Genomic DNA, 70,871 nt, shown 5'->3' on the forward strand with positions numbered 1-70,871 from the left:
TGTGACCTGGAGACAGTCTCCTCCCATCTCTGGGCCAAGTTCTCCTGGTGGTCTTTCAGGCAGGAGTGCTGCAGATGGGAGAAGCCAGGCTGCAATGTGCATGACGAGCCCCCAGCTCCCGGTCAGTGTCACTTAGAATTGGATAGTTCTGGAGCGTGACAGGGCCTCTCTCCATCCATCCTCCCGTTAGGAGAGAGGACCCAGGGCATCCTGAGTTCGGGGTGGAAGGGGGATGGCTAAGAGGGACGCTTTCTTTCTTTCTCCTGGATGTTGAAATACTCTTGCCCCTTTTTCTACCGCCTCCTTTCTGTGCATCATGGTAGCTGGCACCAAAGGAGGAGGTTGCATGCCCTCATCTCAGTACGATGGTATGTAAAATGGAGGAAGAGCATCCTTTAGAAAGGTTTGCTATATTTATTGACCTGTAGCAGCTCAAAGGAAGAAGTGCGTTTGCCATGCAAATTCACATCCATCTCCAGTCTTCTGCTGTAATACGGCCTCCAGCCCCACCCCAGAGAAGGTGGGAAGTGCTGGCTGACCTGAAGGTCTCCAGTGCCTGGTGCTCTGGAAACCCTTCTGGGCTTAAAAAAAAAAAAAAGGTCTGGGAGGCAAGGGGGTGGGTTCTTCTGAGCTCGGTTCTCCCTTTTAGTGATTCCATCACTAAGCCTTGATGTCCCCTTCTTGAGATGAAAGACTTGCACCCTTTCAGCACTGAGCTTTTGTGCATCGGTGATGCTAGCGAAGACCCCTGCTGCCAGCGCCCCCAACTCACTGCCACACTTCAGCTCCCAGTGCCCACTCCGCCCGGTTCTGCCCTTCGATCTCTTTCTGACTGTCCATCATCTCAGTTTCTCTCTCTGGCTTTCATTCTCTGTCTCTCCATCTCTCTTCCTGTTTCACTCCCTCGTTCTCCCCACCCCGCCCCCAGGCGGCAGGTGGGCACACGCTGAGGTCGCCCCCCGCCCCCGGCCAGGGTTCCGTTTCCCCAAACTGCCCTGCCCTCATCCAGGATCCAGGAGTGGGGTTCGTGGGGCTCATGGGGTCATTTTTCATGCCTTCTTCCTCACTGATTCCTGAAGCCCCCAACCTTTGGGGAGGCCAGGGAGGGAATCTGTTTAAGACCCCCGGGCTGCCAAGAGCGAGGATCTGCAGGACCAAATTTTGATTCTGGAAGAGCTGGAGAGAGCGCATGTGGACAGGGTCCATGTGAAGAACATACATGTGGAAAAAAACTTGTGTCACTCATAGAGGCACCAGAAGCATGACATCCCCCCTCCTCCACCCTACTGTCACCCCCTAAACCAACCATGCATGTGTGTGATACACACACACACACATACACACCACGCTCCTGCATCTTTTGAGCTAGAAGAGCAGGACTGCTGGGCTGAATGGGGTGGGGGGATGGGCAGGAAGGCAGGGAGCCCCACCCCCACCCCATGCCCCATGCCCAGCGTCCGCCTCCACGCCTCCCACCTCTTGCCTCCCGGTAACTGGCGGGTCTCTGCCCCCTTGACTTTTCCCAGCTTCGAGGAAATACCTCCCTTTAGGGGAAAGCGAGATCGTGAGGGGAAGCAGGGGAAGCACTGACTCGGGCAGAGGCATGAGCCTGATTTTCCAGTCTGGGGCGGGGCGTAGCGAGGTGGCACTGGGGACGCCCGGACGATATGACCTGACTCAGAGCCAGAACCACAGAGCTCCTCCGCTGTCGGGGAACAAGAAGCCACCAGGTTTATAAGAAACTGCGATTCATCTCTCTCCCCTTCCACCCCTCTGTAAGGGATCACAGTTAGACTCAGGGAAGAACTTACAGTCCAGGCCGAGAAAGGGACCCTGTCCCTGTCTCAGATGATCTTTGTGGAAGTTCTTCCCGGGGTTTGTTAAGGATGGCATATTCGGGGCCATAGATCTTGAGAAGAGGCTGGGGCCGGAGAATGAGGTCCTCAGTTTCCCTATATCAGCTGTCAGCAAAAGCCCCCTCCTCATCCAGCCAAGAACAGGAGAATTTTTTTTTTTTTTTTTATTGGTCTTTTTGTCTTTTCTTGAGCCGCTCCCACAGCATATGGAGGTTCCCAGGCTAGGGGTCTCATCGGAGCTGTAGCCACTGGCCTACGCCAGAGCCAAGCAATGCGGGATCAGAGCTGCGTATGTGACCTACACCACAGCTCACAGCAACGCCAGATCCTTAACCCACTGAGCGAGGCCAGGGATCGAACCTGTGTTTATTACTCCTGAGCCACGACAGGAACTCCAGAACAGGAGCTCTTCACCTCTACTTGCTGTCCCAGAGCTACTGAGGCTGCAGCAGCGGCATACAGGGTGCCAGTTGGGTTGGCATGGAGAGGGGCGGGGCTGCTGGCAGCTCCAGTTGGCTCTGCACCCCCCTCCCCGCCCCCCGCGTCTTGGCTACTGGCTTACAGGTCCCAAGGTGAGAAGCAAGATGGGGCTTGCCTGCAGGTTTTATCAGCAGAAGGGCAGAGCTGAAGGTGTGATGAACCTCGGAGTGGGCAGGGAGAGGGGGCAGCAGGGACCGGCACGAAGCATGCCCAGCAGCATCTTCCTCTCATCTCAGAGCTGCCCGGGCCCCCACCCCACACCCCCAGAAATACCTGCCAGCGTGGATCTGCAGCAGCGGGCCTAGTTGTTCAGGGGCAGAGAGTTCAGAAACGTGAGGGATGTCTCTGCCCCCGCCCCTGCGCCTGGAAACCAGGCTTCCTGGGTTCTTCCATCTGGACCTGTTTTCCTCGGCAGCCACATGCCCAGCGGGCCTGGGCCGAGCAACCGAGCCAGGCCCCGCCCCCTTTTAGTTCCCCAGTCCCGCTTCTCCCTCTCCTGCCCCATAAGTAGGATGGCTTTTGCTGAGTAATGGAGCTCATTTCTGCGAGGTCATCAGACAGAAAAGGACGCTAGGAATGACTTCCCAGCATACAGGGGAACACACCAGGGGTGACCGAGGGAGGCCTTAAGATCTTGCCTTTCCCCGGAGGAAGGGGAAGGACTCTGAGCCGGAATTGGGTTGGGGAGGTTCCCTTGTGAGCAGAGAGGGGCAGGGAATAAAAATAAGAGCCTGGGAAAATAAAGTCACCCTCTGAGCATCACTTTCCTTATCTGTAAAATGGAGAATGACAGTATCCTGTTTTCAGGTGGGGTCATGAGAAGGGCACCGTGCAAGCATAACGGTTCAGCACTGGGTCACCTGCTGTGTGACCTTGACAAGATACTTAATTTCTCTAGACCTCAGTTTCCTTGTCTGCAAAATGGGTATAGTGATCCCTGCCCCACTGCCCTGCAACATCATGGGGCCTAATGAAATCAAGGGACGCATTGCCTGGGGGGTGTTCTCTTTTCTTATTCTCCATGCCCCAAGCAACAGTGGGTGCATCAGGAAGAACTTAAGTTTTTCGTTTGTTTGTTTGTCTTTGTAGGGCCACACCAAAAGCATATGGAGGTTCCTAGGCTACGGATCCAGTTGGAGCTGTAGCTGCTGGCCAAAACCTCGGCAACTCGGGATCCCAGCCGCGGCGATGACCTACACCACAGCTCACGGCAATGCCAAATCCTTAACCCACTGAGTGAGGCCAGGGGTCGAACCTGCATCCTCATGGATACTAGTCTGATTTGTTTCCCTTGAGCCACAACGGGAACTCCAAGATCTCAGGTTTTTCCAATTTCCAAACTCAGTGGTGTCAAAGAATGAGACGAAATACAAGTAGGATTCAGCAGCAATATGTTCAGGGTAGCGGGAGCCTGAGAACGTGGGTAAGCAGACCATTCCTGGAGCTCTGCCCCTTGGGTGGTGATTCCACGTCATTATACGTGTGTGTGTGTGTGTGTGTGTGTGAAATGCAAAGACCTTGGGCCCAGGATCTCTATTCTCAAGCCACTGGCCCAGTTGCTAAGGACTTGCATATCCATAGCCATCCGTTCCCAACCCAGAGAACATGTCAGCTTCTGGTGCCAGTGATTGGAAAGAAATGGAGCCCGGCATGGGGGGGGGGGGGAAGGAAGACCATGGGCCACCACACCAGCTTCATGACCCCTGTGGCTGGAGATGAGGGTCCAGGGGCTGTCTCAGGGCCCTGCACAGAGCGCCAGCTGCCCATGGCTCTGGTGGAAAGAGGTTGGCAGGACGCCTTGTGACACTTCCTGGGTAACTGAGGGGGGTGGGTAGCAGACAAGAGGCTCCCGGGGAAATCTCCAACTTGCGTGTCAGAGCAGATCTGTGTCTGGTGTGGTAAGTGGGGTTAAACTCAAGGTCAGACCCAGCCAATCTATTTCCGCGCCAACATGGCCTTGGGTGCCCTCCATGGTGGTGGCTGAGACCCAGGTGTCCACTCAGCTGGAGGTGGCCCTGCTAGTGCCTGCTTTGTCCCTCTGCCTCAGTGCTGGTTGTCTGCTTGATTTGTGCCTGTGCCTGGGATTTATGAGGAATGGAGCACAGGGCCTCTGTTCCACTCCAAAGTTGCAGGAGCTAATCTTCCCCTAGGTTTGGGGGATGATAGAAAAGGAAATGAGATTGAGCTGCAGTGCGAGGGGCTGTGGGAAGACAGCTTCTTAATCTTAGTGGGAGTTGCTGTTGTGGCTCAGAAGATCAATATCCATGAGGTTGCCGGTTCGATCCCTGGCCCCACTCAGTGGGTTAGGGATCCGGCGTTGCCATGAGCTGTGGTGTAGGTTGCAGACGCGGCTCGGATCCCGAGTTGCTATGGCTCTGTCGTAGGCTGGCGGCTACAGCTCTGATTGACCCCTAGCCTGGGAACCTCCATATGCCGCGGGAGCAGCCCTAGAAAAGGCAAAAAGACAAAAAAAAAAAAAAAAAAAAAACCCAAAACAAACCAAAAAAAGGATCTGGCATTGCAATGAGCTGTAATGTAGGTTGAAGACCTGGCTTGGATCTGGCGTTGCTGTGGTGTGGGGTAGCAGCTGTAGCTCCAATTTGACCCCTAGCCTGGGAACTTCCATATGCTGCACCTGTGGCTCTAAAATACAAAATAGGGAGTTTCCGTAGTGGCGCAGCAGAAACAAACCTGGCAAGGAACCATGAAGTTTTGGGTTCGATCCCTGGCCTCACTCAGTGGATTAAGGATCTGGTGTTGCCGCGAGCTGTGGTGTAGGTCACAGACTCGGCTTGGATCTGATGTTTTTGTGGCTGTAGTGTACGCCAGCGGCTACAGCTCCAATTTGACCCCTAGCCTGGGAACCTCCATATGCCACAAGTGTGCCCTAAAAAGCAAAACTAAAAGAACAAAATATAACATAACATACAATAACATAAAATAAAATAGAATAAAATAAGTAGTTCCCATCGTGGAGCAGCAGAAACGAATCTGACTAGGAACCACAAGGTTGTGGGTTCGATCCCTGGCCTTGCTCAGTGGATTAAGGCTCCGGCATTGCCGTGAGCTATGGTGTAAGTCACAGAGAGAGCTCGGATCCGGCGTTGCTGTAGCTTTGGCATAGGCCGGCAGCTGCAGCTCCGATTAGATCCCTAGCCTGGGAACCTCCGTATGCCTCAGGTGTAGCCCTAAAAAGACAAAGACAAAAAATAAAATTAAATTAAAATTAAAAACAAAGCCGACCAACCAATCGACCAAACAAATAAAAAAGCCACCTTAAGTGGATGAGGTGGGATGTGCTTACACGGAGGGAACACTACCGGATGTCTCAGTTCTGTATAATCCAGACTCGGTGACAGCCTCCATCTAAGAAGAACTGGGAGATCGCCCTGCCCCAGGTTCCTGGGTCTCCAATCTCACTCCTTGCTCTGCCTTATGCTGATCCCAGGCTGCTGTTATGTGTCACGGAGTTGTGGGGAGGAAATGCAGGGAAGGAGGGAAAAGGAAGCTCTGAGAACAAGCTGGGGGGTCAGAGTGGACCCCAAGCAGGATGCAGAGTTGGCAAGATGACAAAGAGGATAGGGGGTAGGTGACTGCTCAGATGGGCGAGAAATGTAGGCTAAGTCAGCAAGCTGCCTTGCAGCAGGGGGACGTGGGGTGGAAGGTAAGAGGGGCTTCCAAAGGGGGCCGTAGTCTCCGTGTTTCTGGAATAGAATTTGTATACAGGCTGCGGGTGGGTGGGGCTGAACAGAGCAAGAGCTGCATCTTCCTGCCGTTGAGGAGGAAGATGGTACAACAGGAAGGCCAGAAGGTGGGCTGTAGGTAGAATTCCAAGGTGTGTCCATGAGACAGGGATGAGGGCAGGGCCAGCTGCTGGGCCGGCAGCTTCCTCGCCACCCCTGGCTCACCCGCCCCTTCCAAGCCCACCCCATTCTGGCCTGCAGCCCTGGGGATGCTTCATGGCGTTCTCAGCACGGACCCAGTGCCGGCTGCTGCTTCTTCCCTCTGACCTATTTTTTAATCATCTGATGGATCCCCCCCCCACCACCAAACCAAAGCCCTGGCCCCCTGGGCCCGTCAGCTCCACCGCGTGTCAAAACTGCCCCTGTCACTTTGCGTTGGTTTCTCGGTCCAGCCGGCCCCTCCCCCAGGGCCTGAGAGCGATGGCTAATTACCCAGCTGCTGAGCCCCTACCCCCACCCTGCCCCTCCACCCCCAGTGCCAACAGAGGGGCCCCGGACCACTGGGAGGAGAACCTGGGGCCCCCTCACCCTCCTGCTGTGTGGCAGGAAGTCCTTCCTGCTCTCTAACCCTAATTCTTCCCTCTGTCCTGCCCGGGAGCCCGAATTGCAGATGCGGAGGATGCAGGTCCTGGAAGGGACCCTGGGATACCCCTCAAGGGACAGAAAGCGGAGACCCGTCTCCTGCCCTGGGTTTTAGGGACATCTTCTGCCCCCCTGGCTCTCTTACAGAATTCTAGAGGATTCTCTATTGACTGTTTCATTTTACAGAGCAGAAAACTGAGACCCAGAGAGGGGACGCACCGGGGCCCCAGGTGATCAGGGGCTCGTGGCGGTGCCAGGGTCAGAACCCAGAGCTCCCCTTCTGTCTTTCCATTTGCTTCGGGGTTCTCCCCCTTTGGTGCCTGTTTCAGTTTTTGTGAAACTGACTCCACCCTCCGCCCTGATCAAAGCGCGCCCTCGCCCTCTCCCCCTCGCCCACTGGCCTGGAAGAACTTCATCCTGGTTGTTCGGGGCCATCCAGCTTGCTCCAGGCAACACTGAGGAATGGGATTTGTCCCTTCACTGCCTCCCCCACTCCTGCCTGTGTCCCCCTTTTCCCTCCTGCTTTAGTTTATGCCTGGTCCAATCCATAATGCTGCCCCATCTCATCCCCACCCTACAAACCAAAGGGTCTCTGCCCAGGGACAGGCCCAGAGCAGACTCACAGATGGAGGTGGGTCCCGGACAGACAGGCAGACAGACAGACATGCAGCAGGTACACCCAGACCCAGAGAGACCTCAATGACAGCGACGTGGAGATACAGGGATATTTGCAGACTCGGCCCCCGAGGAAGCAGAGGGATGAAAACCGAGGGGTCGGCCCAGAACAAGCACGTCAAGATTTTACAGACCCCAGAGATAGAGATGGACGCAACGAAGACACACAGCGAGGCAGGCAGAAGCCCCAGGGACCCTGAGAGACACAGAATCAGACAAACAGCGGAGAAACACCGAGATTCAGAAGCCCTGAGAGACCAGTAGAGTCACGGCGCAAACAGGGACACGTACAGGAAGCCAGGAGGGGGCTTGGGGACAGAGGGGATCCGAGCAGAGGCTGTTTGGCTGTCCTGTGGCCAGAGGCCCCTGGGACTGGCCTTCTGTGGGAGGCCTGACTGTGCCCAGGGCTTGCCTGATCTCCAGGAGCACAGGGTGGGGGGCAGAGAGGAACCCGGCTGTGGAGGGGTGAACCCATCGGCCTTCATCCCACTGCTCGGCCCTTCTTTCCCCTCCCCCCCAAACCCCATCTCTCTTTACCCAAAGCCCTGGGTAGTACCCCCCCTGCCCCCGCCCCTGGTAACCGGATCCTGCTTCCTGCCTGAGATTAAGGGCCTGTCTGCTAAGATTCCCCAGGAAGGGGAGGGACACTAGTCTCTCCCCAGGGCCTCCCCAAAGCTCAGGCTTGCCCACCCATAACCAGCCATGCCCCCCAAGACTACAGACTGTTCATGTATCCAACATCTTCAGGTCCTTTCGAGAGGGGCAGGAGCCCTAGGCCCGGGGCACAGGGGGAGTGCGGTGCTGTGTGGGTGTGGGTGTAGGGGCTGATACTAGTGTGAAGAGGTGGGGACCAGAGTGACAGCGGTTAGACAGAGAGAGGAGCTGATCTCAAATAGGATGCCCGCAGAGTGAAGACTGAAGTGCAGAGGGACCCGGGCATGCCTGGAGTCAGAGGGTAAGGCTGCCCAGCCTTGAAGGTGTATGGGGTGGGGCAGGGGAGCCAGCCTGGAGGTGAGAAGCAGGAGCCCTTGACCTTAGGATGAGCCCACGCCGACCTCCTGGTGCTGGGTGCTGGGGCCTTGGAACTCCTGCAGCTGTCACGGGGGGAGGGGCTCCTACAGGTGCTTGTCACTCCCCTTCTGCCCTCCTTGGCTGTTAATCCGATGATTCCGGCTGGCCTTGGTCTCTGAAGGACCGCCACTCTGGGCCCAGAGCGGGAGGGGGTTCAGGACGGGTGGAAGAGGGGGCAGGAGCAGACGCCCAAGGAGCTCAGGGAGGCTGCATGTGGGACAAGAGAAGAGGGTGCAGGAGTTCCCTCGTGGCGCAGAGGGTTAAGGAGCCATTATCGTCACTGTGGTGGCTTGGGTTGCTGCAGTGGCATGGGTTCAGTCCCTGGCCTGGGAACTTCCACATACCACAGGTGTGGCCAAAAAAGAAAAAAAGGGGGGGGGTATGGGTGCAGGAACTGGACCACAGGGATTTGTCCAGCGTTGCTCTGTGGGCCATGTGTATGCACTGGTGGGTGATGTATGTCCACAAGCTGGTGTGTTTTTTTGTTTTGTTTTGTTTTGTTTTTGTCTTTTTGCTATTTCTTGGGTCGCTCCCGCGGCACATGGAGGTTCCCAGGCTAAGGGTCCAATCGGAGCTGTAGCTGCCAGCCTACGCCAGAGCCACAGCAACGCGGGATCCGAGCCGAGTCTTCGACCTACACCACAGCTTACGGCAACGCCGGATTGTTAACCCACTGAGCAAGGGCAGGGATTGAACCCGCAACCTCATGGTTCTTAGATTCGTTAACCACTGCGCCACAACGGAACTCCAAACTGGTGTGTTTTGAGTCCGAATCTGAAGGGCACATGTGCCGAGAACTCTGGTCCTGGAGGCACCTTGCTAGGAGTTCTTCGGGGTAGGAGCTGAGCCCACTTTATCTCTGTGACCCCAGTGTCCCCGGGGTCTGGCCTATCCCAGTCTCCAGGGAATGGTGTCTGGGCATCAGGAGGGAAAGCCTGTCCTTTCTGAGATGGGGTCTTACAAGACAAGGCCCTTAGGGAGTTCCCACTGTGGCTCAGTGGTTAACGAATCCGACTAGGAACCATGAGGTTGCAGGTTTGATCCCTGCCCTTGCTCAGTGGGTTAAGGATCCGGCGTGGCCGTGAGCTGTGGTGTAGGTTGCAGAAGTGGCTCAGATCCCGAGTTGCTGTGGCTCTGGCGTAGGCTGGTGGCTACAGCTCCAATTAGACCCCTAGCCTGGGAACCTCCATATGCCGTGGGAGCAGCCCTAGAAAGGCAAAAAGACAAAAAAGAAAAAAGACAAGGCCCTAGTGGAGGCAGAAATCTAGTTGGAGGACCCTTTGTGGGGAACCAGTGGATGCCTGAGGGGGAAAAGGGACACGGCAGGCAGCTTGGAGGGGAGGAAGAAGAGACAATTTAGCGAAGCCTGTGCCTCTGCGCTGGTCCTGCCTTGGGGCCGAACCCCTCAGCCTGTACACTCACTACCTTTCACCTCACTTGAGACCAAGTTGGTCCTGGCAGAATGTCTGTCAGCTCCATCCACAGACAAGGAAACCAGAGACGTGAAGATACTTGACTAGGCCACACAGCCAGGTGGAATTAGCGTTCCTAACCAGTTACCCCGTTTCCCTCTGCCCCGGCCTCCAGCTCCTGCAGGCATCCCAGCCTCTGCAGAGCTCCCTCTCCCTGGCGTGTCTCCCTCTCGTCTTCTCTCTCGAATCCTCCTCTTGCCAGGCCTGGGACTTTCTCATTGAGTCATGTTCCATCCCCACCTCTGAATCTCTCAGAAACTCAGCCCAGGACTCGCCCTGGGCTCTCTCCTTTCTGTCCTGCCTCATCTCCACCCAGCTACCCCCACATCACACATCTACCCTCTCACAGCCTCCCTGGCTGTGCCCAGCAGGGTGGAGGGCAGAATCCTGGGTCCTGAGGCCCCGGTGCGCTGGGTCCCCACTAACAGCAGCCCCTCAACTTCCCCAGTGGCCGCTCAGCCCTCCCCGAACCATGCAGCATGCACCCCTTCAAGAGCCTTCTGGTCCTGGGAGGGCTCAGCACCCACACGATTTAAGGGCAGGACCCAGGTGACTATTAGATTCTGGGGTGAGGAAGTGTCTGGTCTTGGAGCTTCAATAAGAAAATCTTCTTAGGTAGTTACCATCATGGCTCAGGAGAAATGAATCTGACCAGTATCCATGAGGTTCGATCCCTGGCTTCGTTCAGTGGGTTAAGGATCCGGCGTTGCCATGAGCTGTGCTGTAGGTTGCAGGACACGGCTGGATCTGGCATTGCTGTGGCTGTGGTGTAGGCCAGCAGCTGTAGTTCTGATTCGACCTCTAGCCTGGGAACCTCCATGTGCTTCAGGTACGGCCCTAAAAAGTGGGGAAAAAGAAAGAGAAAGAAAGAAAATCTTCGTAACGCCTGTAGCGGCCGTCCTTGGCCATTATACACTCTTCTAAGCGCTGAGGCGCACACAGAAAGCAGGGTCAGGGCACAGGCTCTCAGGCTGGGACTTGGAGGTGGACAAGCAAAGTGGGACGGGGCCTGAGAGTGGGAGGCGTGGACTCTGTGGGGCCCAGCATCACCTGGAGTCCTTTTTTATTTTTTTTATTTTTTATTTTTTGGTCATTTGAGGGCCGCACCTGCCGCATGTGGAGGCTCCCAGGCTAGGGGTCGAATCAGAGCTGTAGCTGCTACCCTACACCACGACCACAGCAATGCAGGATCCGAGCTGCATCTGTGACCTACACCACAGCTCACAGCAACGCCAGATCCTTAACCCACTGAGGAAGGCCAGGGATCAAACCTGAGTCCTCATGAATGCTGCTCTGGTTCGTTAACCGCTGAGCTAAGGCAGGAACTCCACCTGGAGTCCTTCTTAAACACACAGATTCTGAAGACCTGCCACAGGCCTGAGAATCAGAATCTCTAGAGGCAGGTCCCAGGAAGCCATACTCTAAACAGCTTCCTAGAATGGCCCGGGACCCACAGGCATGGCAGGTGCTATGTGACATCAGGGAGCCATGCTCCTTTTGAGCCTTGAGAGGAAATGGCTTGAAAAGAAGACTTGGCTACAGGCAGAGGACACCAGGGTGAAGAAAAGTGCTGTCCACACTGGTGGCCTAAGGGCAATTTTCCTTTCTCTTTTCCAAGACGTGATCGTATTATGATTGTTTTCTCTCAAAAATGGGAAGACAAATACTCTTGTGGGAAGAGCCATGGATCAGGAGTCAAGAGGCTGCCGTTTCAGGAGCTCCTTCTGTGATGCAATAGGATCAGCGGCATCTTGGAAGCACTGGGATCCAGGTTCAATCCCCAGCCTGGCACAAAGTGTTAAGGAGCCGGTGTTGCCACAGCTGTGGCTTTAGGTCATGACTGTGGCTGGGATCCGATCCCCGGCCCGGGAACTCCGTATGCCAAGGGGCGACCAAAAAAAAAAAAAAAAGAGAGCGAGAGAGAGAGAGAAACTGCGTTTCCAACCCTGGCTCTGCCGTGAAGGGGGTATGAGAGTTCAGGAAGTCAGACAGATTCCAGTCTGTCTGGTAACCGTTGCTGTTCATTAGAGACTGTGTCTCTCCCATCCTGGACACACACTCTGTGTACCTTTGCTCCCCGCACCCAGGTCCAGCCTTTTGGATGCTCAGAGGCTGATCCATGAGAGAGGGGCCGGGCCGGGCAGTGATGGGAGGTGAGGGGATCCCAGGGGGCCTGTCTTCTGCTCCATCTTCTCCACCTCTCCAGCCCTGGGGCCTGGGAAGAGGGTGAGGTGGCGACAGGAGGAGGAGGTGTCACTGCCAGGGTTCTTCTTCTCACCCAAGCTGGCAGAGGGGCGGGACTGGCAGTGGTGACACCAGGGCCACTCAGCCCCCGCTTTTCGCAAGCACTTTCTTTTTTGGGTGGAGGAATTGGAGGGAGGGGGTGAGGAATCTGGGGTTGATGAGCCAGGCTGCAAGACAACCCTCTACCAGCCTACAGGTTACAGAAAAACTGCTCCCCCCAGCCACCCTCTGCCTCCTGGGATGTGTCCCCGGGTCCACCTGATTCTGAGATTCCTAATCCCTCCTGCCCCAGAAAGCTGGTGGGAGCTCAGGTCCTTCTGTTCAAAGGTAGGGGGTGGCTCACTTGACCTGAGGATGAGCATGGAGAAGAGGAGTGAAAGAGAGAGGCAGGAACAAGGCTCCACTGGGCCACCACAGCCAAGCACTGAGCAAAAATGTCTCCCGAAGGAGGTGTCAGCATTCAACCGTCTCAGGTCTCCTGGGGAAATCCAGTCATTCAGGGAAGACTTAAATCTTTCACGTTTCCCCCAAAGTAGCCAAGGGTCCCAAAGTCACCCTCTCTTTCAAGCAATGCTGCCCACTTGGAACAGCAGGCAGAAACATCCCCCCTCCTTAAGGATGGGGAATGGTGGGTAAAGGGCCAGGAGGAGATCAGTCCCTGGTTCAGGCATAGTTGGGGTCTGGCCTCCACACTCAGGGGATGCACTGATTCTCTCTCCCTCCCACCCTTCCTAGGTCATGCCCGCCTCCTGGGGTCCCCAGCTTCGCCTTCACCTGCCAACCTGCCTCTTGGTTCAGCTCTAGTTGGGAGCAGAGAGTCCCCGTGGGCCCCTAAGGGTGAAGCCTTGTTGGGCTGGGACAGAGATGCAGAGATGGGGCCAGCCTCCCAGGGGAGAACTGAGGGGGCTGGGGTGGAAGCTGGGAGAGGAGAGGCTGACCTTTGCATGACGAAAATATTACAGTATTTTTCAAAACACTCTAACAAATCTGTACATATTGATATGCAAAAAATTCCATGACAACTTGTTGAGTGAAAAAAAATGTATTACAAAGCAGCATGTGTGGTGTTTACATAAAATGACATATATACGTGTGTGTGTGTGTGTGTGTGTGTGTGTGTGTGCACACATGCAAAAGAGTGGTATTTGGGGAGTGATGTCTGGAAGAATATTCGCCAAAATCTTAATCCTGCGTGCCTCTGCTATTTTTACCTTTTGGTACTGCTGAAAATTTCTATATGAGTGTGTTTTACCTTTACGTAGGAAAACGCCCAATAATATTTTCAATGGGGGGGGGATTCTTTCCATCACAAAAGGAATATAACTACATTAGTCAACAGAAAAGAAAAATAGAGAAAGACAAGTGCCCGCGGTGCTATCACCAAGGCAGCCCTTCAGAACATGTGGTGGGTTTCCTTCCTGTCACCCGGCTCTGAAGCTGTTCAAAGTGGCTTTTCCATCCAGGTATGATACTAGACTGGAAAGTGCCACACAGACGTCCCCTCTCGTGGAAGGCTCACAGCCCCTCTGAAAAGTACATTGGTGTGTTTTTCCTAAGCCTAGGGGACTTGAGGCACTTGAGGCTGACTTTCAGGCAAGGGAAGTGACTTGCCCAGGCCACCTCTACCTGAGTGACAGGCAGAGCCAGTCCTGGGTCTCTGAGCACTGGCAGCCCAGCACTGTTTCCTGTGCCCAGGGCTGCCAGGCCCAGGTGGGGGCTTTTGTGGGCCCTGCAAACCCACAGCTGCTGCGATGCAATCTGCTTCAAGGAGCTTTTCCTGCTGCCCTCCAGGTCCCGGGTCTGCCCTGGGGCTGGAGAACGAACGAACGAGACACTTCTGATACACCCCCCTGGGGCCTCTGGAAAGAGAGGCCTGCACTTCCCGCAAGGCCACCGAGCACGGAGCCTGGGCACATAGTGGGCATCCGTGAATATCAGTCACATGCCTGTAGGTGAAGCGGCAGAGGGCCTGCGAGTGCGGTGAGAAGGCCTCGTGAGTTCCATCTTCCTGGACGATGGGGCCTTTGAGCTGAGGCTTAAAGGATGGATGGAATTTCCACGAGGGTCCAGAGGAGGGAAACAGGTGGAGCAGGGGAACTCTCAGAAGGCAAAGTCTTTGAGCGCCAACTACCAGGCGCGCGGAGACTCGCTGGTCCACACGGCGGGGGTCCCCCCAGTCCCTGTCAAGCGCGCAGAACTTGCCCAGGATCAGACACGAGGGGCGGGGTGAGGCGGGGCGGGGCCAAGGTGGCGGGGTTGGGGGAGGCCCAGAGAGCTTCATAAAGCCACAGCAAAGGCGCCGCGACGCTAGTAACAGCGGCCCGCTGGAGAGGGAGCCCGGGAGCTGCCGCGCGCCCGCCAAACGCGGGCGCAGGACCCAGGCGTCCGAGCCCGGGCTCCGGTGGGGCCCCGGCCCCCGCCCCCCAACCCCGGGGCCCCCGCCCCGCCCCCGCCCCGCGGGCCCCCGCGCCCGCCCCCGCGCGGAGAGGGGCCGCTCCTCGACGGCCTCGGGAAGGTGCCAGCCCGCCCCGGATGGGCATCGTGGAGCCGGGCTGCGGAGACATGCTGACGGGCACCGAGCCGATGCCGGCGAGCGACGAGGGCCGGGCGCCAGGCGCCGACCCACAGAACCGCTACTTCTACCCGGAGCCGGGCGCGCAGGACGCGGCCGACCGTCGCGGGGGTCCCAGCCTGGGGGCGCCCTACGCCGGGGGCGCCCTGGTGCCGGCCCCGCAGGGCCGCTTCCTCGGAGCCTATGCCTACCCGCCCCGGCCCCAGGCCGCCGGCTTCCCTGGGGCGGGCGAGCCCTTCCCGCCGACGCCGGGCGCCGAGGGCTACCAGCCGGGGGACGGCTACGCGGCCCCAGACCCGCGCGCAGCCCTCTACCCCGGGCCGCGGGAGGACTACGCGCTGCCGGCAGGGCTGGAGGTGTCCGGGAAGCTGAGAGTCGCGCTCAACAACCACCTGTTGTGGTCCAAGTTTAATCAGCACCAAACCGAGATGATCATCACCAAGCAGGGACGGTGAGTGAGGCGCGCGCCGAGAGCGCCGAGCAGCGGGAGCCTCGGTCCTGCCCAGACGGGGACACGCTCTTTCTTTTTTTTTTTTTCTGTCTTGACTTTGCTGTGTCTCCGTGGCCCCCATAGTTTTGGCTCAGGCTTTGGGGAGAAGGAAGAAGTCCTCCCGGGGACAGGAACGTTCTGGGGGTTTTTACTCTCAGGACGTTATACCAACCGGCAGAACTCCAAGGGGAGATGGAGGAGAGGGGCGTCTCGAACCCTCGTCCTGATCTGGGGGAGGGTGCTTGTGGTTTCTCTGCCTGAGTGGGGGGCGCCGTGGGCACAGGGGAAGCCTGGCCACGGGTCTGATGGAGCAAGGCACCTCTTAGCCCCTAGGTGTGGGAAACAGAGGGGAGGGCAGAGTCTTGTGGGGGGGGTGTGTGTGAACGATTATACAGCCCCCATGTCCAGGGCACCCCCCTGTGCCCACCTCTCCCAGCCCCCTTGCTGTTGGGTGCAGATCAGCTCCGGTGGTGGTGGTGGTGCGGAGGGGGGAGAGTAAGACTGGGATTTGGTGACATGGAGAAGCAGTCGCCAAGTTTCCTTTCCGGTAGGACTTTGAGATCATATGTCGGGTGTGTACGTGTGTGTGTGTGTGTGTGTGTGTGTGTGTTGGGGAATGGCGGTCAAATGGGAGGAGGCACAGATTCCTTACAGGCACAGCCCCCTGCCCGAAGGCCCAGATGCCCGTGGGCCTGAGCAGGTGAAGCTAACCCGTGGGTCCCAGCTGGCAGCTCAGTCCCACACTCTGGACCCTTCAAAGCCTGTCTTCTGAAACCCTTCCCCACCCTTATCCAGATATTTATTTGCCAGTCCATCCTGGGGAAGCCATGGTTCCATGGGCCCAGGCTCCCCTGAGCCCAGTGCATGCAGGGTAGGGTTTGGGGCCAAGGGTGTTGCTTCCGGAGAGCGCCTTCTTCGTGAGGGAAAGAAAGAGAAACTTGCGATTTGTGTGCTGTTTGTTTAGTAAGCAACGCTCTGAGTGAGCCCTGCCTGTGTCTGGTGTGTCAGAGTGTGCACCCACCCCTCCCAGTGGGGGAGCCGTGTGGGCAGGGGACCAGGGAGAACCTCTGTGTGGCGGGGCTGTGTCATCAGTGGACCCGGCAGGTGTTGAGGAGCAGATACCAAGTGTGGGGCTTGGGGAGGGAGAGGGGAGAGGCCGTGCTGGGCCTGGGGAGAGGGGTTTGGCATTCAATCTGGGCACTGCTGAAATATTCGTCTCTCCTGGTGATTTCTACAAGGTGGCTTGGGGTCGAGGGCCTTGTCCACTGGCCTCAATTGGTATCAAGTTGCTGAGCTGGTCCTCTTTTTCTGGGATGCCCCCATGAAAGTTGGCATTTTCTTTTATGGCACGGCCTTCATCTTCTAAGCCTTCTGATAATTCCTCTCTGCTCCCCGAATGCTAGCCCCCTGGCTGGGCACACCCAGGCACAGCCCAGGCTTCCAGGCTATCGTGTCTGAATTGGAGGGGACCCAGAAGATCCTGTCATGTCTCTTCTGTGGACAGACAGGGAAATGGGTGCAGAGATGGTTGGATACTCTTCTGAGGTTGCACTGCATACCCATGGCTGGCACAATGGGTGCCAGCGCCCAGATGGTATGTGCTGGGGTTTCTTTCTCCGACCCCCCATGGCTAGGAGTTAAAAACAGCCACCCACACTGTCCGAAGGCCTTGATGCATTCAGAGTGCTTTCACTTCCATTATTTCACTCTGCACTAGGTAGGCCAGGCAGCCTCCCCACTTACAGCTGAAGGCACTGAGGTGCAGGGGGGCTGGTGGCTGGCACTTGTCACATGGCAGACCCAAACTCAGGCCTCCACTCTGTGAGGTGGTCCCAAAGCCGTCCCACCTGGGGCCTGGTGGAATCTCCCCACAGCCCTGCTGCCAGGCCCCGGCCCCTCCAGTCCTGAGGGATGGCGGAGACGAAGCTTCAGCCAGAACTTCAGGGATCTTGGGGGCGCTGGGCTAACTGGAGGTCTGGGGGGAGAGGGGGTTGCATCTCCCAGTACAGGTCGCCATCTCTCCTACGACCTCCTTTTTTTCTTTACGTTCCTGCCAAAAAATTCTCTTGATGACTTTTATTGTCTCTCTTTTAGATCCACACACACAATTTCCTTTATTATGAAAAATTCCAATATACACCAAAATGGAAAAAAAAAAAATGTCCCATCTCCATCTGGCCATTATCCACCTTCAGCAGTTGTCAGTACGGGTCCAATATTGTTTCTTCTTTATCCTCGCTCATTCAACTTGCCCCCCTCTGCTCTGGAACCGTGGTAGCGATAGTCTCGGTCATTAGTTAAGTATCCTAGACACTATATTACTTTATCCTTAAGTAGTTCTCTGTGCCCCTCTAAAAATGGCTTTTTAAAAATAAACACAGTACCATTAACGCACCTGAAAAGAAACTCCTAAATGTTATTAAATTTCCCTGATTGTTTCATACGTGCGCGTGAGAGTGTGTGTGTGTGTTATACAATCCTTGCACGTTCTGTCTACCCCGAGGGACTGCTTTGGACACTGGGGAGGGGGATGTTGGACGCTGAGGGAAAGAGGCTGTGGCCCCTCACCACTCCCTTTGATGCTGCCTCTTGGTTCAGGCCTCGGGGGCCCAGGGCGGGGTGGAGGGGACAGAGGACACGCCGCCGCCAGGTCGGCACCCCCGTCTCTGAGCTGGGGCTCCAGTGATCTGGGAAGTCGGCAGCCATTTCGTTCTGCTACTGGCTTTTGAAAAAAGGGAGACCTGGGCTCCGAGACCGGCTCCCTTCTGTCCTCCTGCTTTGGCGGGCTGGCCCGTCCCTCCATGGCTTTCGGCGACCCACCAGTCACCACCACGTCACCCACAGGCTTCTTCCTTTTTGAAAAATCCTTCCAACCCGGCCCACCCACAGCCCCGTAGCCTTTCGCCCTAGGCTGACTCACTCTCTCCCAGATCCTTCCTCTCCCACCCACCCTAGACCCATCCCTCGGTGTGGAGAAGCGACACCGTCATGCTCTCCTCCATGGGCAGAAATGGGGTGGGGAGGAGGGGGTCATTCCAGGGTCCAGAGACCCATCCAGGTGGCTCAGATGGGGCTCGGATGGGCCACTGAGCACGAGGAGATGGACTGGCCATCTGGAGGGTTGGGAGCTCAAGTTTGTGTGTTTGGGGCGGTTTGGGGCCTTTTTTTGGTGAGGGCGGTGGTCTGTGTGCGGCGCCGAGTTAGCCGGCGAATAGCAGTCAATGGCAGGCGCTCTCGGGAGAGGAAGAGAGAGGCGGCTGTCTCCGTGTGTGGGTGTGTGGATGTGCTGTAATTGCCGGCAATCCCCACTTTTCTGGGTGTGATTAGTTGATTATTATAATTAAGATAACGTTGGGTAGCTCTGTTTTTAAGCAGTTCAATTTGCATTTGTGTGTGTATGTGCGAAGCTCGGGCTGGATAAAACAATTTCGGTCCCGCACTGTCTTCGATTGCCTGCCTCAGCCCTTTTGGTGTTCTCTTCTCTACCTTCCAACTTCGAGACTTTGTAGAGCTTTGAATTTTTTTTTTTTTTTTTCCTTTTAGGGCCATAGCCGCAGCATATTATGGAGGTTCCCAGGCTAGGGGTCTAATCGGAGCTACAACTGCCGGCCTACGCCACAGCCACAGCAACGCCAGACCCAAGCCACCTCTGCAACCTACACCACAGCCTAACCCACTGAGCAAGGCCCGGGATTGAACCCGCAACCATGAGGTTCCTAGTTGGATTTGTTAACCACTGAGCCATGACGGGAATTCCTGAAAGTTTTTTTTAATTTTTGTTTTTAAGGCCGTACCTTGTGGTACGTGAACGTTCCCAGGCCCGGGGCTGGGGGGGGGTCCAATCCAAGCCACTGCTGAAGACTACGCCACAGTCACGGCCACACAGGATCTGAGCTGCATCTGTGACCCATGCCGCTGCTTATAGTAGCGCCAGATCCCTAACTCACTGAGCGAGGCCAGGGATGGAACCCAGACCCTCAGAGACAACATCAGGTTCTTAACCTGCTGAGCCACAACAGGAACTCCCAGATCTTAAAGAAAAAAATTTTAAGAGTTTCCTTCGTGGCTCAGTGGTTAATGAACCTGACTAGGATCCATGAGGAAGCAAGTTCGATCCCTGGCCTCGCTCAGTAGGTTAAGAATCCAGCGTTGATGTGAGCTGTGGTGTATGCAGCAACATACACCACAGCTCGGATCCTGCGTTGCTGTGGCTGTGGCTGTGGCTGGCAGCTACAGCTCTGATTCGACCCCTAAGCCTGGGAACTTCCAGATGCCATGGGTGTGGCCCTAAAAAGAAAAAAAAAATGTAGCTTTAAGCCTGCTTTAATTTGAGCTGACTGGCTTCATTTCTCTTGGGCAGGTAAAAGTGGCTTTGCTTTCTCTTCGGCCCATTGCTGGTAGCTGTCTGATTCTGTCGAGTGGGTCTGAGGTTGGTGGGAAAAGGCATCTCTTGATGTAGAGCCTTTTGTATTTGGATCAGCACAGACACTGCCTGAATACCCTTGTAAAAGGTAGTACCTAGAGTTCCATGGGGGTGCAGTGAGTTAAGGATCAGCCATTGACACAGCTGTGGCTTGGGTTGCTGCTGTGGCATGGGTTCGGTGTGTGGCCCAGGAACTTCCGCATGCTGTGGGTAAGGCCCCCCCCCCAAAAAAAAAAAAAAAAAAGGTGGTACCAATTCACACCCTCCCCAGTGGTGGTTGAGAGGACCCATTTTTCCCATAGGTTCATCAGCATTAGATAGTATCGTTTTTCAAATATTTTGCCAACATAACTGATAAAAACCATCTCCTTTTGTTTATTTATTTATTTTGTCTTTTTGCCATTTCTAGGGCTGCTCCCGTGGCATATGGAGTCTCCCAGGCTAGGGGTCTAATCAGAGCTGTAGTTGCTGGCTTACACCAGAGCCACAGCAACGCGGGATCTGAGCCGTGTCTGCAACCTACACCACAGCTCACGGCAACACCAGATCCTTAACCCACTGAGCAAGGCCAGGGATCAAACCCGCAACCTCACGGTTCCTAGTCAGATTCATGAACCACTGAGCCATGATGACAGGAACTCCAAAACCATCTCCTTTTAAGTTGTACTTAATGATGGTGAATTGGAGCATTGTCAGAGATATTCAGGATGGAGAAGGGATAAAATGACCCCAAGAATCGGCATAGGTTGAAGATGCAGCTCGGATCTGGCGTTGCTGTGGCTGCTTGTTTGTTTGTTTGTTTTTACAGCCGCACCTGTGGCATACGGAAGTTCCTAGGTTAGGGGTCCCATCAGAGCAGCAGCTGCCGGCCCGTACCGCAGCCACAGCAACGTCAGATCCGAGCTGCATCTTCGACCTATGCCGAAGCTTGCAGCAATGCTGAATCCTTAACCCACTGAATGAGGCCAGGGCTTGAACCCGCATCATCATGGACACTATCTTGGGTGCTTAACCTGCTGAGCCACAACAAGAACTCCCTGAGAATCCTTTCAAGGTGGGAGGGTCCTTCGGGGCAGCAGAGGAATTTGGGGTCTTGGACCCTGTCTTCTGAGGGCAGAGGTGGTAAGTGGTCTTTTGGGGGGACTTGGTTTGGTGCCAGACCCATCTTTACTCCCAGTTCCTTCGTAGCAGAGTGTCATGGAAATCAGGGGCTATTTTGGGATCCCAGCTGGTGGTGATCCTAGCTAGCTTTTTCGGGCAGAGGTGGGACCTCCGTTCTCCCCTCCCTCTTCCCCACTGGCTTCCTGTGTCTCCTGCCTTTCCCTCCACGAGTGATAAGCAGGGTGGAGGAGCAGAGGCAACGACGGCATGCACCTTGCAATCATAAGAACGCGGCTCTGCCTTCCCACCAAGGAGCCGTCACCAGACCTCTCGGAGGCCCGTTTTCTTCAGGTGTAAAATTAGAAATAACATTTTATATCTCAAAGCACTGCTTCAGTGAACTGGCTGCCGCATAAGTAGAGGCTCAATGAACCTGTTCCTTTCTCTCTCTTACTCCGACACGTTTGGGTAGGAAACACGAGTGACGCGACCGCTGTTATAGAATGAGTTGCTGGTAGAAGTAGGCTGAGGACTTCCCCGGTGGCGCAGCAGGTGAAGGAGCCGGTGTCGTCACTGCTGTGGCGCAGCTTCGATCCCTGGCCTGGGGACTTCTACGTGCCCAAGGGTGCGGCCAGGGAAAGAAAGAGGTTGAAAATATTCTCTCACTCTTGATGGCTCACAGCCTCATCTCTAAGCTTTGATTTCTTCAGTTGACTGCCGTGCTGATCTCCTGGGACCGAGGGCCTCAGACAGGAACTCCAGACTCTTGCTTGGGGTCCTTCGGCCAGGCCATGGGGCTTTGACAGCTCTGGGCCTGGGAAAAGGCGGGATGGGGGTGGACAGGAGAGAGGCTGAGCTGAGTGGCACATCTTTTGAACTTTTTTTTTTGTCTTTTGTCTTTTTGTTGTTGTTGTTGTTGTTGTTGCTATTTCTTGGGCCGCTCCCGCGGCATATGGAGGTTCCCAGGCTAGGGGTTGAATCGGAGCTGTAGCCACCGGCCTACGCCAGAGCCACAGCAACGTGGGATCTGAGCCGCGTCTGCAACCTACACCACAGCTCACGGCAACGCCGGATCGTTAACCCACTGAGCAAGGGCAGGGACCGAACCCTCAACCTCATGGTTCCTAGTCGGATTCGTTAACCACTGCGCCACGACGGGAACTCCATCTTTTGAACTTCTTAACGGATCTCAGAGGAAAGACGGACAGGAGTTATCTCTCCATTTACAGGGAAAGAAACTGAGGTTCGGTTGAAGAATGACCTTATACCAAGGTCATCAGGCCAATAAGTCTCTTTTACTCAGCGCAGGAGAGTCTGGGGAAGACAATGATGGGACTGTTTCCCCCCCCCACCAGGGGATCTTTCCAAGGTTGTCAGGGATGTTGCTCTGGGACTCTCTGGGGAGTAGTGTCCACCCCAAAGTGTTCCTAGGCCCCTAGAACTCCCCCTCCCTCAGGTTCCCTGACTCATGGACCTTTCTTCCCATCCTGCAGGGCTTCTTATAAGAGGAGGGGAGACGGATGTTGCAATGATAAGTTTTTGGGTGAGGGGTGGCTCTGCCATCTTAACAACTCTGCTCTTCCTCCTTAGAAGAAAAAGGCTAACCCGTAGAGGTGGCGGTTATAGTGATGCCGGCGATGGTGGAGGAGATGATTGCAGTGGTGGTGACAGCAGAGGGGACGGGTGCAGTGATGGGGGCGGTGCTGGTTGGAGTGGGGAGGGTGGGAGTGGGGAGGGTGGAGGTGTTAATTGTTGTAGTGGTGGTGTTGAGGGCAGTGATGGCGGAGGTGGGAGGTGACGGTGGTGATGGGGATGGTGATAGGCGTGGGGATGGTTGGAGCAATGGAGGTGATGGGGTGGTGAGGTACGTGTAGTGGGGCTAGTGATTCGGGTGGTGGTGGTTGTAGGGGTGATGGTGATGGGGTTGGTGATGGTTGTAATGGTAGTGGTGGTAGAGGTGAGGACAGTTGTAGTGGTGGGGTGATGGGGTGGTGGTGGTTGGAGTAGGGGTGGGGTGGTGGGGTGGTGGTGGTTGGAGTGGGGTGAGGATGGGGGTGGTTGGAGTGGGGGTGGGGTGATGGGGTGGTGATGGTTGGAGTGGGGGTGGGGTGATGGGGTTGGTGATGGTTGGAGTCGGGGTGGGGTGATGGGGTTGGTGATGGTTGGAGTGGGGGTGAGGATGGGGGTGGTGGTGGCTGGAGTGGGGTGAGGATGGGGGTGGTTGGAGTGGGGGTGGGGTGATGGGGGTGGTTGGAGTGGGGGTGGGGTGATGGGGTGGTGATGGTTGGAGTGGGGGTGAGGATGGGGGGGTGGTGGCTGGAGTGATGGGGTGATGGGGAGGTGGAGGTGGCAGAGATGGTAGTGGTATGGTAGTGTTTCTTGCTCTGAATCTATTACTCTGACATAATAGCCCAGCATCCCAAATCCAACTTTCTCTACTTTTCTAAGAACCAGGACCTTGAACATGAGAACTGTGTTCAACAGAGTCCTCTTTAAAGTGGATAGAAAGCTCCAACTAGGATGTCAGCTACTTCTGAAGGCCCAGGCCTAGAGCAGTCTGGGCTACAGACATCAGGCCCAGGAGGACGGGGCAGGGAGAGCCTGTGGATAGGAGCTCTGGGGTTAGGCACCTGTTAGCGCCGTGAAAGCTAGAGTGGAGGGGATGGATGACAGACTGAGGCCAGACCCGGGTTTGGGGAACTGAAAAATAAGGACCATTAGGAACCACCTGTATGGGGCTGGCTTGTGGCTTTGCCTCCCCACCCCCACCCCCACCCCACCCCCCCCCCCCCGCTTCTCTTCCCCCCCCCCCCCCCCCCCCCCCCCCCCCCCCCCCCCGCCGGCAAAGCCATCTACGGCTGGAGACAGTGGTGTACAGCTAATGTCTAGCAACTGAGCCTCTGAGGGAAAAACCTTTTTAAAGCCCTGATTCACAGTGTTTGCTGATTTCCATGGTAAAGACCCCTAAAATAGACACTTGTAAGCTCCCCAAGTGATATCAGTGCACTTCGAGTCAGGAAGAGACGTGTGGTAGCTCACATTGTCCAGTGTCTCCACCATATGGGTAGAGTGGACCTCACCAATCTCCAGGGCAGAGATATAGTAAAATGCAGTAAAAAAAAAAAAAAAAAAAATTGAGACGTGACGATCTTTGAGTATTTATTGCTTGGCTTGTAATGTCATGTATTTAATTATAAGTTTATACAATTTAATTGTTAATCATGACTGTTTAACAACTGGCTGGCAGACTTCCTGGACGACACCGCCAGCTGGCCCTGGTGGTTGTGTTGGGGGCCGGATCCAGCACACCACGGACGGATGGGCTTTGCACAAGAGACGGCTGTAGGAGGGAGTCGGGGGCTGATGGAGATTGGTGGGCCTCTCTCTGTTCTCCCCAGGCGGATGTTCCCATTCCTGTCATTTACTGTGGCCGGGTTGGAGCCCACCAGCCATTACCGGATGTTCGTGGACGTGGTCTTGGTGGACCAGCACCACTGGCGGTATCAGAGCGGCAAGTGGGTGCAGTGTGGAAAGGCCGAGGGGAGCATGCCAGGTATGCACCTCCTTGGGAGCCGTGGGCGCGCTTTTTTCCTAAGACTGTGCGCCCCCTGGTGGATCCAAAAGGCGCCCCAGGCCCCGCCGCGACTCCTAGGGGGCTCATTCTCCGTTCTGTCTCCCCTTGTCCCATCCCATCCCACTTGCCCAAGCCCCTCCCACTCCTCACTTCCATTCTGTTCGTCTTCTCTTTTCTGCTTTGCCCTAGACTGTCTTCAGCTCAGTCCTCTGCCAACACCTCCCGCTGCCCGGCCCCATCCGTCCTCCCCCTGCATCCTTCTTGCCATCCCCCTCAGAACAGGCAACGAAGCCCCACCTCACCAGGGGTCTGGTCCCAGGGGCTGCATGCCAAAGAGATTAACTGTCCACAGGGAACCGCCTGTACGTCCACCCAGATTCCCCCAACACTGGAGCCCACTGGATGCGCCAGGAAGTTTCATTTGGGAAACTAAAGCTCACGAATAACAAGGGAGCCTCCAACAACATGACGCAGGTGGGACTCCGCCCCCGGGATAGCCCCGCCCCCTCCCCATCCCTGCGGCCACAGTGGGTCCCACGCAGGCCGATTCTCTTCTATAAGAATGACGTTTCTTCTTCTCCTCAGACTCAGGTTCCTTCCCACCCACTTTGGGAGGAAACTAAATCTCAGGGCAGACAGGGGTCAGTCACCACACGGGCCAAACCAGCCTGGGAGTTTCTTCACTGAATCCCAGGCTGCCATTTTTCCGTGTACCCTGTGGGTAAGAGTCGGCACCAGTGGTCCCAGGGAATGGATGCAGAGTTTGAGTTCAGCAAGTCTGTTCAAAGTGCCCTGATCCCTGAAAAGCCTAGTGTGTGCTAATACCTTGGTCTCGGTGGACATCAGGTGAAAGGAAAGGAGGCAAGAAGACAGAACTGGGAGTTCCCGTCGTGGCTCAGTGGATAGCGAATCCAACTAGGAACCATGAGGTTGGGGGTTCGATCCCTGGCCTTGCTCAGTGGGTTAAGGATCTGGCGTTGCCGTGAACTGTGGTGTAGGTTGCAGACGCGGCTCAGATCCCACGTTGCTGTAGCTCTGGTGTAGGCCCGAGGCTACAGCTCTGATTAGACCCCTAGCCTGGGACCTCCATATGCCATGGGAGCCGCCCTAGAAATGGCAAAAGACAAAAAAAAAAAAAAAAAAAAAAAGAATTTGTGCCCTCAGGAGGCCGGGGACTGGGGTCGGAAGGCCAGGGGGAAGTTCCTCGGTGGCAGGGCAGGGGAATGGCCATGATGATGCCAGGGTCCTTTCTAGCTTGGCCGTGGGGCCGGCCTCGGGGGAGGGGGGCTTTGAACGCCCTCCTTCTGCCCTCACAGCCTTGTGGCTCCCGCTCCCTCTCAGATGATCGTGCTGCAGTCCCTCCATAAGTACCAGCCCCGGCTGCACATTGTCGAGGTCAATGATGGTGAGCCAGAGGCAGCCTGCAACGCTTCCAACACACACATCTTTACTTTCCAAGAAACCCAGTTCATTGCCGTGACCGCCTACCAGAATGCAGAGGTGAGGGCCGGCTGAGCCAGGGTGGTGGGGCTGGGGGTGGAGGTTCTCCCCTGGGAGGGATTTTTGGAACTGCCCCAGCCTCAGGCTCCAGCGACTCCGTTTCCCTCTCTCTAGATTACTCAGTTGAAAATTGATAATAACCCTTTCGCCAAAGGATTCCGGGAGAATTTTGAGTCGTAAGTGCCCCTGGGTTCAACTCACCTCTGCCAAGGGAGGTCTCCTCTGGTCCCTCTGAGACTGGGACTCCAGACACGTGCTCAGCATGTCCCCCTAAGGCGTTCTGAGGGTGGGGAAGTGGGGGGTAGGGGTGGGGGTGGGGCGGGCAGGAGGGCCTGGGGGTGGGATGGGCACCAGGCAGGCTCATAAGTGACCCCTGTCTTCTTACCTGGGTTTTGTTTTTTTTTGTTGTTTTTTTTTTTTTTTTTTTAGCATGTATGCATCTGTTGACCCCAGCGTCCCCTCCCCTCCTGGACCCAACTGTCAATTGCTTGGGGGAGACCACTACTCTCCTCTCCTCCCCAACCAGTATCCCGTTCCCAGCCGTTTCTACCCCGACCTTCCCGGCCAGGCCAAGGATGTGGTTCCCCAGCCTTACTGGCTGGGGGCCCCCCGGGACCACAGCTACGAGGCCGAATTTCGAGCTGTCAGCATGAAGCCTACATTTCTGCCCTCAGCCCCTGGGCCAACCATGTCCTACTTCCGAAGCCAAGAGGTCCTGGCGCCTGGAGCTGGCTGGCCTGTGGCTCCGCAGTACCCTCCCAAGATGGGCCCAGCTGGCTGGTTCCGCTCCATGCGGACTCTGCCCATGGAACCTGGCCCTGGAGCCTCAGAGGGGCGGGGGCCGGAGGACCAGGGCTCCCCTTCCTTGTGGACTGAGATCACCCCCATCCGGCCGGAGTCCAGTGACTCAGGACTGGGCGAAGGAGACTCTAAGCGGAGGCGTGTGTCCCCCTATCCCTCCAGTGGGGACAGCTCCTCCCCTGCGGGGGCCCCCTCTCCTTTTGATAAGGAGACCGAAGGCCAGTTTTATAACTATTTTCCCAACTGAGCAGATGAGGATGAAAGGAACAGCGAGAGTGTGATGAGGTTGGGGGACGCTGACTGGCGTTGACCACAGACTCAGGACTGAGCGGTCCCCAGGTCCCTCCACCCCGTCTCCTTTTGTCGTTGGTGGAGGAAGAGGGTGGGCGCAGAAAGATTCAGGGGTTCACTTGCGGCTTCCTGGCCCACAAGGAAACCTGAGAGGAGTCTGCTGCCCCTTCCTCCGCGCGAACTACAGTCTTTTACCTGGTGCTGCTTCTGGCTGTGGGTCCCCAGCTGGAGAACAGAAAACGGACAACAGAAGTTCTGGGACACGAAGGAGCTTCCTCTCTTCTGCGGGGTGGGGGTGTGGGTGGGGGTCAGGGTCGGGGTCGGGGTCAGGGTCAGGGTCAGGTGGGACTGGAGACTCAGATCTCTTCCTTTGCAGAGGAACTTTGAACTTGTTTGTGCGTGTGTTTATGCCCTGATCTGGAAATAAAGACACATGAGTTTGATAACAGCCAGCCAGCCAGCCAGGGTCAGTGGGAGGAGCCAAGTGATGCTGGGCAACTGGCCTGGGCTCCGCCAGCTCAGAGACAGTGGGGTCATGAGGAAGGGGCTGGGAAGTGGGGGGGGGACAGAGCACCACTCAACAACAAAGTCTTGGGTGGTAATGGGGTGCGAATTTGCATTTTTCTGTTCTCTTTTTTATTTTTATTTTTTTGGAATGGCTATTTATTGTACAGAAAGTGGTGTCTGGATATATTGCTTTTGTCTCCATCACTTTCTGAAAATAAACACAAAACTGTCAAGTGTGTGCTGCTTCGGTGCCTGGGTTGGGGATGTGGGCGGGGACTCCACTGGGAATCACAAGGGTACCAAAGCTATTCTCTGTGCTCTCTGAAGTTCTGAAGACCCCATACCTCCTCAAAACCAGAGGTGGCTTCATTCAGGGGACAGACTGAGTTAGAGCAAGTCCACGGGTCCTGCCTTTGGTGCTCAGGTTGATGGTGGATGCCACCTATTAAGGCTTCTTGAGACCTCTTGACCCTGGAGCGGGTTGTGAGGGCGAGGTCAGAGGAGGGGGGCTGATGGGGGGGTGGGGGCTCTGTGGAGAAGGATGGCACTTGATTTCTATGCATTTCTAGAAGCTTTGGATCTCCATCTTCATCCTTTTTTTTTTTGTCTTTTTGTCTTTTCTGGGGCCGCACCAGTGGCATATGGAGATTCCCAGTCTAGGGGTGGAATCGGAGCTGCAGCCACCAGCCCACGCCAGAGCCACAGCAATGCAGGATCCGAGCCGCGTCTGCAACCTACACCACAGCTCAAGGCAACACCGGATCGTTAACCCACTGAGCAAGGCCAGGAGCCGAACCCGCAACCTCATGGTTCCTAGTCAGATTTGTTAACCACTGCACAACAACGGAAACTCCAAATAATACCTGCTTCTTTTAAAGATTTGAAGCAATGCAGAAAAGTATAAAAACAACCATATATTATCCCAAAATGTACCACCTACCTATCAATAATTATTATTAACATTAGGTGGATTAGATAGAAAAAGCTTTTTTTATCCTTTTTCAGCTGCACTTGAGGCATATGGAAGTTCCTGGGCCAGGGATCAAATCTGAGCCACATCTTCAACCTACACGAAAGCTGTAATGACAATTGATCCTTAACCCATGGCGCTGGGCTGGGGATGGAACTGGCAACACCACAGAGACAAACTGGATCATTAACCCACTGTACCACAGTGGGAACTCTGGAAAGATTTTTATAATATTGGAATAATACTCAATATGTTTTTTCTTTTTTTCCTTTTTTTGCTTTTTAGGGCCGCACCTGCAGCATATGGAATTTCCCAGGCTAGGTGTCGAATCAGAGCTACAGCTGCAGGCCTATATCACAGCCACAGCAACATGGGATCTGAGCTGTGTCAGCGACCTACACTACAGCTCATGGCAACGCCGGATCCTTAATCCACTGAGCGAGGCCAGGGATCAAACTCACATCCTCATGGATACTAGTTGGGTTAGTTACTACTGAAACACAATGTGAACTCCTGAATATGCTTTTTCTTAATTAAATCTGTTGGATTTGAGTTAACAGAATTTAATAATAATAACAACCCACTAAACCATCAAAACCCCCAAAACTCTCAATCAAATGAAGGGTTTTGCTGGACTCAAAATAAATCTTCCGGAGTCCCCACTGTGGCTCAGTGGTAAGGAACCCGACTAGTATCCATGAGGATGTGGGTTCAATCCCTGGCCTCACTCAGTGGGCTAAGGATCCGGTGCTGCCATGAGCTGTGGTGTAAGTCGCAGACACAGCTGGATCCCATGTTGCTGTGGCTCTGGTGTAGGTCGGCAGCTGCAGCTCTGATTCAACCCCTAGACTGGGAACATCCATATGCCTAGGGTGTGGTGCTAAAAAGACAAAAAAGAAAAAATAAAAACAAAATAAATCTTCCTTCATGATAAGATATATTTCCTGAAAGAGTACTCCAAGGTTAAAAAAGGAGCTTGTGTGAAACATTAAGAGGTTGGAGGTCCTGGAGTTCCCGTTGTGACTCAACGGTTAACGAATCTGACTAGCATCCATGAGGATGCAAGTTCAGTCCCTGGCCTCGTTCAGTGGGTTAAGGATCTGGCGTTGCCATGAGCTATGTTATAGGTTGTAGACATGGCTCAGATTTGGAGTTGCTGTGGCAGGTTCTACAGCTCCGATTTGACTCCTAGCCTGGAACCTCTGTGGATGCAGCCTTAAAAAAAAAAAAGAGGTTGGAGGTACTAAGTTTGTTTCACCCCCGTCGAGAGGGTACCCCATTCTAATGTGGGAACACCATTACGGGCTTTGGGGTATTCTTCCAAATCTGTTTGAAGTCTGGAAAACTTCATTTATGTCACACAGTGCATGTCCTCTTCTTTACTGGTCTCTGCCCAGAGGTAATTTTCATCACCATCTAGTCAGAAGGAGGAAAAGATAAAGAGACATTTTTGGTTCCATCCTCTTTGGATTTGGAAACTCACGTTTCTAAAATGACATTAGGCGAGTTCCCACTGTGGTGCAGCGGAAACGAATCTGACTAGTATCCATGAGGACGCAGGTTCAATCCCTGGCCTCGCTCAGTGGGTGAAAGATCTGGCATTGCTGTGCGCTGTGGTGTAGGTCATGGATGCGCCCAGGATCCCACGTTGCTGTGGCCGTGGTGCAGGCTGACAGCTGAAACTCTGATTCAGTCCCTGGCCCGGGAACTTCCATATGCCGAGGGTGCAGCCCTAAAAAGCAAAATTAATTAAATAAAAGTAATTAATTAAATAAAAAAATAATAAAAGGACATTAGGAGTCCCACCATGCTGCACTCCGTGAATGCAGATTAAATCCTCATCACCGCACGCCTTGGCTGTCACTCTTTGGAGTGAATAGAATTAAGTTGAGCCAATTTCCTTTCTTGGAGAACTGCTCTGGGTCACTACAACACTCTTCTCCTTCACTATTTTTATTATTATTATTACTATTATTTTCTTTCCCTTTGCTATTTATTTATTGCTTTTTTAAAATTTATTTTTATTTTTATTTTTTTTTTTAGGGCCGAACCAGCAGCATATGGAGTTTCCCAGGCTAAGGGACAAATCGGAGCTACAGCTGGGCCTATGCCACAGCCAGAGCAACGAGGGATCCAAGTTGCATCTGGGACCTACATCATAGCACACGGCAACGCTGGATCTCTAACCCACTGAGCGAGGCCGGGGATGGAACCCACTTCCTCATGGATACTAGTCAGGTTCGTTAACTACTGAGCCAGGAAGGGAACACCATCCTTCACTATTTTGAGATGCTTCTTGTTCATTTCGTTAGATATGCAGTGCGGGGCATTGTGATCAAGTCACACTCTTCTATCTTTTCCAGAAATGTGGCTGCAGAAGTTTTGATGCTTTGTTATTTGACTCACAAAAGTTCATTATTATACTTTCTTCACTATTTAATGTAGCTTTGACTGAAAAAATATATATATATACATTGGAATAAATAAATATGCTATATTTATATATGAATACAAGTACACAGAGCCTTTAGTTAATGTAATGAATTTTATACAGTCTGGTATTACTATGCTAATGTGCTTTGTTTTTATTTGAATTCATCTGATAAATTTTTTTCATTTTTAGTTGATAGTGCCTTTGTTTCATTTTGTTGAGTTTTTTCTGTGTTAAGCAGCAAGCTAAAGAACTTAAAAACACATTTTAAGACTTTTAAAATATTTTCTACTAATTTATAAATATAATGATCACTTATTAACCCACCACACAACTTATGAACTAAAACATTTATAGCGCCATAGCCATATATACATCACCTCATCCCATCTCCTGCCTTTCCTTTATGGATAACCAGTACCCTGGATTTTGTGTTTATCCTGTCCTTGACTTTTTTTTTTTTTTTTTTTTTTTTTGGCTATTTAGGGCTGCACTCTTGGCACATGGAAGTTCCCAGGCTAGGGGTCAAATCAGAGCTACAGCTGAGGCCTATGCCACAGCCACAGCAACGATGGATCTGAGCCCCATCTATGATTTATACCTAAGCTTTCAGCAACACTAGATTCTTAACCCACTGAGCAAGGCCAGGGGATCGAACCCATATGTCCTCAGGGAGACAGTGTCAGGTTCTTAACCCACTGAGCTACTACAGGAACTCCTAGATCTTCTTTATGATGTCTTTTTTTTTTTTTTTTTTTTTTTTTTTTTAAGGCCACATTTGAGACATATGGAGGTTCCAAATCCAGGGGTCTAATTGGAGCTACAGCTGCCAGCCTACCAAGCCGCATCTGTGACCTACACCACAGCTCACGGCCACATCGGATCCTTAACCCACTGAGTGAGGCCAGGAATCGAACCTGCAACCTCATGGTTCCTAGTCGGATTTGTTTCCGCTGCTCCACGACGGGAACTCCTCTTTATCATGATAGTCTTATTGTTTGCTTATTTTCTTGTTTTTCTGAAGGACATTCCCTCCCTCCCCGAAGGAGTTTTATGGTGCACAGGAGATAAAATATGTAAATTTTTAACATGTTTGAAAATGTCTTTATTTCACTTGCTCTTCTGACTGAGTATAAAAGCCTCAGCTGGGAGTTCCTGCTGTGGCTCAGAGGTTATGAATCCAAGTAGGAACCACGTTGCTGTGGATCCCACGTTGCTGTGGCTGTGGTGTAGGCCAGCAGCTACAGCTCCAATTAGACCCCTAGCCTGGGAACCTCCATATGCCTCGGGTGCAGCCCTAGAAAAAAGACCAAAAAATAATAAATAAATAAATAAAGTCCTCAGCCGGAAATAATTTTCTCTTGAAATTTTCAAGGCATTTTTCCTTTGTATTTATTTTTCAGTATTGGTCCTAAGTCAGTCTGATGTCTTTTTGATTCATGATCCTTTGTATTAGGTTTTTGGATCTTCTCTTTATCTCCAGTGGGTTTTTTTTTTTCCCCACACCTATAGCGTGCATAAGTTCCCAGGCCAGGGATCAAACCCATGCCACAGATGTAACCAGAGCCACAGCTATGGTAACACCAGATACTCAATCAGCTGAGCCATGAAGGAACACCTATCCCCAGAACCTTGAACATTCTAGATTATATGTCTTGGTGGGAAGATTTTTTTGTCTATTTATTATTCTGGGAAACTCAATAAGACCTACCAATTTGGGGAGTTCCCGTCGTGGCGCAGTGGTTAACGAATCCGACTGGGAACCATGAGGTTGCGGGTTCGGTCCCTGCCCTTGCTCAGCGGGTTAACGATCCGGCGTTGCCGTGAGCTGTGGTGTAGGTCGCAGACGCGGCTCGGATCCCGCGTTGCTGTGGCTCTGGCGTAGGCCGGTGGCTACAGCTCCGATTCAACCCCTAGCCTGGGAACCTCCATATGCCGCGCGAGCGGCCCAAGAAATAGCAACAACAACAACAGCAGCAGAAAGACAAAAAAAAAGACAAAAAAAAAAAAAAAAAAAAAAAAGACCTACCAATTTGGAGACTCTGTTCTTAATTTTTATAACATTTCCCCTTTTCTTTTTGTCTTTTTGCTATTTCTTTGGGCTGCTCCCGCGGCATATGGAGGTTCCCAGGCTAGGGGTCTAATTGGAGCTGTAGCCTCGGGCCTACACCAGAGCTACAGCAACGTGGGATCTGAGCCGCGTCTGCAACCTACACCACAGTTCACGGCAACGCCAGATCGTTAACCCACTGAGCAAGGGCAGGGACCAAACCCGCAACCTCATGGTTCCTAGTCGGATTCGTTAACCACTGCGCCACGACGGGAACTCCCAACGTTTCCCTTTTATCCATTTTTTTATTAATGATTTTTATTTTTTCCACTACAGTTGGTTTACATTCTTTTGTTTCTCAACTTCTTTTAATCATATGGTAGATATCCAAGGCAATTTCTTATTTTATTTCCTAACTTTAATCCTTTTCTATCATTATTTTAAGAAAGGTTCTAGTCTTTATCTTCTGATTTTGTTATTTTTAAAATTTTTCCTATCTTGTTTTTTTAAAATTCTACAACCTCTTCTTATCTTCCAATTTTTATGTGTGTGTGTGTCTTTTTGCCATTTCTTGGGCCGCTCCCATGGCATATGGAGGTCCCCAGGCTAGGGGTCTAATCGGAGCTGTAGCTGCCGGACTAGGCCAGAGCCACAGCAACACAGGATCCAAGCCAAGTCTGCAACCTACACCACAGCTCACGGGCAACGACGGATCTTTAACCCACGGAGCGAGACCTGGGACCGAACCCTCAATCCTCGTGGATTCATTGAGCCATGATGGGAACTCCCTCCATCGGTTTTCTATATTCCAAAAATGTGTGGAATTTAATGTCTCCTTCCTTTGCCTCTCTTATTCTTTTTGCTTCTGTGGTTCTATACTTGAACACAAGTCTTGGGGAGTTCTCGCTGTGGCGCAGTGGAAATGAATCTGACTAGTAGCCACGAGGATGCGGGTTCAACACCCGGCCTCACTCAGTGGGTTGGGATCTGGTGTTGCCGTGGCTGTGGTATACGTGGCAGACAAGACTCAGATCCCATGTTGCTGTGACTATGGGGTAGGCCAGTGGCTGTAGCTCTGATTTGACCCCTAGCCTGGGAACTTCCACACCTCAGGTGCAGCCCTAAAAAGAAAAAAAAAAAGAAAAGAAAAGAAAAGAAAAGTCTTGGAGTTCCCACTGTGCCTCAGCAGGTTAAAAACCCAGCAGCATCTCCATGAGGATGTGGGTTTGATCCCTGGCCTCACTCAGCAGGTTAACGATCTGGGGTTACTGCAAGCTGTGGCATAGGTTGAGGATGAGGCTGGATCTGGTATTGCTGTGGAATTTCCATATGCTGCAGGTGTGGCCCTAAAAACACAAAAAAGTCTTATATTATCATTTTTGTAATCAATGTACAATTTTCTTTGAAATATAGTTGATGTACAATATTATATATTTTGGGGGGTGCATTTTGTTGATTGATTCTTTTGCTGTATGGAAACTTTTAAGTTTGATATACTCTCACTAGTCTCACTTGTCCATTTTTGCTCTTGTTGCAAATTCTTTTTTTTTTTTTTTTTTTTTTTTAGGGCTGCACCTGAGGCATATGGAGGTTCCCAGGCTAGGAGTCAAATGGGAGCTACAGCTGCCGCCTACACCACAGCCACAGCAACGCAGGATCCGAGCTGCATCTGCAACCTACATCACAGCTCGTGGCAACACCAGATCCTTAACCCTTTGAGTGAAGCCAGGGATGGAACCTACAACCTCATGGTTCCTACTTGGATTTGTTTCCGCTGCACCACAATGGGAACTCCTACAATATTATATTAATTTCAGTTGTACTACATAATGATTTGGCATTTGCATACGTTATGAAATGATCTACTAACCAGCTGTCCCCAAAGGTATTACATTATTGACCATATTCCTTGTACTGTGTTCCTCATGACTTGTTTATTATATAATGTTTATTATATAATGTTTATTGACCATATTCCTTGTGCTCTGTTCCTCATGACTTGTTTATTATATAATTGGAGATTTATACCACTTAATCCTCTTCACCGTTTTTTTCTGCTCTCTACCCATCTCCCTTCAGAAACCACCTGTTTTTTCTCTGTATCTGAGTCTGTTTCTGCCTTTTTTTTTTTAGTTTTGCTTTTTAGGGCCACACTCGTGGCATATGGAGGTTCCCAGGGTAGGGGTCGAATCAGAGCTGTAGCCGCTGGGCTACACCAATGGCCACAGCAACGCAAGATCCGAGCCTTGTCTGCAATCTACACACCGCTCACAGCAATGCCAGATCCTTAACCCACTGAGCAAGGCCAGGGATCAAACCTGTGTCCTCATGGGTACTAATCAAATTCATTAACCGCTGAGCCATGACTGAAACTCCTATTTGTTTTGTAAAAAGTTTCCACATAGGAGTGAGATCGTGTGGTATTTGTCTTTCTCTGCCAGATTTATTTCACTTAGCATAACACCCTCTGCTGGGAGGGAGTGGGAGGGACTGGGAGTTTGAGATTAGTAGATACAAACTATTGCATTTGCAGTGGATAAGCAATGAGACTCTGCTGTATAGCACAGGAAACAATCACAAATCACTTGTGATGGAACATGATGGAGGATGATGAGAAAAGATAATGTATATAAATGTATAACTAGGTCATTTTGCTGTACAGCAGAAATTGACAGAACATTGTAATTCAACTGTAATTTAAAAATACACTCTAGATCCATACATTTCGTTAGAAATGGCAAGATTTCAATTTTAATGACTGAATAATATTCCACTATAGATATATACCACATCTTTATCCATTCATTTATTGATGGGCCTTTAAGTTGCTTCCATACCTTGGTGATTGTAAATAATACTGCAATGAACATTGAAGTGCATATATCTTTTCAAATAAGTGTTTTTGTTTTCTTTGGTTAAATAGAAATGAAATTGCTGAATCATATTGGAGTTCTATTTTTAATTTTTGGAGGAACCTCAAAACCTTTCCATAGTGGCTGCACAAATGAACAATACCATCGACTGTGCACAAGTGTTTTTTTTTTTTTTCTCCACATCCTCACCAATATTTGTTATTTGTTATCTTTTCGATGAAAGCCATTCTGACAGGTGTGAGATAGTATCTCACTGTGGTTTTCATTTGCATTTCTCTGATGACTAGGGATGGTAAGCATTTTCTTACACATCTGTTGGCTCTTTGTATGTCTTCTTTGGGAAAATGTCTCTTTGAGATCCTCTGCCCATTTTTAAATTGGGTTGTTTGTTGTATTGATTTTTTTTTTTTTTTTTTGTCTTTTGTCTTTTGTCCTTGTTAGGAAGGAAGTTCCCAGGCTAGGAACTTACCTAGGAAGTTCCCAGGCTAGGGGTTGAATCGGAGCTGCAGCTGCCACCTACACCTCAGCCACAGCAAAGGGAAATCCAAGCTGAATCTATGAACTACACTGCAGCTTGCAGTAATGCCGAATTTTTAACCCACTGATGGAGGCCAGGAATCGAATCCACATCTTCATGGATACTAGTCGGGTTCTTAACCCACTGAGAATGGAACAATAGGAACTCCTACAAAAGCTTTTTAGTTTGAGGTAGTAACATTTGTTTATTTTTGTTTTTGTTTCTCTTGCTTGAAGAGACATATCCACAAACATATATTATTAAAACGGATGTCAAAGAACATACTGCCTATGTTTTCTTCTAGGAGTTATATGGATTCATGTTTTTTCTTTTATATAAACTTTTTAAAATTTTTATTTATTTATTTATTGTCTTTTTGCTATTTCTTTGGGCCGCTCCCATGGCATATGGAGGTTCCCAGGCTAGGGGTCCAATCAGAGCTGTAGCCCCCAGCCTATGCCAGAGCCACAGCAATGCGGGATCTGAGCCATGTCTGCAATCTACACCACAGCTCACGGCAACGCCAGATCATTAACCCACTGAGCAAGGGCAGGGATCGAACCTGCAACCTCATGGTTCCTAGTCGGATTCGTTAACCACTGCGCCACTACGGGAACTCTGGATTCATGTTTTATAGTTATTTAGGTTTTTAATCTATTTTGAGTTTGTTTTTGCATATGGTATGAGAAAAGTAGTCCAGTTTGATTATTTTGCATGTAGCAGCCTAGTTTTCCCAATGCAATTTATCTTTTGTTGCAATTTATCTTTTGTCTTTTCCCCATTGTGTATTCTTGCTTCCTTTGTCATATATTAATTGACCATATAAGTGTGGGTTTGCTTCTGGGCTCTCAAGTCTGTTCCCTTGATCTATGTGTCTGTTTTGTGCTAGTTCTATAGTACTATACTGTTTTGATTATGGTAACTTTGTAATATATTTGAAATCAGGGAGCATGATACTTCCAGGTTTGTTCTTCTTTCTGGAGATTATTTTCTCTCCCTCCTTTTTTTTTTTTTTTTTTTTTTTTTTTTTTTTTTTTTTTTGCTTTTTGGGGCCACACCTGCAGCATATGGAAATTCCCAGGCTAGAGATTGAATGGGAGCTCTGATCCTTAACCCACTGAGCAAGGCCAGGGATCAAACCCACATCCTCATGGCTATTACTTGGGCTCGTTAACCACTGAGCCACGACAGGAACTCTGGTATTTTATATTTCTTCCTAACTCAGTCTTGGGAGAGTATTCATTTCTAGAAATGTGTCCATTACTTCCAAGTTGTCCATTTTGTTGTCATATAATTGTCTTTAGTAATCTCTTATGATCCATTGTATTTCTTTTCTCTCTCTCTCTCTCTTTTTTTTTTTTTTTTTTTTTTGTCTTTTTGCCTTTTCTTGAGCAGCTCCCACAGCAAATGGAGGTTCCCAGGCAAGGGGTCAAACTGGAGCTGTAGCCGCTGGCCTACACGACAGCCACAGCAACGTGGGATCCAAGCCGCATCTGCGACCCACACCACACATGGCAACGCCGGATCCCTAACCCACTGAGCAAGGCCAGGGATTGAACCCCCAACCTCATGGTTCCTAGTCAGATTCGTTAACCACTGCGCCATTACAGGAACTCCTGATCCGTCGTATTTCTGTGGTGTTCTTGTGACTTCTCTTTCGTTTCTGATTTTAGTTGTTTGGGCCCTCTCACGTTTTTTTTTTTCTTGATGAGACTAGGTAAAGGTTTGTCAACTTTTTAAATCTTTCCAAAGAACCTCTCTTTATTTCATTGATCTTCTCTACCTGTTTTTTTTGTTTGTTTGTTTTCTTTTTCTTTCTTTCTTTTTTTTTTAAACTCAATAATAGTTACCTCCAGGGCAAGAGTTGGTTAAGGGTGGTTGTCAGTGGTCTTTAGCTTTTTTTTTTTGAATTTTATTTTTTGTCTTTTTGCCTTTTCCAGGGCCACTCCTGAAGCATATGGAGGTTCCCAGGCTAGGGGTCTAATCAGAGTTGTAGCCGCCAGTCTACACCACAGCCACAGCAACATGGGATCCGAGCTGTGTCTGCGACCTACACCGCAGCTCACGGCAACGCCAGATCCTCAACCCACTGAGCGAGGCCAGGGATCGAATCAGCAACCTCATGGTTCCTAGTCGGATTCGTTAACCACTGAGCCACGATAGGAACTCTTTTTTCTTTCTTACTTTTTTTTCCCCTTTTTTGGCTTCCCCCAGCATATGGAGTTCCCAGGCCAGAGGTCAGATCCAAGCCAAAGTTGCAACCTATGCCGCAGCTTCGGCAATGCCAGATCCTTCAACCCATTGTGCCAGGCCAGGGATCAAACCTGCATCCTGCTGCTGCAGAGATGCCTCCAATCCTGATGCACCACAGTGGGAACTCCTCCACTGTTTTTGGGTTTTTTTTTTTAAAGTCTCTATTTTATTTACTTCTGCTCGGATCTTTATTATTTCTTTCATTCTTTTAAGTTTGGGTTTTGCTTGTTCTTCTTTTTCTAGTTCCTTTAGGTGTGAGGTTAGATTATTTTTTGAGTTTTTTCTTATTTCCTTTTTTTTTCTAAATTAGATGCTTTATTAGTAAAGTGTAGTTGACAGATATTGGTTTGCATACAACAATGATTTGACATCAAATACATTATTAATGATCATCAAGATAGGTCTTATTACCATCTGTCATATGCAAGTTATCACAATATTGTTGACAGTATTTCCAAGCTATACATTACATGCCGGTGACTAGTTTATTTTGTAACTGGAGGTTTGTACTGCTTAATCCGTTTCACCTTCACCAAACCCCTCCACCTCCCTCCCCTCTGGCAACCAGCAGTTTGCTCTCTGTATCTGTGAGTCTGTTTCTGTTTTATTTGGCTTGTTCATTTGTTTTGTTTTTTGGACTCCACATATACATGAGATCATGGAGTATTTTCTTTCTCCTTTTTTTATTCTTTTTTTATTTTTTATTCTATTTATTTATTTCATACTTTTTTTTCATCTTTCTCTTTCTGACTTCTTTCACTAAGCATAAACCCTCTAAGTCCATCCACGTTGTTGCCAATGTCCAGGTTTCACTCTTCTTTATAGTTGAGTAACCCTGCTAAGTATATACCACATTTTTTTTTAATCCATGCATCCATCGATGGATACTTAGTTGCTTCCATATTTTGCCCGTTGTATAATGCTTCAGTGAACGTAGAGGTGCGTATAGCTTTTCAAATTAGTATTTTTGTATTCTTTAGCTAAGGACCCGGAAGTGGAACGGCTGGATTATTTTTAACTTTTTGAGGATTCCCCATGCTGTTTTCCATAGTGGCTGCACCAAGCTAGGCTTGTATCGCTATAAAAGTCCCTCCTAGAACTACTTTTGCTGTGTCCCATGGATTTAGGATTGGTGGGTTTCCATTTTCACCGTTACAGGTATTTTTAATTTCTTCTTGGATTTCTCCAGTGACCCGTTGTTTGTTAAGTAGCATATTGTTTAGCCTCCACGCATTTGTGGGTTTTTTTTTCCCCCATGTTTTTGCAGGGCTTTTGTGTATGTGTGTGTGGTTGATTTCTAGTCTCAAGTCATTGTGGTTGGAAAAGATGCTTGATAAGATATGATTTCAACCCTCTTAAACTTATTGAGACTTTAGTTTGCGATTGTTCTACGTTGATGATCGCTTAAGTTCAAACCCATTCTAGCAACTCTGCCTTTTATTCCTGTCAGCCCATGATTTTGACGTTGTTTATACCTTCTTGTTTTGTGCATCCTTTAACCAACTGATTGTGGATCTAGGAGGTCTTCCTACTTTAACCTTCCTACCTGCTTAATATATTGTGGATTTTTGCCTTTCCCAATGACATGTTTTCTTTCATAATTTTCATCTTTTCAGTTGTGGTCTTTTCTCTTCCACAAGGAGGATTTCCTTTAGCATTTCTGATAAAGCCAGTTTAGTAGGGCTGAACTTTTTTAGGTTTTGCTTGTATGTAAAGCTCTGCAAATATGAATGATAGCATTGCTACGTAGGGTATTCGTGAGGGTAGATTTTCTTCCTTTTATCACTTGGAATATATTGTACCACTCCCTTCTGGCCTGCAAAGTTTCTGCTGAAAAGTCAGCTGATAGTCTTAGGGGAATTCCTGTGAATGTAAGTAGTTGCTTTTTTCTCTTAGGCTTTTAAGATTCTCCCTTTAGCTTTAATTTTTGCCACTTGAATTATAATGTGTTTTGCTCTGAATCTCTTTGGGTTCCTCTTGCTGGGGACTCTCTGTGCTTTCTGGACCTAGATGTCGGCTTCCTTTCCTAGGTTAGGGAAATCTTCAGCTATTATTTCTTCAAATAAATTTTCTGCCCTTGGAGTTCCCATCATGGCTCAATGGAAACGAATCTGACTAGTGTCCATGAGGATGCAGTTTCGATCTCTGGCCTTGCTCCGTGGGTTAAGGATCCAGCGTTGCCATGAGCTGTGGTGTAAGTTGCACATGTAGCTCAGATCTGGCGTTGCTGTGGTTGTGGTGCAGGCTGGTGGCTACAGCTCTGATTTGACTCCAATTCTGGGAAACTCCATATGCTGTGGGCGTGGCCCTAAAAAGCAAAAAAAAAAAAAAATTATTTCTGCTCTCTTCTCTCTTCCTTCTCTATCTGGGACCCATATAATGCAAATGTTAGTTCACTTGATGTTATACCATTGGTCTCAAACTATACTCATTTAAGAAAATTCTTGTTTTATTTTTCTTATTTAACTCGAGTGACTCCCAATACTTTCTTCCAGTTTGCTGATCTGTTCCTTTGTATCATCTAATCTACTGCCAATTCCTTCTAGGGCTTTTTTTTTTTTTTTTTCTTCTGGTCTTTTTGCCATTTCTAGGGCTGCTCCCACAGTATATGGAGGTTCCCAGGCTAGGGGTCGAATCGGAGCGGTAGCTGCCGGCCTACACCACAGCCACAGCAATGGGGGATCCTTAACCCACAACTTCATGGTTCCTAGTCAGATTCGTTAACCACTGAGCCACGACAGGAACTCTCTAGTGCATTTTTTATTTCAGTTATTGTACTCTTCAGCTCTGTTTGGTTCTTCTTTGTATCTCCCAAGTCTTTGTTAAAATCCTTACTGTGTTCATCCATTCTTCCCCTGAGTTTGTTGAGCATCTTATAATCATTGCTTGGAACTCTTTATTGGAGGGATTGTTTATCTCCTCTTCACTTAATTCTTTTTCTCAGGTTTTGCCTTGTTTCTTTGTTTGGAACATATTCCTCAGTCTCGTTTTGCCTAATTCTCTGTCTTTCTTTCTTTCTTTCTTTCTTTCTTTCTTTCTTTCTTCCTTTCTTCCTTTTTTTTTTTTTTTTTGTCTTTTTGCCGTTTCTTGGGCTGCTCCCGCAGCATATGGAGGTTCCCAGGCTAGGGGTCGAATCAGAGCTGTAGCCGCTGGCCTACACCACAGCCACAGCAATGCGGGATCCCAAGCCGCGTCTGCAACCTACACCACAGCTCAGGGCAGCTCTGGATCCTTAACCCAGTGAGCAAGGTCATGGATCAAACCCGCAACCTCATGGTTCCTAGTCAGATTCGTTAACCACTGCGCCATGACGGGAACTCGTCTGTGTCTATTTCTATGTATTAGATAGACTGGTTACATTTTCTGGATTTGGAGAAGTGGCCTTAAGTAGAAGATGTCCTATGGGATCCAGCAGCATACTCCTCTCTGGTCACTAGGGGAATATGCTCTAGGGGTACCCACTATGTGGGCTGCGTGGATCTTTCTGTTGTGATGGGACTAACTATTGCGGGCAAGCTGGTAGGAAGCCTCCAACATGGTTGGCTGCCAGGCCCTGCCTTGCATAGTGGCTGCAGGCATGCTGGTAGGTGGGGCTGTGTCCCACTGCAGCTGGCTGTGCATCCAGGGGTCCTGGGGCTGGTCCCAGCCCACTGGTGGGTGGGCTTATTTCCAAGGGTGGCTGATTGTGGGGTAGGGGGGCAGGGCTAATATAAAAAATTTTTAAACTGGAGTTCCCGTCGTGGCGCAGTGGTTAACGAATCCGACTAGGAACCATGAGGTTGCGGGTTCGGTCCCTGCCCTTGCTCGGTGGGTTAACGATCCGGCCGTGAGCTGTGGTGTAGGTTGAAGACGTGGCTCGGATCCCGCGTTGCTGTGGCTCTGGCGTAGGCTGGTGGCTACAGCTCCGATTCAACCCCTAGCCTGGGAACCTCCATATGCTGCGGGAGCGGCCCAAGAAATAGCAACAACAACAAAAACAACAAAAACAAAACAAAACAAAAAAAGACAAAAGACAAAAAAAATTTAAACTAAATACTCTTCATTGATTTTGAATGGAAACTTGTAAACCTTTCCATCTTTATAAGTTGGCATTTTATTCCCGGTTCTTATGAAAGTTTTATTTAATTTTGTCTCTGATTTGTTTTTTGTTTTTCGGGGACATCTATAATTCTCTGACTTGATCTCTACCCTGTTTCTCTCCCTATGATTTTATTTTCATCTTTTAAAACTTACATTCTGTACTCTGAGAGAGATTTCCAAATTTATCTCAGAAATGGAATATTAACTTGGGGATGGCTGGAGACTATTTCTTTTGTTTTTCTTTCTTTCTTTCTTTTTTTTTTTTTTTTTTTGCTTTTTAGGGCTGCATGTGGAAGTTCCCAGGCTAGGGTCAAATTGGAGCTACAGCTGCTGGCCTATGCCACAGCCACAGCAATGCAGGATCCAAGCCATATCTGAGAACTATACCACAGCTCACGGCAGTGCTGGATTCCTGACCCACTGAGCAAGGCCTGGGATCAAAGCTGCAACCTCATGGATACTTGTTGGATTCGGTTCACAGAACCATAATAGGAACTCCCTAAAGACTAATTTCTAAGGGGAGAGTGATCCAGAAGGTTAATACCTGTACTTATAATTTACATGAATACCTTTGTAAAAGTCTATGGTTACAGCTGTGCCTCAATATTGATGTTTTATAAGAGTTAATAATGGCAAGGAGTTCCCGTTGTGGCTCAGTATTTAATGAACCTGACTAGGTTCCATGAGGATGCAAGATCAATTCCTGGCCTCGCTCAGTGGGTTAAGGATCTGGTGTTGCCATGAGCTGTGGGGTAGGCTGGAAGCTACAGCTCCAATTGGACCTCTAGCCTGGGAACCTCCATATGCCACAGGTGAGGCTCTAAAGATGAAAGACAAAAAAACAAAGGGGGGGTGGAATTCCCGTTGTGGCACAGTGGTTAATGAATCCGACTGGGAACCATGAGGTTGAGGGTTTGATCCCTGGCCTTGCTCAGTGGGTTGAGGATCTGGCGTTGCCGTGAGCTGTGGTGTATGTCGCAGACACAGCTTGGATCCCCGCGTTGGCTATGGTGTAGGCTGGTGGCTACAGCTCCAATTAGACCCCTATCCCGGGAACCTCCATATGCCTCAGGAGTGGCCCAAGAAATGGCAAAAAACAAACAAACAAACAAAAATGGCAAGAGTTCTAAATAGCTAGATATAAAAGTAACTGTTGGGATTAAGGTGTGAAACTACATTACCAGTTAGACTTAGCAAAACCCAGCCTGTTTGAGTAGCTTATGTATAGATTACCAGTGGTTCCTCCAAGTGGGGAAAAGGGGCACAGAAATTACTTCAGGAAATATGAGAAAACATAACTGCCTATGCTCCAGTCCTTACATGACAAGTATCCTGTGACAAAAGAGATATAGTGGCACAGATATGTGGTGGAATCACGTGCAAACACATCCATCAGAAGGGCCTTTCATGGGGTCCCCATTGTGGCTCAGTGGTTAACAAACCTGACTAGGATCCATGAGGATTCGGGTTCAATCCCTGGCCTCACTCAGTGGGTTAAGGATCCGACGTTGCCGTGGGCTGTGGTGTAGGTCACAGATGTGACTCAGATCTGATGTTGCTGTGGCTGTGGTGTAGGCCGGTAGCTGTAGCGCCTATTCGACCCCTAAAAAGACAAAAAGCCAAAAAAAAAAAAAAAAGGTCTTTCACTACACTGATTCAGTTTTCCTTCAGCTCAGTTGTGCTCTTTAGAGCCTTCACTGAGAGTTTAAATTCTATTAGATTTTCGTTTTCTTTTTAATTTTGTCTTACCTCCTCTATCCTCCCTTCATCCCAGCCTGCTTATCCTGGGATCACAATTCTCTCCTAACAGATTTCTTTTATTTAATTGAGGAGGCTGAATAGGTCCCTGGAATTTTCTTTTGGATCTTGAAATGGTGCAATAATTGAGTGAAGCAATTTACGACTTGGGATTCTTACCTACTCATCAGTCACATGAAAAGTTGAACAGTTGTGCTCTAGGGGCAAAATAACAGATTGTGGAATCGCCGCTGTGGCGCCACGGGATTGACACGTCTTGAGATGCAGGTTGGATCCCCAGCTCGACCCAGGGGGTTAAGGATCCAAGGTCGCCACAGCTGCGGCTTAGGTGGCAACTGTGGCTCAGATAGGATCCCCGGCCTGGGAACTCCCTATGCCATGGGATGGCCAAAAAAAAAAAAGGAGAGACGTGTCCGTAGAGCATACGCCTTCTTTATGAAAACCCTTCCACACCCCCTTCGATGTAGGGGTAAGACCCTAAGGTCACACTTGTGTGACCTTTCTCACCTCATACCCCACCAGAGCTGGCTGAAAGAGGATTGAGGCACGAAGGAATGGGTTTCTCCAGCTGGTGTGGGGGGATTGCTTGCCTTTAGGTTGTATAAACTGTGGGGCCACAGGGCATCCACGTACACATGCACATGCAGAGAATACAGTTTGGGGATCGAGGAGCAGAAGAAGGCGGCAAAGAGACATGGGAATAAAGCAGGAGAGGGAAGGAGGGACAGCAAGAGCGAGAGTGCACTGAGCAGGACCGTCCTGTTCCAGTTCCCCTTCAGGTCCTCCCGAACTTCCTCTCTGTCCTCGGAGCCAGATCCATGTGCCAACAACCGTTTCCCTTTAGTCTGGAGGAGGAGGCTGGGACGACTCAGAGAACGCTGAGGAAGCCACCCCTTCCTCGGCATAATAAGCAACTCATATCATCGTGAGTAAGAGGATGAAAAAGAGGTTTCACATTCTGTTTCCTCTGGTGGGAGGCTGTGTCTCCAGCTCATCCCGAAGTAAGATCAGATGATTAGGAAATGAGGTGAACAAGCGTGGGTGCGGGGGGTGGGGGGGGCAGAGGCGACATCCTCACTTTACCCCTGTGAGAATTTATTATTATTATTATTATTATTATTATTATTTTAGCAAGGTAGAGGCTCTGAGGGGAAATTATGTTCCGATCCCTCAGGAGGCTAACCTCCTTTCCTGGGTCTGGACCCAGGATTGAATCTGAGCCACAACTGCGACCTATGCCAACAGCTGTGGCAACGCCGGATCCTTTAATCCAGTGCACTGGGCCAGGGATCCAACCCGTGCCTTGGCAGTGACCCGAGCCACTGCAGTTGGATTCTCAACCCATGGTGCTACAGTGGGAACTCCATTACTTTCCTGTTTTAATTTTGTCGGTTATACTCATGCACTTATTTTCCAGATTAACTTTAGACTCAACACTGCAAATTCCCTTTTTAAAAATCCCGCTAGGGGAGGGAGTTCCTCTCGTGGCTCAGCAGTATGGAACCCAACTATTATCCACGAGGACATGGGTTCAATCCCTGGCCTTGCTCAGTGGGTTAAGGATCCAGCGTTGCCATGAGTGGTGGTGTAGGTTGCAGACTGGGCTCGGATCTGGTGTGGCTGTGGCTGCGGCTGTGTGTGGCAGCTGTAGCTCTGATTCGAGCCCTAGCCTGGGAACTTCCATATGCCACGGGTGAGGCCCTAAAAACAACAAAAATAAATAAAAAATAACAAATAAAAATCCCACTAGGATTTTGATTAGAATTACATTAAACCAATAAATTAATTGCAGGGGGCCACTGTATTCGAATATTAACTTGTTCCGTCTAAGATCAAAATCTGTTTTTATTCATGCTGTATTTTATGTTCTTCATTGAAGATCCATAGATTTTTTTAAAACTTGTAAATGGGATATTATTAACGAGCACTTTCTAGTTAGTAATTGTGAGTGTATATAGAGTCATTGCTTTCTATGTATTTATCTTGTTATCTGGACACAATATTATCAAACTTTTTTTTTTTCTGTCTTTTTGCCTTTTCTAGGGCCGCTCCCGCAGCATATGGAAGTTCCCAGGCTAGGGCTCAAATCAGAGCTGTAGCCACCGGCCTACGCCAGAACCACAGCAACGCGAGATCCGAGCCGTGTCAGCAAGCTACACCACAGCTCACAGCAACGCCGGATCCTTAACCCACTGAGCAAGGCCAGGGATTGAACCCGCAACCTCATGGTTCCTAGTCAGATTCGTTAACCACTGCACCATGAGGGTAACTCCTCAAACGTTTTTTTCACTGGTCTTTTTTTCTCTCTTAATCATCTCCTTCTCCATTTCTTCTGGCAGCAGTTGCAGGACTGCATATATAATCCAGTGCAACTCAGTTACAGCATCTTATGCTCTTGGATGAAAAGGTGTACACATGACCCAATATAAACCCATCGAAACCCTTCCTGAGACTCTTTATGGTTGTTGTGGACAGGAAGGAGGTGAGTTTCTTTTCTGGTTATGCATTTGTCAGGTACAATCCTGGATGCCACTGGTACCCAATGATCTCTAATTTGCTTAGAGAAAACCACCCTAACTTAGAAGACAGTGAAGCTGAGATAGAGTGTGAAAGTAAGACATTTGAGAGAGAGCAGTACTTTGTCCCTATTTTCCACATCCCTGCCTTTCCTATCCTATGAGCCAAAAAGCCTCCTCTTCTTTAAATGACTTTTTTTGGTTTTGTTTGGTTTTTGCTTTTTTAGGGACGCACCTGGGGCACATGGGAGTTCCCAGGCTAGGGCTCGAATCAGAGCTACAGCTGTAGGCCTACACCACAGCCACAGCCACAGCCACTCCAGATCCGAGACATACATGTCTGCGACCTACACCACGGCTCACGGCCATGCTGGATCCTCGACCCCACGAGCAAGGCCAGGGATCAAACTCACATCCTCATGAATCCCAGTCGGATTCATTGCCCCTGAGCCATGATGGGACCTCTCTTCCATGACTTTGAATGAGGTTGCTTCATTTGCAACCAAAAGAATCTTGACTGTGAAGAACTGGTACCAGAAGTGGGTTGTTTTATGCAACAGAATTTAAAAGGTGGACTTGGCCGAGTGGTGTGGAAAGCAGTAATAAACCATTCTTTCCAATCTCATTATCCTCATGGAAATGGATCAGCTCATCTGACCATCCTATTGTACTTTAGGGCTCAGACTGTGTGCCCAATGCTGTTGGAGTTACTGGAGGTTTGTTAGAAAAATATCGGATATTTGTTTTAGATATTGAATATGGTATATTGCTTGTGGTCTTCGTATGACGCTACCAGATAACAAAAATCTTTCTTTTAAACCAGACCACCAGAGGAGATAGGATAATTAGCTTGGTTAATAATGATGTAACCAATGATCTAAGACCAATCCTCCAAGACCACTGAGAGATAATTGGGAACTACCTGTAACTGCAAGAGCTGAATTTTCTTTTCTATGCTCAAGTTAAGAGGAGCCAGAAGAAACAATCCATTGTAGTCATAACCCAGGTTTTTTTCTTTGTCTTTTTGGTCTGTTTCCTCATTGTTGGATGTTCCTCTCATTGTCTCAATAACCCTCCCAGCTGACAGCAGCTCCTGGGGTTACAAGCTTCCGCATTCAATATATTATCAAAAGAGAATGTGGAGTTTCCATTGCAGCGCAGTGGAAAGGAATCCAACTAGTATCCCTGAGGATGTGAGTTTGATCCCTGACCTCACTCAGTGGGTTAAGGATCCGGTGTTGCCGTGAGCTGTGGCACAGGTCACAGATGTGGCTCGGATCTGATGTTGCTGTGGCTGTGGCATAGGCCAACAGCTGTAGCTCCAATTGGACCCCTAGCCTGAGAACCTCCATATGCCACAGGTGCAGCCCTAAAAAGCAAAAAAAAAAAAAAAAAAAAAAAAAAAGGAGAGAGAGAGTGAGAGAGAAAGAAGTCCATGTCCCAGCATTTTCAGCAAAAGTCCTGTGACTAATTCTGAATGCGCTGCCATAGACCATATGCCCATCCCGGAACAACCCTTTGGCGAGGGAGATGGGAACATACTGATTGGCACATCCCTAGATGTGGGGGGTGCAAAACAACCCCAGATCAAATCTCCTGGCTGAGAATGGGAGGGAAAAAGATGGTTCCCCAAAGGACATTCAAGGTCTCAGTTACAGAAAGGATGCTGGGCTGTGATGCCAAAGGAAGAATCTTAACCTAAGACACAGGTGGATAGTCAGAGCCCCTGAGCTTGTTGCTAAGAGACAAACCACAAGAAGTGGGTTCAGAGTCAAGTTTCACAACTGGGCAAGATTTCTGGCACTGGTTACTTGGACGTGGCATCCCTAGGAACTGAAATGGCAGCCAGCCAGCAAGGGTTCAAGAGAATCGTATCACTGGAACAATCCCACGCCTGGTAAACAGGGGCCTCTGATTGCTCAGCCCTGAGATAATTCCAGCTATAACTATGCCAGCAGGAAATGGAGCACTTGAGCAGGACACTTCCCGAGAGGCGGATTCTCTTTAAACTCCTCTCAGGTCTGGCCATGGAGGACTGTGGTTGAGATACAGCCAGGCAGCGGCCAAAATCAGGGACATCAGGCTTTTGCTGAAAGAAACCTGATTTCACTGCCAGGGAAGTGAGACTTTGCAAATCCTTTCTTTCTGCCTGTGGTATTTTCTGGGCTGTGGACTCCTGTCTGTTATTCCACACTCACCTTTCTTTTAAAAAATATACATTACAAGGAGCTCCCATTGTGGTTCAGGGGATTAAGAACCTGACTAGTATCCATGAGGATACGGGTTTGATCCCTGGCTTTGCTCAGAGGCTAAGGATCCAGTGTTGCCACAAGCTGTGGTGCAGGTCACAGATGTGGCTCAGATCTGGTGTGGCTGTGGCTGTGGTACAGGCTTGTAGCTGCAGCTCTGATTCGACCCTTAGCCTGGGAACTTCCATGTGCTACAGAAATGTAGCAGTAAAAAGAAATTCATAACGAATAAATAAATAAATATTACAATTTTTTTTTTTTTTAGGGCTGCACCCGAGGCATATAGAAGTTCCCAGGCTCGGGGTCAAATGGGAGATACAGCTGCCGGCCTCCACCACAGCCACAGCAACTTGGGATCTGAGCAGCTTCTGCGACCTACACCACAGTTCACCCCAATGCTGGATCCTTAACCCCCTGAGCAAGGCCAGGGATGGAACCTGAGTCCTCATGGATCCTAGTCAGGTTTGTTATCGCTGAGTCACTCCATACAATTTTTTTCAAACATAGTAAGTGCTCCTTTTTTTTTTTTTTTGCCATTTCTAGGGCCACACCCGTGGCATATGGAGGTTCCCAGGCTAGGGGTCTAATTGGAGCTGTAGCCGCCGGCCTATGCCACAGCCACAGCAATGCGGGATCCGAGCCAAGTCTGCAACCAACACCACAGCTCACGGCAATGCTGAATCCTTAACCCACTGAGCAAGGCCAGGGATTGAACCCGCAACCTCGTGGTTCCTAGTCGGATTTGTTAACCACTGTTCCACAACAGGAACTCCCTTACTTACTTATTTTTTTAATGACTGACCCTGTGGCATATGGACATTCCTGGGCCAGGGATAGAATCCAAGCTGCAGCTGCGACCTAAGCCTCAGCAGGAGCAATCTTGATCCTTAACCCGCTGCACCACAGAGGAAACTCCCCATCACCTATTAATTTACTTCTTTTATTTACTTTTAGGGCTTTAAATAATACTTTTAAACATCTATTTCCTGACTTCTCTTGGGACTGCTGCCTGTACAAAAATGACTTCATTTTATTTTCGTATTTGATTGACATTTTGGCTGGGTATAATTTCCCCTCTATATCACTTTGAATCAGGTTTAGCTGTAAATATGAGACCTAAAAGAGCAGTGGCTCAAATGAGTTGGAAGTTTGGGTTTTTGGTTTTTTTTTTTCCTCATGTAAAAGACAGCAGTAGCCTAGGCTTCTCCCAATCTCCTGCCACACATAAGTGGTCCTTGTCCTTATGGTCCAAGATGATGGCCTCTTATTGGCTTCCCAGGCTACAGAATGGATGGAAGAAGATGCAAAGGCGGGAGGGACAGCTGGCACCTACTCACTTGGCCACACAACTTCAAGGAGGCTGGAAGTGAAAGCTTGATCCCGGATGGCTTTGTGCAGAGCTGAACACCCAAGGTTCTATTACCAAGGAAGAATGGGGGTGCAGACACTGGGGACAGCTAGCAGTCTTGCCACTGCCCCTCCCCTTTGTAGGCCTTGCACCACCTGCTTCTTGCATCGGGGATTGTCGATGTGATGTCTGGGGACAATCTGATTCTCATTCCTTTGCAGGTAACCTGTCCTTTCCCCTGGAAGATTTCAAGTGGGAAGAAGATTGCATTTGCAGAGGACTTAGGACCCAAGAGCACCAATCGTGTTCTCACCACGTGCTGCTGACCTGCCGCGGCTCTTTCTCAGACTGCTTCCTGTGTCCTCTGTGTCCACCCACTCAGGCAACGTGGGTGTGCCCAGCTTGCCTCTTGACAAGCATCCTCCTGTGACTTTCGCTACCACCCACTGGGATGAATCCCAAAGTGATTTTCACAGGGGAAGCCTTTTTCTCAAACAATCCAATCACCGACTGGTCTTTCAACTTGACCACCCCACGGGCCCCCAGACCCCTCGTGGCCTCTCTGACCCCACCTGTTCCTCTCACCCCAGTGGGCAACTGCTCAGTGTCCCTTTTTTTTTTTTTTTAAACAGCCACACCTGCAGCACATGGAAGTCCCTGGACTAGGGGCCAAAATGGAGCTACCACTGCTGGCCTACACCACAGCAACACCAGTTCTGAGCCACATCCGCAATCTACACTGCAGCTGTGGCAACAGTGGATCCTTAACCTACTGAACGAGGCTGGGGATCAGACCCACATCCTCATGGATGCTCGTCGGGTTCTTAACCCTCGGACCACAACAGGAACCCCCTCTATGTCCCTCTCTTGAGAAACTGCCAGCAGTTTTCCCTTCTGCGCCTGCCAGGAACCTGCCTTTTCTGAGTGGCGCACCCCCTCTGCGTTGGTATTTGACCCTGAACTTCCTTGTTCCTCTCTTCCCTGGGTTAATTCCTGCTCTTCTTTCATAATCCAGCGGAGGGGCCACTTTGGGAGGAAAAGTGTTTTCTGGTCTTTTTCTGCCTCGTTCTGGGCCGAGTGGCCCTCTCTTGGGTTCCCAAGGTGTCTGGAGAGTCCCTGGATCTCATCTTCCTTATGATGACTTTTTCTTTCTTTCTTTCTTTCTCTTTCTTTCTGTCTGTCTGTCTGTCTGTCTGTCTTTCTTTCTTTCTGTCTTTTTAGGGCCACACCCGTGGCACATGGAGGTTCCCAGGCTAGGGGTCCAATTGGAGCTGTAGCTGCCGGCCTGCACCACAGCCACAGCGATGCCAGATCCGAGCTGCATCTGCGACCTACACTGCAGCTCGTGGCAACGCCAGATCCTTAACCCACTGAGCGAGGCCAGGGATTGAACCTGCGTCCTCATGGATACTAGTCAGATTCGTTGCCACTGAGCCAGGACGGGAACTCCTCGTGATGATTTCTAACCTTTCGAACCCTCATCCAGAGGGTAGCTGTTTGACCATAGCGATGGAATCTCATCTCTGAATCCCCAGCATTTGGTAGAGCGTTTGGCACTCAAAACAGGAAGCTGCCTGGTTCATTTCATACGTAACTCCTGGTGACGGAATCCCTCTTACTTTGAGGAACTCCCTCCTTCACTCCACGTGGTCCTGAGGAGTTGGGGTGCTCGCTCACTTCTGCCTCCCCCAGAGAGATGAACATGTGACCCTGCCTTGGTTGACACAGTCTCAGCAACAGTGACTAGACCCACGGGTAGCGCTGACCCAGCAGGACTGCCGAGACCCTGCCTTGGGGTTAATTTACGTTCCTCTCCACCTTAGGAGAGAGAGTTGCGATGCTACAGGTTCGGGGCTGTGGGTGGCTACCTCCTCTCCACGGGAAGGGGTCTCCGCAGGGCAGAGCCAAGCAGACATGGAGCCACAGGCAGGGGTGGGACTCTGCCGGCTCCTGGAGCCCTTCCCTCACTTCTATGGGCTGTCACGGTGCCATCCCCAGTCCTGCAAACCAACAAATTTCCTTTCTGGTTAAGGTGTTAGAGTGGGTTTCTACCACTTGAACTGAAAGAATTCTGACTAATAGAAGTTTAATGCAAAACTTCACATAATGTAAAAGCCATAAAAGTTTAATGTCAACATTAATAAGCCAAGTGACCCATTTCCAGGGCTCCTCTCTCCCACGGGCTCCCTCTGAGCACAGCGAGATGCCTCCTCATCTAGGCTCTTCGGAGGAGGGGTCGCCTGTTCTCGTGATGTCAAGTCTGGACCCCCCCTCCCCCCCGCCTGGCAGATGAGACCTTTGTGATCTGACCCCCAACTGCCCGGCCAGTCTCCTGTCATTTTTCCAGGCAGCCTCTGGGCCAGCCAGATCATTGCTCCTGGTTCTACACTTGCCCTGCTGCTTCTAACTGCTGCATCGTTGCCTGAGCCTCAGCCTGGAATGCTCCCCCCTGCCCAAGAGTCCCCACTCACCCTCCAAGGCCAGTCTCAAGAGGCACCTCCTTCAAAACTTACCCACCACCCCCACCCCCACCTCCTGCCCAAGCAGAGTCCAGCCCTCTTTTCTGCAGCCGCTGCCCCCACCGTCCCCCCCGGGGCTCTGAATTGCACCTGTCGTTCACTCCTCTGTCCTAGACAGAGCTCCTTCAGCGCAGGGAGCTGCTCTTTATCCACCCATGTCCCGGCTCCCACTGCACGGTGTCAACGAGCCCGTGGTGAGTGAGTGGAGGGCTTAGGAGGAGGCTTCATTTCCTCATCTGTTAAAGGGTAACGAGGGAGCTCTCCTGACCTCTCACACCCCCAGGTTTCAGGTTTCAGAAGAGAGCTGAGTCATGGGATCCCTCCCCAGGACCCCCTCCATGCCAAGAGGGTAGAGAGTGGGAAGGCAGCGTGGATGCCATCTGACTGGCCTGTGTCTACGCTGGCTCCTGGTTCAGTTAGGGATCAGACCATGTTGCCTTAGAGAACTCTGACTCTAAGAGTTGTTGCTTTTTTTTTTTAGGGCCACACCACGGCATATGGAGGTTCCCAGGCTAAGGGTTGAATCTGAGCTTTAGCTGCGGGCCTACACTACAGCCATAGCAATGCCAGATCCAAGCTGCGCTGGCGACCTACACCACAGCTCACAGCAAAGCTGGATCCTTAACCCACTGAGCAAGGCCAGGGATTGAACCTGCATCCTCATGGATACTAGCTGGGTTCATTACCACGCCATGATGGGAACTCCTCGCCCTGAGTTGTGTGGAGCTTTGGGGAGCCCTGACGCCTCCTTCACTTTCCACCTCCCAGAACCAACGAGGTCAGAGGAGGGAGGCTCTTGGAAATCTCCTGGCTCTCCATTCATGTGGCAGGATAAATGGCAGCCTCATTTCTTGGAGATGTGGGGTGAGCTTTGGGGGAGCCTGGGAAGGGGCCGGGGGGAGAGTCTCTCCGTTACCCACACATGTCCTCTGGCTGTGCCTCTTCACCAGTGAGAAGTGGTATGGTGGTGTGTCTGGAATCCAGAGTGGCTGTGTGACCTTAGGCAAGTCACTTAACTTCTCTGTGCCACAATTTCCTCATCTGCAAAATAAGAATGATAATAGTATTTATTCCATAAGTAGCTATGAGGGATACACGAGTTGCTATTTGTAAAGCATATAGTACACATACTAAGTATTAGATAAATGCTTGTTTAGATTACACTAGGGTGGAATTCTCATCGTGGCACAGTGGTTAACGAATCTGACTAGGAACCATGAGGTTGCGGGTTTGATCCTTGGCCTTGCTCAGTGGGTTAAGGATCTGGCGTTGCCGTGAGCTGTGGTGTAGGTGGCGGATCCTGTGTTGCTGTGGCTCTGGCATAGGCCGGCAGCTACAGCTCTGATTTGACCCCTAGCCTGGGTACCTCCATATGCCGCAGGAGCGGCCCAAGAAATGGCAAAAAAAAAGATTACACTAGGGTTTCATGTGTTTAAATCTAATCTTGGGATCCCAGAACTCTTTCATCCTTAACAAAGAGACGCCTCAGTGGTCTGTGAGTGCTGGGCGGTAGGGGAGTGGAGATGGAACTAGGAGAGTGGAACTACCTGGAGAATGGAGAATATCTAGTGTAGTTCCTCAAGAGTCCACAAGAGGGCACCCAATTTCCCCAAAGAGCCCACTTCAATACAAAGGGTTTTCGAGGTCTTTCTGTGCCATAATGGCTGCCCAGGGACCACAAATGACTCATACAGAACCATCTCCAAACTCAGGCGTGCACTCTAATGCATACCACCTCCTACTCCTCAGAGACCCAGATATTGTCAGCCTTTAATGCTGTCTGCAAACCTGCTACGCTGAGGGGTTGTCTGGATGATTGGGAGAGTCAGGCGCTTCCATACCTGGATTTGCTAGTTCCCTCATCCTCACCCCCACCCTGGGGAGTCGGATCCCTCTGCTAGCCTCACCCATCAGGCCTCCAAAATGGTTCTTACCCTTATGTCATCACAGACCCTCACCTAACCCCCCACCACCACCCACAAGCCTCACTCCCCCAGCAGCTCCAGCTCTCATCTCCAGTTTTCCAGAGACAGCCAAGAAGTGGAGCGGGAGCGAGGTGGTGAGACCAGAGACGTTTCTTGGCCTGGCCTGACCGAGACGGTGAGGCCTGGAGTGCGGAGATTAGGCCCCAGTGCCTGATTCAGCAGAGAACTCATGACAATATAGGACACCGGGGCTCCTGGGCCTTCTAGTAAGGGGGAGGGAAGCGGGGAGGGGAGGGAAGTCCTCCAGACTCTCCCTCTCCCTCTTTCCCATCCCCCCACAATCCAGGCCCAGAGCCACCTCTCCTGCAGCTAGCTCCGTGGGGGTGCAGCCCTCAGGGGCCCAGATAGGATAGAATCACTCCCAATCTCCTCCCTGCTTCACAACAGAGCGAGTTGGGGCAGAGGAAAGAGCACTGGACCCTATAGGAGACCTGGGTCCTGTGCCTGATATTGTCACCCCCTCTGTAAGGTGGGGATCAGGATGTCGCCCAGCTCAGGCAATGGGGTGGCAGACTGGCTCCTGCAGGACACGGAACCCAAGGATTCCAACCCGCTGGGAGGGATAGGTAGGGGTCTTGCCAACTGCAGGTCAGGACCAAAAATGGTTCCTAAAATGACCTGACAGTTTGGTTGCAGCTGGAACAGAGCAGATTAGTGACTTGCGATCTCTCTCAAAAGATGGCGTTCCTCACCTCTGTGAGCCTCTCGCCATCCGTCCCTGAGGGGGAACTCGGCATCCCTGTCTCTGTTTGCTGACTGACCCCCTCCCCAATTAAGGAGCCTTGGGCTGAGAGGAGCTCCTGTCCTACACTCTTCAGACACAGGAGAGACACTCCCGCTAAGGGAGTGCCTGCTGTGCCACAACGGGATCCGCGGCCTCTTGAGAGCTGCTGGGATGCAGGTTCAATCCCCAGCCCTGCACAGTGGGTTAAGGATCCGGCATTACCACAGCTGTGGCTTAGGTCAGGACTGTGGCTCTGATCCCTGGCCTGGGAGCTCCCTATGCGCAGGGCTGCCAAAAATGACTGCCCCCCCCAAAAAAAAAATTGGAGGGGGGCAGAATGTCCAGGAGGGTAGCAAGTCCCAGGCTGGCAAAGATGAGAGTTAACAGGATGGCGAGGGTGGAGGTGGCCCAGGAGCCTGTGGACACCCAGCTTCGCAGGGGCACCGAGGGCAGAACCGCGCCGCGCGGTCCCGCCGCTCGGGTGCAGCTGGTCGGGTGGCCGCGGGGCGGAGCCCGAGGACCGCAGATGCCCCCGGGCCGGGCGGGAGGAAGGGGCTGGAGCACGGCTCCTTTGGGGCTGCTGGGTGCGGGGTCTTGGGGGTGGGTGGGGGCGTCAGGAATCTCCGTGTCCTCTTGCCCAACACGCGCGCGCCCCGAACGCTGCGGGACCTTCGCAGCGCTCCTCCGTCCCCCGTCCCCCCGCCCAGGGCCCCAGGCCTGGTGAGTTTCTACCCCTCAGAGTTAGTGACCAAGGAGGTGGGAAGCTGAAGGATGACGAGGTGCGGTGAATTAAGGGTGTACATTTGTATAAGCAGGCGAACAGCAGATCACACAACCCTTTCATCCCCCTTTAAAAATATAATAATTCTAAGAAATCAAATACCATTAGGAAAGAAAGCGTCGGAAAAGATGAGCGCCTGTCCCACCCGCCTCCTGCAGTGCCCAGGTCGGCTTGGTTCCTGGTCACATGATAAAAGCCTGGCCCCTCCCCCTTGAGGGCCTGGAGGAGAGGCCCTAAGACCCCTGAAGCTGGGGGCCGCCCGGGAGACCCCAGAGGGGGCTGGTGCCCACTGAGAGGAAGCGACCATCCCAGTGCCATTGCTGGGATTCTGGGGGAACAGGCCCCCCTCCTTCCCCCCTGCGCCTCCAGGGCCTGCGGAAGGACTGGGCTGTTTGGTGGGACCAGGCAGGAGCAAAGACTTGCTGGCAGATGGAATCAAGGGGTCTCCCCTGCCTACACACTGGGGGCTCTGTTGGGCTGAAGGGCTCCTCCCACCCCCCCCCACCTGGAGTCTGAGACCCAGAAGGCGTCTTCTACCCTCCTCAGGATGCCCCTCAGGCAGGAAGACACTCTTCTACCTACCCCAACCCTCAGGCGGCCCTCAGAGCTGAGGAAATTCTAGCCACCTGACCAGCAAACTGAGGCGGGGAAACCATAGGACTTAGTGCTTGTGGACAAAGATAACGGGTCATTCAAGGAGACTCAGTGGTTTCAGTGAGAGGTCATGTAGCAGAACCCTGGTGGAGGCTACACCAGTGGGTCACCAGTGAGGGGGACCCCCCCCAGGCTAGCCACCCCTGAACCATCTTCCAGGGTCTGTGTCAATGACTAGGGCTGAGAGCAGATGCCCACCCGTCAGCCAGAGCCGCTCAGCCCTCTGTGCTTCCTGTGTGTCCCTTTCTGACAGGCAAGTCTGGGCTTCCGACATGCTTTGGGGATGGGGGTGCGTGCACGTGTGTGCGTGTGTGTGTGTGTGCGCGCGCGCGCGCACGCGCGCACGCACGCAAGCAATGCCTATCCTCCCCTCACCCCTACCCCCCACAGGCCTTTGGAAAGGTTGAGAGCTGAGCCAAGCCCAGTCTCAGCAGTACTGCCCCTGGGGCCTGAGGCTGTGTATCAACTCTGACCAGGCCCTGACCTGCCCTTCAAACCAGAAATCCTTCAGGAAGCCTCCACCGAGGATTCTTATCCACCCAGCTTCTGGTCCCCCATCCTGGGCCTGGCTCAGGATAGAGGTTCAATAAGACCTCTGTCACTTGGAATCACAGCCCTGATATCATGGGTCTGTGGCCTCAGGGATGGCAGGGCCCTGCCACCCAGGACTTGTATTCTGGTGAGGAGGCAAGATAGACAACAATACAGAAAGATGAACTAGTCCTGGGTGTGAGAAGAACAGTAGCCTGGGAGTCAGATGTCTTGATTTCTACTCGTGTTTTCTGTAAAATGGGGCACATGTTTACCATATGGGCTATTATGAGGATTAAAAAGACAAAGTCATGGAGTTCCCGTCGTGGCTCAGTGGTTAACGAATCCGACTAGGAACCATGAGGTTTCGGGTTCAATCCCTGGCCTTGCTCAGTGGGTTAAGGATCCGTGTTGCCCTGAGTTGTGGTGTAGGTTGCAGATGGGGCTCAGATCCCACATTGCTGTGGCTGTGGTGTAGGCCGGAGGCCACAGCTCCTATTAGACCCCTAGTCTGGGAATCTCCATATTCCGTGGGAGCAAAAAAAAAAAAGAATAAAATTTAAAAATCAAAAAATTTTGATTTTTGTTTTTTTGTTGGCTTTTTTATTTTGGTTTATGCTGTGCCGTTATCTATACAAATATATATTTTAGGGTATGTTTATCTTTCAGAGCATATGGGAAAAATCTTGAAGCTTTACTACAAAAATATGAACAGTGTCACCTCTGGGAAGTTAAACAAAGAGGGCAGATCTTCAGTGTTTTCGCTCTCTCTCTTCTTTTTTTTTTTTTTTTTTTTTTGGTCAGGCCTGCAGCGTAAAGTGCCCCAGCCAGTGATGGAACCAGAGCCACAGCAGTGACAACACTGGATCCTTAACCTGCTGAGCCACCAGAGAACTCCTCTCCTCAATGTTTTATTTTGTACCCTTTAGGATTTGCTTATTTTACAAGTACTTCCTTTGGAATTGAAATAAATTTGATAAAAAAATATTCATGATACTTCACTCAGTGATTCTACTCTTAGTTCTTATCCGAAAAGAATAAGCATATGTTGGCACAGATTCATGTGCAAGGATGTTGGCTGCAGCATAATTTAGAGAATATTTAAAAACCACCAACCTTATCTTCCATCAGTAACAAACTGGCTAAATTGACAGAACACTGTAAATCAACTATAATAAAAAATGTTTTAAAATAACAAACTGGCTAAATAAGTTGTCATCTACTCTTCCAATAAAATACAATACAGCTTCAAAAATCACACTTTTAGGAGTGAGTTCCCGTCGTGGTGCAGTGGTTAACGAATCCGACTAGGAACCATGAGGTTGCGGCTTTGATCCCTGGCCTTGCTCAGTGGGTTAACGATCTGGCGTTGCCGTGAGCTGTGGTGTAGTTCGCAGACGTGGCTCGGATCCTGCGTTGCTGTGGCTCTGGCATAGGCTGGCAGCTACAGCTCCAATTCGACCCCTAGCCCGGGAACCTCCATGTGCTGCAGGAACGGCCCAAGAAATGGCAAAAAGACAAAAAAAAAAAAAAAAAAAAAAATCACACTTTTATAAATTATTTGATGATATGGAAAAATGCTCTTGATATAAAGTTAAACCTTAAAAGCAGGCGACACATTTAAATTTGTTATATAAATGATTGCTTCTGAGTGATAAGATTAGGAGCAATTTATAATTTTCTTAAATTTGTTGTAAATTTTCAAATTTTCTAAAATAGATTTGCATCACTTCTATTTGCAAGGAAAAAAAAAAAGCAGTAATTTAATTAAACGAATTCAAAGAGCATTTAAGCCTGGAAAGGGGCCAGACCCTCCAACCCCTCCATAAAATGATGTCTGCGTTGTCTTGTGCTCCCCACTCCCGCCCCGTCCTCCACACCTCTTCCTCCAAACTCTGCTTTCCCAAATCCAGCCACCTCTTGACCTTCAGTCCTTTAATTCACAGCACTCGAGGTGTCTTCATCTTCTTCCTGCAGCCTCCCCATCCTCTTGATCACTAACTCTAAGGGGCCAGGACCGAGCCGCTGGGCCGCTGCAGGTGGGGGCGCGGTCCCGGGTCCCGCAGCGCCTGGTGCGGGCGTTGGGCGAGGGGACCGCGATTCTGTGCGCAGAGAGAGGGCGCGGAGACCGCTGCCGACCCCGCGGACCCCACGCCTCCCCCACACCCCAGGCCGCGCAGCCCTAGGCAGCCAGGGGCCTCCGGGCACGGCTTCCTCCCGCCGCGGCCCCGCGCTCAGTTGTCTACGGTCCACTGGCTCCGCCCCGCGGCCACCGGGCTCACTGCACCCGAGAGGCTGGCTGCGTGGCGCGATTCTGCCCTCGGTGCTCCTGCGAAGCTGGGTGTCCATAGGCTCCCGGGCCACCTCTCACCCCGGCCACCCCGCGTCAGTGCTAGAGGTGAAGGTGAAGGTCATGCCTGGGACAGATGCCTCTTTCTGCCCCTGTAACCCTCATCTTTGCCAGTCTGAGTCTTGCTGCTGTTAGAGACTTTCTGGGCACTTTTAGCCTAGAGTGTCTCTCCTGTGTCTGAAGAGGGTGGGACAGAAGCTCCTCACAGCCCGAGGCTCCTTCATTCGAGAAGGGGATTAGATATAGGGTATTGGTTATACAGATGACATTGTGGTTTGTCCATGGAGTGTTTGGAGCCTGCCTACCCTCAGGAAGAAATGGGACTTGGAGCCGGACATGGGGTGGGCAGCACAGCTGAAAGACACCAAGGGTGATGAGATGTCTAGTCGGGATCTTCCAAATCCACACCCACCACTCCCTTGGCCCCTGTGTTCATACTCTGTTCAGTACCGACAGGGAGAAGGAGGGGGCAGGATCCAGGGCTGGGCCAGAGATCCAAGGCTGAGCAACAGACTTGGCAGAGGAACCTGGTTACCTAAAGGATGACAGATCCTTGGGATGGGCTGGCATTGCCATGGCAGGTTAAGCACGCCTCTGCACACCCCGTTTCACACTGCGACAAAAGGACAGAAAAGATGGGAGAGGAAGAGCGTTCCCTTTGTGGCTCAGCAGGTAACCCAACATGGGGTCAATGAGGACAATTGAAAATATTTTAAGAAAATATTTTAAGAGTCTTAAAATATGTTTTTAAGTTCATTAGCTTGCTGCTTAGCACAGAAATAACTACAACAAAATGAAACGAAGGCACTACCAACTAAAAATGAGAAAATTTATCAGATGAATTCAAATAAAAACAAGCCGCATTAGCATATTAATACCAGACTGTTTAATTTCAAGGTAAAATTCATTACATTAACTAAAGGCTCTGTGTACTTGTATTCATATATATTCATTTATATGAATGAATTTTTATTTATTTATTCCTATGTATATATGTATTTTTTTCAGTCTAAGCTGCATTAAATAGTGAAGAAATAATAGTAATGAACTTCTGTGAGTCAAATAACAAAGCATCAAAACTTCTGCAGCCACAGTTCTGGAAAAGATAGAGGGTGACTTGATTACAACAGCCCTCATTTCATATCTAACCAAATGAACAAGAAGCATCTAAAAATAGTGAAGGATGGCATTCCCTTCCTGGCTCAGCGGTTAACGAACCCAACTAGTAATCATGAGGATGCGGGTTCAATCCCAAGCCTTGTTCAGTGGGTTAAGGATCCAGCAATCCATAAACTTCAGGGTAGGTTGCAGGTGCAGCTCGGATCCTGTGTTGCTGTAGCTGTGGCGTAGGCCAGCCGCTGCAACATTTATTCAACCCCTAGCCCAGGAACTTCCAAATGCAGGTGCCGCTGTAAAAAGGAAAAAAAAAAAAAAAAAAAAAGTTGGGAGGGGAAACAGTGTGGGCAAATGGGAAATGCTGCAGAATTTCTTCAATATGGCCATCTGTCCAGATCAGCCTGGACACAACACACATTAGGTAGAGGGCGGCTCTGGAACCAGAATCCGGGTGGTTAGGCACATCGCCTCACCTCCTCTTAGTCGCTCTTGCTGAGCAGCAGGCATGAGGGTCGCTCACTTGCAGAAATGATAAAAAACAAGTATGGGCCCCGTCACTAGAAAGGCAGGATCACGCTGTCCTCACACCCAGAAGACAAACACCCAGCTTGTCCCTCCTAGAGACGCACATCCTGAGAATTCACTGAGAAAAATGAGATGTGTGAAGGGGCACAGTTAGTATCACCAGAGGGATGGCCAGCAGCCTGCCCCATGGGCAGTCCCCCAAACACCACACCTCCTGCTCTGCATGTTTTTGGTAGCCCCCTCTCATGTGGGCTCCGGGCTGGCCTGGGACCTGCTCTGATCTGTGCGCTATGGTGGAAGTATGCCAGAAGTATGCCAGTGCCAGGTTTAAATTTTCAGAAGAGCTGGCATGTTCACCGTTTTTGCTCATGGCAGCCCTGAGCCATCCTTTAAGAAGCCCGGCTACCCGGCTGGAGAGATGAAGTCAAGAGACTGAACAGGATTTCCCATCGTGACTCAGCGGTAACGAACCATGAATCCATAACCAGGATCCATGAGGACTCTCTTTCGATCCCTGGCCTTGCTCAGTAGGCTAAGGATCCGGCATTGCTGTGAGCTGCAGTGTAGGTCGCAGACGCGGCTCAGATCCTGCGTTGCTATGGCTGTGGGGTAGGCAGGCAGTTGTAGCTCCACTTCCCCCCCTAGCCTGGGAACTTCCATATGCAGCAGATGTGGCCCTAAAAAGACAAAAAAAAAAAAAAAAAAAGGCGGGGCGGTTGGGGGGAGATCTGGGTAAAGAGCAGAGGGCAAAAAATTAGTGTCCTTAAGTCCAAATAATTGCTGATAAACAACATGGGGAAAATAGCAAGTTGGGGGGTCCCCTGGTGCTCTAGTTACAATGAACTTTTCCCACTTGGGGCTGGTTCAATCCCTGGTCTGGTCTGGGAACTGAGAACCCACATCAGGAGTTCCCGTTGTGGCTTAGTGGTTAACGAATCCGACTGGGAACCATGAGATTGCGGGTTTGGTCCCTGCCCTTGCTCAGTGGGTTAAGGATCCGGCGTTGCCGTGAGCTGTGGTGTAGGTTGCAGACGTGGCTCGGATCCCGCGTTGCTGTGGCTCCAAAGAAATAGCAAAAAGACAAAAAAGACAAAAAAAAAAAAAAAAAAAGAACCCACATCAAGCTGCTGTGGCCAAAAAATGAAGAAACAAAGCTGGAAAGCACACCTCAGGTTATCTCACTGTGGGGGTTGGCGGCAGTAATTGTTGACCTCTGGGGAGAGGATGGCAATGGACAGTTTCTAAGGATCTTGTTTGGTGCAGGCCACAGTTTCTTGTAAATCTATGCAATAAAATGTATTATGCATCTGCTAAGATGAATGATGGGAGTTCCCATCGTGGCTCAGTGGTTAATGAATCCAACTAGGAACCATGAGGTTGTGGGTTCGATCCCTGACCTTGCTCCATGGGTTATGGATCCAGCATTGCCTTGAGCGCTGGTGTAGGTTGCAGACTTAGCTCTGGCGTAGGCCGGTGGCTACAGCTCCGATTCGACCCCTAGCCTGGGAACCTCCATATGCTGTGGGGGTGGCCACAGAAAAGACAAAAAAAAAAAAAGATGAATGATATAGTTCTACACACATGGAAATGGTACCCAAGATATACAATTTGATTCCAAAAGTAACAAAAGTTGAAGAAGGATGTTTAAAGAATGATGGCTCTTTTAAAAAATACATACTTTGCATGTACAAAAACATCTAGATGGGCGGTCCCATCGGAACGAATCTGACTAGGAATCATGAGATTTCGGGTTCGATCCCTGGCCTCGCTCAGCAGGTCAAGGATCTGGCATTGCCATGAGCTGTGGTACAACTCACAGATGTGGCTCGGATCCTGCGTTGCTGTGGCTGTGGCATAGGCCAGCAGCTGTAGCTCTGATTCAGCCCCTAGCCTGGAACCTCCATATGCTGTGGCTTTAAAAAGATGAAAAGACAAAAAGGCAAACAAACAAACAAACAAACAAACAAAAACATCTAGATGGAGTTCCCCGGTGGCTCACTGGTTTAAGGACATAGCATTGTCACTCTGTGGCTCAGGCTGCTGCTATAGTGCAGGTTTGGTCCCACTGGGAATTTCTGCATCCTACATGCAGCCCCCCCCCCCCAAAAATATCTGGATGATGCAACTGACACAGGACAATTGCACTCCTGGGCATTTATCCCAGAGAAGTGAAAATATATGTTCACACCATGTGAAAGTTCATAGCAGCCTTGCTTATAATAACTGAAAAACTGGAATTGGCTCAGATGTCCTTCAACAGATGAATGGTTAAGCCACCTGTGGCGCATCCATATCATAGAAAACTACTCAGCAATAAGAAGGAATGAACTATTGACACAGACCAACGACTTGGATGACTCTCCATGGAACTATGCTGAGCAAAGAGAGCATTTCTTGAAAGGTGTACGGTCTTATCCCACTTATAGTTTTTAAAGAAATTTTTTGAAATGGCTGTCAGCTGGATAGCTATCAGGGGTTAGGGATGGTGGGGAAAAGAGATGGAAGGGAAGGAGGTGTGATTATAAAAGAGCAACTGGAGGAGGGCCCATTGTGGCTCAGCGGGTTAAGAATGTGACTGGTATCCGCGAGGATGTGGGTTCGATCCCTGGCCTCGGCCAGTGGGTTGAGGATCTGGCACTGCCACACGTTTTGGTGCAGGTCGCAGATGCGGCTTGGAGTCCGAGGTGCTGTGGCTGTGGCTGTGGTGTAGGCCGGCAGCTGCAGCTCCAATTTGACCCCTAGGCTGGGAACTTCCATGTGCCACGGGTGTGGCCCTAAAAATCAAAATAAATAAATACATAAATACATAAATAAATAAGCAACTGGAGAGAAACCTTGAATTTGGAACAGTTCAGTATCGTCATTGTGTGGGTGGATATATAGTCCTACACAGGTGATAAAATGCTGCAGAACTAAACACACACACTCATGCATGAGAACAAGGAAAACTAAGGAATTCTGGGTAAATTGTGTGGATAGGATCGCTATTCATGTCTTGGTTGTAATATCATACTATTGTTTTGCAAAATGTTACCAATGGAGGAAACTGGACAAAATGTCTGAGATCTCTTTGTATTATTTCTTACAACTGTAAGGTGGACCTACAATTATCTCAATAAAAATTTTTTGAAAAATCACGCTTGAATGCATTTACTGTCAAGTCAAAAGACTGATGACGTTGGAAAGTAGGGTGTGGGAAGTGGGGATGGGAGGAAGAGTCACTTTTACCTTTTATTTTAGTTTCTTATTCTTTTTTAAATTTGGGGGGTCTTTTTGTCTTTTTAGAGCTGCACCCACGGCGTATGGAGGTTCCCAGGCTAGGGGCCCAATAGGAGCTGTAGCCGCCACAGCTCACAGCAATGCTGGATCCTTAACCCACTGAGCAAGGACAGGGATCGAACCCACATCCTCATGGATGCTAGTCGGGTTTGCTCACCGCTGAGCCACGATGGGAACTCCTACCTTTTATTTTATATACCTATAGTATTTAAATTTATTCTGCATCAGGAGTTACCGTTGTGGCCAGCAGCTGTAGTTCGGATTCAACCCCTAGCCTGGGAACCTCTATATGCTGTGGGTGCAGCATTAAAGACTAAATAAATAAATAAATTCATTCTGCATCAGGAATGCATCCTTTCTGTAACAAAAGAAGCAAATCTTTGTCTAAACCACTTTAAGAACAGATCTATAAATGCTTTAATTTTATTTATTTTTATTGAAGTATAGTTGCTCCCGTGGCACATGAAAGTTCCCTGGCCAGGAACTGGAATCTGAGTCGAAGCTGTGGCAAGGCCAGATCTTTATCCCACTGCACTGGCTGGGGATAAAACCAGAGCCTCAGCAGTGACCCAAGCTGCCACAGAGACAATATCAGATCCTTAACCTGCTGCACCACAGTGGGAACGCCTCTTTCTATCTGTTTATCATACAGTAATTTAAAGAATTAAATGATTCTGGAAGCCTTGTTATGAAAAGCTTTAGCCTCCCATATCCCCCCATTATTTGTTCCTTGGAGGCAAATTTTTCCAACTTTTAGCTCAAAAATAACATGCTTATATAGCTATTTATATATGTATCCAGTTTTGAGACATTATCTATTTACGTGCCAGGATGGAAAATAAGGATTTAGGGAGCTCCTGTCATGGCTCAGCAGAAACAAATCTGACTAGCATCCACGAGGACGCAAGTTCGATTCCCAGCCTCCCTCAGTGGGTTAAGGATCCCGCATTGCTGTGAGCTGTGGTGTAGTTCGCAGACACGGCTCGGATCTGGGGTTGCTGTGGCTATGGTGCAGGCCAGTGGCTACAGCTCCGATTTGACCCCAGGCCTGGGAACCTCCATATGCTGCAGGTGCAACCCTAAAAAAGCAAAAGTAAAATACAATAACCTTGTGAATGTGATAAGCAGACAGAAGTGTGGGTCCACTGAAGAAATGAAGAGGAGGGAGTTCCTGTTGTGGCTCAGCGGTTTACGAATCTGACTAGTATCCATGAGGACGCAGGTTCAATCCAGGCCTCCTTTAGTAGGTTAAGGATCTGGTGTTGCTGCAAGCTTCAGTGTGGGTTGTAGATATGGCTCAACTCCAGTATTTGCTGTGCTAAAAAAGAAAGAAAGGGAAAAGAAAAAAAAAGAAATAAAGAGGAGTTGCTGTTGTAGCTCAGCAAGTCAAGAACCCAACATCTCTGTGAGCTTCCGTCCCTGGCCTCACTCAATGGGTTAAGGATCCAGCATTGCCCTGGCTATGGCATAGGCCCCAGCTCAGGAACTGCCACGGGCCATGGGTGCAGCCATAAAAAAAAAAAAAAAAGAAGTGAAGAATGGTGGAGGGAGTTCCCTTCGTGGCTCAGCGGTTAGCAAACCTGACTAGTATCCATCACGAAAAGGGTTCAGGAGTTCCTGTCGTGGCTCAGTGGTTAACGAATCCGACTAGGAACCATGAGGTTGCAGGTTCGATCCCTGGCCTTGTTCAGTGGGTTAAGGATCCAGCGTTGCTGTGACCTGTGGTGTAGGTTGCAGACACAGCTCAGATCTGGTGTTGCTGTGGCTCTGGTGTAGGCCGGCGGCTACAGCTCCGATTAGACCCCTAGCCTGGGAACCTCCATATACCACAGGTGGGGCCCTAAAGAAACCAAAAATATTAAATTTTTTAAAAAAAAGGTAATCCAATGTTCATGTATTCTTTTATTATTTTTTAATTTTTTTTTTTTTGTCTTTTTAGGGCCGCACCCATGGCACATGGAGATTCCCAGGCTAGGGGTCGAATTGGAGCTACAACTGCCAGCCTACACCAGAGCCACAGCAATGTCAGATCCGAGCCATGTCTTCAACCTACACCATAGCTCATGGCAACACTGGATCCTTAACCCACTGAGCAACGCCAGGGATTGAACCGGCAACCTCATGGTTCCTAGTCAGATTCGTTTCCACTGCACCACGACGGGAATTCCTGTTCATGTTTTCTAAACAAGGTATTGTTTAGTTGTACTTTTTTTGAGCTTTGTAACTCTTTTCAAGGCTCCTTGGGATTCCTCTGGTATTCAAGATAGGATATCTCCTACTTAATTTTCTCTGGGGTAAAGGGATGGGGAGGAGTCTGGATCCTCAGTTCTCTTGGAGACTGGAAGCTAATTTCATAATTAGCATCAAGTCTTTCCAACCAGTTTGGCAGGATGTCTTGTGAGTTGTCAGCACCCTGGACAGATCAGGGTCGGCTCAAGTGTTCTTCCTCCTTCCCGTCCCTGAGACAAAAATAACTTCTCCTTTTGCTCCTCAGGATTTTGTATCACTGTCGTAAATCATCAGTGTTTTCAATTCTGAATCAGGGACCCACTGATTCTTCCGAGTCTGAGTTTTTTCCAAGGTGGGAGACAAGGGCTTTGTACTGGATCCAGTCTTGGAGTTAAGATGCTTAAGGATTCTATCTCCTTCACCTGATATTTTTCTGATACATAAAAATATAGGAGTTCCCACCGTGGTGCAACCGGGATTGGCAGTGTCTATGTAGCGCCGGGAGGCAGATTCAATCCCTTGTCCAGCACAATAGGTTAAAGGATGTGGCATTGCCTAAGCTGCAAGATAGGTCTAGTGCCATATTGTCGACACTAAAAGAAATTAAATATTTTAAATATACATATTAAATTATATATATTAAATTAGATGTATAAACATGTTCTTATATATTTTTATTTTTCATTGACTCTCTCTCTTTCTTTTTTTTTTTTTTTTCTTTTTTGGCCGCCTGAGGGATGTAGATTTCCCAGGCCAGTGATCAGATCCAAGCTGCAGTTGCGACCTACATAAAATGGGACATTATTCAGCCCTAAAAAGGAAAGAAATTCTGACACATGCTACAACATGGATAAACTTTGAGGACATTATGCTAAGTGAAATAAGCCAGGCAAAAAGAACAAATAGTGTATGGATTCTGCTTATATAAGGTACTCAAATTCATAGAGACAGAACGTGGAATGGGGAGTTCCTGTTGTGGCTCAGTGGGTTAAGAACCTGATAGTATCTATGAGGATGCAGGTTCAATCCCTGGCCATACTCAGCAGGTTAAGGATCCAGTGTTGCCGTGAGCTGTGATGTAGATTGCAGATGTGGTTCGGATTCCACGTTGCTGTGGCTGTGGTGTAGACTGGCAGCTGTGGCACTGATTCAATCCCTAGCCTGGGAACTTCCATAGGCCACAGGTTCAGCCATTAAAAAAAAAAAAAGGCAAAAAAGAAATAGTTATGATGGTTAATTTTATGTTGTGTGCATTTTTACGACAATTAAAATTACCATTTGCTTTTAAAAACCTTAGAGGGAAGGTTCATAACAATCCTTAGGTAATGATTTAGAAAAACCTTAGGAAAAGCCAGTCATGACAATTCTGGGCACATAGTACTTGTGTTATTTAATTATGCTCACTCTAGAAATCATAAACTTTAAAAAACCAAATGGTGGAGTTCCTGCTCTGGTGCATTGGGTCAAGGATCTGGCATTGCTGCAGCTGTGGCATAGGTCACAGCTCCAGTTTGGTTTCAATCCCTGGCCTAGGAACTTCTATATGCCTTGGGGCAGCCAAAAAAGAAAAAAATTTAAAAATTAAAAAATAAAAACCAAAGGGTAGCCATTAATAAAATATGAAACAGAAAGAAAATGAAGGAAGTTCCCATCATGGCTCAGTGGAAAGTAATCCAACTAGCGTCCATGAGGTTGAGGGTTCGATCCTTGGCCTCCCTCAGTGGGTTAAGGATCTGGCATTGCGTAAGCTATGCTGTAGGTCTCTGGCCTTGATCAGTGGGTTAAGGATCTGGTGTTGCTGTGAGCTGAGCTGTGCTTCTATATGTGTATGTGCTGTATGTCTTCTTTGGGAAAAAAAAGTCTATTCACATATTCTGCCCATTTTTAAATTAGGTTTTCTTTTTGATATTGAGTTGTATGAGCTGTTTGTATATTTTGGATATTAACCCTTTATCAGTCAGTCATATCATTTTCAAATATTTTCTCCCATTCAGTAGGTTGTCTTTTCCCGTACATGTGTGTCTTTGTCTTTTTAGGGCCACACCTGCCAGCCTACGCCACAGCCACAACAATGCTGGATCCCAGCTGATCTGCAACCTACACCACAGCTCCCAGCAACGCCAGATCCTTAACCCACTGAGCAAGGCTAGGGATCCAACCTATGTCCTCTTGGATGCTAGTCAGATTTGTTTCCAATGAGCTGTGACGTACCGGAACTCTGATTATCTATTCATTTTGTGGATGGTTTCCTTTGTTGTGCAAAAGCTTTTAAGTTTAATTAGGTCCCATTTGATTATTTTTGCTTTGTTTCCTTTGTTCCGGAAGACAGATCTTCATTCCTTTTTTGTATTTTCTAATTGTCCCAACAATGAACATGCATTATTTTTAACAAGAGTGGGGGGGGGGGGGTTAAAAAACAACAACAACAAAAAACCCATACTGTTGTCCTTTTAAAGAAATACAAGGAGAAACTGACGACCTAGAAAGCGAACTTGATCACTACCTCCTCTCCATGTCACAGGGCTCTAAATTATTCCTGCCTCCACGCCTCATCCTCACCCCTTGCAGCTCTTCCAGCCCATGCTGTCCCTTCTCAGCCCTCCCCTCCGTGAAGACTTCCTTTTCCAGGAGTTCCCGTTGTGGCACAGCGGAGGCAAGCCTGACTGGGAACCATGAGGTTGCGGGTTCCATCCCTGGCCTTTCTCAGTGGCTTAAGGATCCGTTGCTGCCGTGAGCTGTGGTATAGGCTCGGATCCCCAGTTGCTGTGGCTGTGGTGTAGGCCGGCAGCTACAGCTCCCATTGGACCCCTAGCCTGGGAACCTCCATGCGCCGCAGGTGCAGCCCTAAAAAGAAATAAAAAGAAAAAAAAAAAAAAAAAGACTTCCTTTTCTAGATGGTCATGCCCAGGATACACCTCATACACCTTGAGATGGAGAGGCTGAGTGGTCGAGGCTGTTGGGGGAGGCCGTCCAGGACTGGGCACCTGGGCACGGTCCCGGGTCCCGCAGCGTCTGGGGCGCGTTTTGGGCAAGGGGACCAGCGTTCTTGTGCGCAGAGGGAGGATGCGGAGACTCCGGCCGCCCCCGCAACCCCCCCACCCCACCCCAACCGCAGATCCCGCGCCTTCTGCGAAGCCACAGCCCCGCAGCCCGGAAGGAGTGCGGGTCTCGGGCCAGCTCCCTACGGCCCAACCCGGGCGACGCTCGGGCATCTGCGGTCCTCGGGCTCCGCCCCGCGGCCACCAAGCCAGCTGCACCCGAGCAGCCAGGCTGCTTAGCGAGGCTGTCTGTGCCTTTCTCTTTGGAAGTTCAAAGTTAGAGTACAGGACTAATTCGGGGTTTTCTGACCCAGTGTGTGATGCATCTGGGGGCTATAGAAGCAAGAGAGGTGTTAGTAGAAACTTAGCGAAAACTTAGGGGAAAGATCTCTTACGAGGGGCTCCACGTGTGTGGAAAAGTCTTGAAATAGCCCCTGGGAGGCTGATCCTTGGCAGTGAGGAAGCACCAGCAAAGGTAGCCAACCCCCCTCTCCCAGACCATCAGTCTTTGGGAATTGGTGGGGACACCTGGGTCTCCCAGAAAAGGAGGGTTCCTGGCCCACTTTCTGAAAAGTGAAGGTGGACAGTGGTTGAATGGACTGCTGATAAATGGTGTCTCCTGTCATTTGTCACTACTGAGCTGGCCATTGAAGATTCTTGGGGGCCTGATACTCTGAGCAAACAGGGGTTGCAGCTACTCACCCTGTGGGCTC

At 50.2% G+C, this 70,871-nt stretch overlaps 1 protein-coding gene across 2 annotated transcripts; it reads left to right on the forward strand.

Annotated features, from left to right (window-relative positions):
- The first annotated feature begins 8,189 nt into the window (after nt 1-8,189).
- Nucleotides 8,190-27,618, forward strand: TBX21 (T-box transcription factor 21). 2 transcript variants are annotated; one of them, XM_084982737.1, is made up of 6 exons: nt 8,190-8,291; nt 24,108-24,262; nt 24,636-24,757; nt 25,625-25,783; nt 25,898-25,959; nt 26,213-27,618. In XM_084982737.1, exons 1-6 carry the CDS (start codon nt 8,275-8,277, stop codon nt 26,829-26,831), a joined length of 1,134 nt encoding a protein of 377 aa, XP_084838863.1. In that variant the 5' UTR covers nt 8,190-8,274; the 3' UTR covers nt 26,832-27,618.
- Nucleotides 27,619-70,871: the final 43,253 nt, after the last annotated feature.

This window comes from Sus scrofa, chromosome 12, assembly GCF_054392235.1.
Source record: "Sus scrofa isolate SSC_HxYL_T2T_F1_AM1 chromosome 12, Sscrofa_HxYL_maternal_Yorkshire_Landrace_v2.0, whole genome shotgun sequence".
NCBI lineage: Eukaryota > Metazoa > Chordata > Mammalia > Artiodactyla > Suidae > Sus > Sus scrofa.

Bases quoted from the DNA above. Each gene is read 5' to 3' on its own strand.
- TBX21 (XM_084982737.1), top strand. The intron at 24,263-24,635 runs GTATGCACCTCC...AACTGTCCACAG, and splicing joins GGCCGAGGGGAGCATGCCAG to GGAACCGCCTGTACGTCCAC. The intron at 25,960-26,212 runs GTAAGTGCCCCT...TTTTTTTTTTAG, and splicing joins TTCCGGGAGAATTTTGAGTC to CATGTATGCATCTGTTGACC.